This window comes from Bufo gargarizans, chromosome 2 (assembly GCF_014858855.1).
Source record: "Bufo gargarizans isolate SCDJY-AF-19 chromosome 2, ASM1485885v1, whole genome shotgun sequence".
NCBI lineage: Eukaryota > Metazoa > Chordata > Amphibia > Anura > Bufonidae > Bufo > Bufo gargarizans.
In genome coordinates, this window is record NC_058081.1 from 57,624,465 (window position 1) to 57,696,553 (window position 72,089).

A 72,089-nucleotide genomic window follows, 5' to 3' on the forward strand; every position below is an offset into this window, starting at 1 on the left:
TGGGAGACAGCTATGTCATTTCCCGTCAAAAAATTACTTGCTGGTTGAATAAAAGTAACTTTAAGTCAAAATTTGCCAGGGGTATGAATAATTATGGGCAGCGCTGCAGATATGAGTAAGAGAGATAGATAAACATAGTTGAGAAAGATAACAATAGATAGATAAATAGATAGATATATAGATATGAAAAGATACACTAGATATATATAGGTAGATATGGACAGAAAGACATGATATATTAAAAAATAGATATAGATAGATAGATATTAAAGATAATTAAGGATAGATAGATAGATAAAAGATAAATATTGCAAATGAAAGAACAAAAACATTACAGAAACAAAATTCTTGAAAGCATATGATAATCTTATCACATAAGCATCTTCCCAGTAAAATCATACTGTAGGTGTTACTGTAACATCCACACCTCTGGGATAAAACAAAACTTTGACACCTATGATATAGAAGTGTTACTGGGCAAACAATGAGTTCAGAGGATTGCACTTTTCAGATAGAAATACATTATTTCAAGTGGGAGATCAAAGTTTTTATAAGTATTAGAAAGGCACAATACACTCTGTGCAGCTACACACTCTGATAAACTCATCAAAGTAATATATCTTCATAAGGGATTTGCACAATACTTTGAATACTGTACAGAGCCACTTGGAACCGAAACAGAGATTGGGAAATGTTGTTTTACAGTAGAATTTAATTTAACACAAACAACGGCCAATCCGGATAGGAAATAATAAATATATATCTTTATTAGTAAATGATACATAAAATGTTAGATAAAATTAGTTGGAGGTGCAAATACACATGAGGCTAAATTTGCCACACAAGCGATTACAGACAGTATGAATTCAGTATAATTCTGAGTATAATTCAATAATACAAAAACATGGGAGTCACAGATCCTCTTGCAGGTATATTCATTGGTATGTATGGAATTTTGAGGTTGATTATCCATCGGCATTTTGGTATTTGGCACTTTGTGCAATGATCCTATGCACTCCATGCGGTGACCTCATACCCCTATTTTTGTATGATTGAATTATACTCTGGGGGTTCATACTGTCTGTAATCCCTTGTGTGGCAAGTTTAGCCTCGTGTATTTGCACCTCCAACTGATTTTAACAAACATTTTATGTATCATGTACTAATAAAGATATATATTTATTATTTCCTATCCGGATTGTGCGTTCTTTGTGCTATATATCAGGGGAATTTCTGGATGATATTGGTTTTTCCTCATAACGTATTGGTGTTTAAGTAGGAATTAATTTGTGAAGTTATTACACAGGGTGTCGCGAGATTTCGCGAAGTAATAACTCCGGCTCATAGGAGCCAATACATTTCAATACTGTACGGAGCGCTCCCTCCATACAGTAATCATAGAAAGTATTATGCGAATCGACTATGGATGTTTCATTCAAAGTCGATTCGCTCACCCTAATCTTCATATATACAGGTCTACAAATTTGGTGAGTACTCATGAGGTAGGTAGATAGATAGATCATAGAGAGAAATATAGAAAGAAAGAAAAATAGATAGGAAAGATGAAGATAGATTTATAGATAGATAGATAGAAAAGAAAGATAAGTTGGTAAGGCTGATTAGTCAGCCTGCATTTGTGGGAGGGGCGGAGGCTCTTCATATACGAGCCACACCCTCACTCACATGTGTTTTCAGGTGCACAGCTGCCGCTGGGTGTCATTAGCACACTAGCTTCTCTGGTGGTAGGAGTCTTTCTTTGCAGCATGGAGCTTGTTATTTTGCTCTCTGCTACCATAGCATGCATGCGCCATACTGCGTAAGTAGGTTGGGCCGGGGCCGTCTCTCCAGGCCGGTCGGATCCAACTTTGCTAGCGAACGGGAGGCTTCGCCTCAGAATCTGCTACCTCAGGTTTGCTCGTTTGGGCCTAAATACTTCCATTTGCTTTTCATTTGTTTGTTGGTAATAAGAGTTGGTTCCTATAAATCTTACAAGTTTCACTTTGCTTCGTTCGTCTCGTATGAAAAATTTCTTTACAGCAAACCGGCTGAAGTAAGCGTTACCTGGGCTGCACGTGACGTTATGTTTGGAGATCGGACACAGTGTTTATTGTTTAGGCCTTTTGCTGTAGCTGTTCCTTGCCATGTGTCCCCCCCCCCTCTTTCCCCCCCGCTACCACCATCTTTAAACTTCATGTATTTCACTTTCGTAAGCAGTGTACCGGGGTGGGCTCCCCAGGATACAGCAAAGTCACAGACATGGAAGCAACACTGACACCAGCTTTATATGCAAGAATATAAACTTTATTTTGGAAACAGTATTAACACAAGTACAAACAGTATAAGTAATACCCCAGGCCCACAGTCACCGTCCCTGTCCGAGGGACAGGCCTAGCCTGCTGGCGTACACAGCTGAGCCTACACATCGTACTGTGCCGCTATAGAAGACACACCTGGCAGACACAGCAGAGCCTGCAAGTCAATTACTGCGCTGCAGTCCAGTACAGTAAGGCCTAACAAAGCCATAACCCTATCTAACTAGCTAATACAAGGCCTAGGCTAGTCTCTCGTTACTTTAGGCGCCAAACAGTGAAGTACAATTGGTAATCAGGTGTACTGACCTGCATCCGTTCTGGGCCCTAGGATGCCGCTTACCCAGGATGGCCACCAAGCTCTCAGCAACCGTGCGGCCTTGCTTGATGCTAAGGTTTTCTGTCCATACACTGGAACTGGTCTTCCTGGGACAACCTCTCTTTCAAAGCGCTGGATCCTGACAGGGGACAGCAGATACTCTCCTTCCTTTGAGTGTCCATTCACTGCCGGACATCTGCAAGCCAGGATGGAATCGGATTCAGCCCCTCACAGCACAATCCTTCCACCATGTCAGATCAACACTTACTGGTTCACCCAGAAGCATGCTGACTGTGCTGCAAAACAGCGGCCTCTAGTGCCCGAAATGCCAAATGACAGCTCCAGTACAATTTAAACATACATATACAGGCAGAGCTTATACACAATCTCATACTTTCATGCTCCGCTGTTATCCTGAGCGGCATTTACACTTTCGGCTTTTATTTAATGTCTTCTGCTGCATCCGCACGTCTTCACTGTACTGCACTTTTCTACTCTTGGTTCGTATTCACTCAGATTGGTCTCACATTCAAGCTGCGCTCACCTGTTGGCTGTTACATCTCATTCCGTCCCCAGCTGACAGCCGGATCCGTATTACATGCCTGTTATTACATGTTGTATACTCTGCTTACAGCCATAGCTGCTACTGTTACTCCGTTTTCATGCTCTGGACGCACCACCCTGGTGTTCCCACCTTGCTCCACTCACAACCAGAGCTGCGGTTATACCAATTTTCATGCTCTGCTTATACCCAAAGTTGTGTTCACACTTCTACTGCTACACCAGGTCGTATACCCCACTCACCAAAGCCGCTTTCCATGTCTGCGGTCACATCAAGTTAATATTTCGTTCACATCCAAAGCTACGTCCGCATGTCTGCTTTTCACATCTTGTCCTATACTCCTTTCACTACTAGAGCTGCGTCCACATGTCTGCTTTCGCATCACGTCAATACTCTGCTCGCTTTCAGGTTGCATTTATACGTCTGCTTCATACCATGCTTTTCATGCGCTGCCCATACTCAGAGCTGCGCCTATACCATGTTTTTAGGTACCACTCACATCCAAAGCTGCATTCACCCATTTGTTGTTACATCATGTGTTGTACTCTGCTCCCACTCAAAGCTGCATTCTCCTGTTTATTGCTACATCATGGTTTTGCTCAATCTCACCGGGGCAGTCTGCACCCACCGCTCTGGTACCTCTCTCCTGACAAACATAACTGCGTTCTTTTCAGGCTTACGTTCCCTTCCTCAGTGGTCTGTTACATTCCATAGGCCGACTTTCTGTTTAATCCTGGTTCGTAATCACTCAGACTGGTCTCCTGTCACTTCTGGTTCGTATTCACTCAGATTGGTCTCCTGCCCCAGTTCACCAAACAGCTCCTCAGCGGAGGTCAGTGGGCCGATAGGAGTACGTTTCCTGCTATGTTTTCACAAGCTGTTCATTTGTTTGTCACGATATGAGACTTCTCTTAGCGAACTTGCAATGCCTCAGGCATTTCATGTTTACGTTTATGGTTCGCGGTGGTTAGTGTTTTATGTATGCACGTGCTTCGGATTACTAATGTCTATATTTTTAACACCTGTCGGCAGTGATGTTCCTTAGGCCACCTTCTAGCCAATCCAATCATTCAAGTCGCTTCATATGCCATCAGGTCCGGCTTACGTTTTAATTACTTAATTTAATTGCTTCAGCCCCATGGCTTCAGGGGTCTGACCAATGGTTGTCTGTCCACCTGTGCAGCTATGCTTTTGAATGACTCATATCTTTACCTGCTTATGTTATTAATTTTAGTTAATGTCCGTTATTATCTCCATTTTCTGTCACGTTTCCCTTCGTCTTTTCAGGTCATGCAGTTGAACTATTGGGGTCACCTTCCACGTCGGTCAGGTCTCGTTCCTAACGATATTTCGCCTTGCATGTTATTCAGGCCACATAGTTTATCTTGGGTATCGCCTGCCACATCGGTCAGGCTCATGGTTTAATTCACGTGCACCTTATTCATGTCACTTTCCATAGTTATAATTCTTAAAAAAAAAAAAAAAAAACTCGGCCCCATGGCTTCTGGGGGGCCAACGTCTGCTTTGGCCCCTTGGCTTCGGGGGCCCGACGACTGTATTCAGTCCTGCTGGGCTGATTGCCTGGTTGGTTGTCCATCTGTGCATCTAGGCTGGCCCCTTTGTATCGCATACATACCTGCTTCCCTAATTTCCTAATAATCCATGTTGATCGCTCCATGTTGATCCTGGCTTCGGGAGCCCGACGACTGCTTCGGCTCCATGGCTTCGGGAGCCCGACGACTGCTTCGGCTCCATGGCTTCGGGAGCCCGACGACTGCTTCGGCCCCATGGCTTCGGGGGCCCGACGACTGCTTCGGCCCCATGGCTTCGGGGGCCCGACGACTGCTTCGGCCCCATGGCTTCGGGGGCCCGACGACTGCTTCGGCCCCATGGCTTCGGGGGCCCGACGACTGCTTCGGCCCTATGGCTTCGGGGGCCCGACGACTGCTTCGGCCCCATGGCTTCGGGGGCCCGACGACTGCTTCGGCCCCATGGCTTCGGGGGCCCGACGACTGTTTTCAAACCTGCGGGGCTGATTGCCTGGTTGGTTGTCCATCTGTGCATCTAGGCTGTTTTGGCCCCTATGTATCGCACACATACCTGCTTCCCTAATTTCCTAATAATCCATGTTGATCGCTCCATGTTGATCCATGGCTTCGGGGGCCCGACGACCTGCTTCAGCCCCATGGCTTCGGGGGCCCGACGACCTGCTTCGGCCCCATGGCTTCGGGGGCCCGACGACCTGCTTCGGCCCCATGGCTTCGGGGGCCCGACGACCTGCTTCGGCCCCTTGGCTTCGGGGGCCCGACGACCTGCTTCGGCCCCATGGCTTCGGGGGCCCGACGACCTGCTTCGGCCCCATGGCTTCGGGGGCCCGACGACCTGCTTCGGCCCCATGGCTTCGGGGGCCCGACGACCTGCTTCGGCCCCATGGCTTCGGGGGCCCGACGACCTGCTTCGGCCCCATGGCTTCGGGGGCCTGACGACCTGCTTCGGCCCCATGGCTTCGGGGGCCCGACGACCTGCTTTTGGCCCCATGGTTTCGGGGGGGCCGACGACTGTTTTCAGTCCTGCTGGGCTGATTGCCTGGTTGGTTGTCCATCTGTGCATCTAGGCTGGCCCCTATGTATCGCATACATACCTGCTTCCCTAATTTCCTAATAATCCATGTTGATCGCTCCATGTTGATCCATGGCTTTGGGGGCCCGATGACTTCTTTGGCCCCATGGCTTCGGGAGCCCGACGACTGCTTCGGCCCCTTGGCTTCGGGGGCCCAACGACTGCTTTGGCCCCATGGCTTCGGGGGCCCGACGACTGCTTCGGCCCCATGGCTTCGGGGGCCCGACGACTGCTTCGGCCCCATGGCTTCGGGTGCCCCACGACTGCTTCGGCCCCATGGCTTTGGGGGCCCCAAGACTGCTTCGGCCCCATGGCTTCAGGGGCCCCACGACTGCTTTGGCCCCATAGCTTCGGGGGCCCCACGACTACTTCGGCCCCTTGGCTTCGGGGCCCGACGACTGCTTCGGCCCCATGGCTTCTAGGCTGATTTGGCCCCTATGTATCGCATACATACCTGCTTCCCTAATTTCCTAATAATCCATGTTGATCGCTCATTTTATGTTTTTACCGCAAACTGGTCCGGTTCGCCCTACAGCATTATTGTCATGTCTTACGCAGATATTTCATCTTTCTTTAATTGTTCATGCTTTCGTTCAGGTCCTGCCAGAGGAAGAACAAGTAGGGCAATTCGCTCTAGCATTTTAGTCTCTGATTGTAGTCGATCATATCTTGTCAACTAGGTCCCCACGCAAAGTCTTTGCCTTTTTACCACGACCAGGAATTCATTTTCGCCAGTAGCTTCATTGCCTTGCATTCCCTCACTCATGGGAGGGCATAGACAGAATCTTGTATATTATGGCTTCATAGCTTCTTGCCGCACTAACCTCCGACTCCCTACAACCACGTTGAATCGGATTTTGGACAAGGTCCAGCATTTTCTCACGGTAGAAGATTCAGATAGTAGGTCGGTCTTCACGTCTCAAGCGTAAAAACAATTCTCAGGGGCGTACAGTAGAACAAAGCGCGGATAGCTGTTGTCTGGGTAACTATTCAAGGATTCTCTTCCTATCTACATGGTTCTTTTTGGCCCTCATTCCTGCATAGTCTAGGCAGTTAGGTTTTGGTCCCACGATCTCCTGACGCTAGGGCATTGCCAGTACTCGCACTAGAACCAAACTTTACAAGTTTCAGTTGGTTTTTATGATCCATTTCACAACGTATTCTCGGTCCTCCATTCCGCTTTGGTGCAGTATCCGCAATATTGAGCATCATGTCTCTGGCCTTGTCATCCACAAGATGGGTTGTAGGTTTCCTACTAGTCTTGCCTCACATACCCCGAATTTTCGCTCTAGATCCCGGATGCCTTGCAGTTGGCTTGGGGATTAGTTTGTACATGCCATTAAAATTCCTTTTCTACCCTACTTGGCTTGTTTTTTGCCCACTTATAGGCCTACCCACGATCATGGCTTAGGGCACCCAACAAGCCATTTAGTCAGGTCAGCTAAGACACGCCTAGCTGGGTTAGGTTGTTCCTCTTGTTTTCTCCCTAGGGTTCTTCGGATACCTCTTGGCCGTAGCCATGACCACAAGTTGGTAAGGCTGATTAGTCAGCCTGCATTTGTGGGAGGGGCGGAGGCTCTTCATATACGAGCCACACCCTCACTCACAGGTGTGTGTTTTCAGGTGCCCCACCCTCCCTCCCTTATCTTCTCATTTCCACAGGGTATGCCCACTTATAGGCCTACCCACGATCATGGCTTAGGGCACCCAACAAGCCATTTAGTCAGGTCAGCTAAGACACGCCTAGCTGGGTTAGGTTGTTCCTGTTGTTTTCTCCCTAGGGTTCTTCGGATACCTCTTGGCCGTAGCCATGACCACAAATAAATATAGATAGAAATAGAAGAAAGATAAATGTAGGTAGATAGATAATAGATAAGAAACATAGATAAATATAAAAAGATAGATAGTTAGATAGATATGAGAGACAGATGAAGATAGATAAGATAGATAGATAGATAGATAGATAGATAGATAGATAGATAAAGACGAAAGATATATATAAATAGACAGATATGAGAGATAGAAAAATAGATACAAACAGATCGATATTTAGGTAGATATGGATAGAAAGACATGACATAGATAGATAAGATAGATAAATTAATTGATAGATAGATATAGAAAGATTAGAAAGATAAATTAAATATAGAGGGATAAATAGATTTAATAAATTTTTAAAATATTATGACATCATTATTGCAAAAGCTAAAACTTATTAGCCATGTGCACTTCATAAAAACCTTTACTTTTGGAATCTCATTAAAGGAGAATGTGCTTGTATAAACAGGTAGTTATGTCGCCTAACGAATTGCCTCATTTACATAATAGAAGAAGTGTCTATTGTGGCCTTGACCTTTTTTGTGTTTACATAGATGAAAGGTCAAAGGTGTTAAGATAGAGGCTTTTGATCCATGGATATATAAGTTAAGAGAACCCTCAAGACCTCATATCATTCTTGGATAAGTTCTTAGCAACATCTCTTGAGAAACAGTACAGAATACCTGTGTAGAAATGTCTTGGTTGACCTCCATTCTACACTTCACAATCCTTTCCATTGTTCTGGGAATGCCTTCCTCTCTACCAGGGAAACAAACAAGGATTCCTCTTCAACATTCAAACCTTGGTTTAAGGAATTCATCCAGTCTGCATTCATCTAGTCTGCATGGAAGCAAAGACTCTCAGAATATGAAGTACTCTCCCTTCATGATGCAGCTCTATCAGGTTCTCACCATGAGGAACACAACAGATCTACCCAGACTGGAACACTCCATCCTTCAAGATACTGACACTATTCTAAGCCTCTCTGCCAAAAGTAAGTCTTTATTGATTATATTATGATCATTTTTGTATATTTATTTGTTCCTGGCTTTTCTATAACCATTGGAGACGCATACAGTATGTCTCACCTAAGTGTTTTTACGTCTCAAAATTGGTACACTGTAGAAGAGATGTTGACCAATTCTTACCTTACATAAATATAACATTGAATGTATTATATTTGGCAAAACTATTGATCATATAGCACAGTTGTTGACCATAGTTTTCTTTTATTGCTTCCAGATTGCTCTCAACTGACCGATCACTGGGTGTTATCTTTTGATATGTCTTCTGTCACAAACAACAGTGAAATACAATTGGCAGAGTTGAGGATACAGCCTTCTTCTCCTGAGAGAATCAAAGATGTGACCCTTGACATCTATAATAGTAAAGAAGGCAAAGAGAAGATCTTTTTGGGGTCAATGAAAGTTGACCTTAGTAGTGAAAGAGGATCGAGTTTGAAGATTGTCAATATCACTAGAATGATGCAATCCTATTTCTATGAAGAAAAACATTCTAATAATCAAAAAGACATGAAGGCCAAGGGAATGTCCAAGGATAATCAAGAAAACAACTGTACAGAAGTGCCAACGGAAAAAGTTGTGTTGGTGGTTTTTATCAAGGACACTCCTTCTACTAACCTAAATGGATACCCGAACCTCATCCAGACAGTAGAGTCATCTAAATATGTGATGACCCCAGCTTCTGGTACTAGGAGATTTAGGAAAGGTAGAAATGCAATGCATGACATGATTATGGCCAACTTTACCATCAAACCTATTGAAGATGGAAGACCTTTGTGCAGAAGAGTAGACATGATTGTGGACTTTGAAAAGATTGGATGGGGAGACCAGATAATCTATCCCAAGAACTTTAATGCATACAGATGTGAAGGAGCCTGTCCGATCCCCCTGAGCACGATCTTCAAGCCAACCAACCATGCTTATGTTAAGGTAATTATTACTTATTTTCCTATATATTTGCTTGACAATTATAAAATTTACAGTTACATTTATATTGTCATAAGAAATTACCATTTCTTAATAAAATAATATATTTTCTTTAATTTCTTTAGAGTTTGGTAAAATTTTACCATCCGAACAGAGTTGATTGCTCCTTATGTAGCCCAGTAAAGATGAGCCCATTATCTTTGCTTATGTATGAAGACGGAAAATTGGTCTTGAAGCACCATGAAGATATGATTGTTGAAGAATGTGGATGTCATTGAGAGGACTTAACAGAAATGTTATATTGTTCTAACTTAAATATGTTTTAACCTGTAGTGGTCTTACAAAAGACCTTCCATGGATCCACACAGAAATGCTTTGGAGTGTAGCACTGGAGAGCAGGGTTGTACCTATAGGGGGTGGAGAGGTTGCAGTCAATCTAAAAGGCACCTTTATCCCATATGCGAAGACCAAACCTATCAAAAATGTGTGATATTTGGTGACTATGTAATATATTCTGCCTAGAGTCAAAACTAAAGAAATAAATAATCCTAAGGTAATATGTATATAACTATGTAGATATATATTGTATATTGTGAGAGGTGTAATAAAATTTTTTATTTGCAATTCTGTTTTGTGTGTTTTTGTTTTGGGTTGTGGCTATATGTAATAGACAAGTACAATTGGTCTGCAGTAAAGATGAGCAAATCAGTTCGTAACTAATCTGGTTCATTACAAACGTTCCAAAATTCATCCACCAAATAAACCTGAAGCTTCTTTGGTTCGCTTACATGAAGATTAGGGATGAGCGATTCGACTTTGGATAAAACATCCAAAGTCGATTCGCATAAAACTTTGTTCCAATACTGTATGGAGCAGGAGCTCTGTACTGTACTAGACTGTATTGGCTCCGATGAGTAAAAGTTATTGCTTCGCGAAGTCTCGCGAGACTTCGCGTAATAACTTCATAAATTAATTTGTACTGTAAAAAAAACATTTCCCGAAGCTATAATGCGAAGTCTCGTGAGACTTCGCGAAGCAATAACTTTGGCTCATCTGAGCCAATACAGTCTAATTCTGTACGGAGCTCCTGCTTTATAGAGTTTTGGAACAAAGTTTTATGCAAATCGACTACGGATTTTCCATCCAAAGTTGATTCGCTCATCCCTAATCATGAGGTAGGAAGATAAAGGATGCTCACATGACCCTGAAAGGAAGTAGGGGGGCTTGCACTGATTGGCTCATAGGCTGACAGTGCAGCCTAGGTAAGCCAATCAATGCTGCTCTAGACAGGAAGGTGCCCTTGCAAAACACGCTGAACGTCATTCTGTGTTGGTCTATGAATGAGGAACTGTACAGTTGTAATCAAGCTCATATTCTACTATCAATAAGGTCATGGAGGGTCTTTATGGAATACAGAAGCATTGCCCTGTGCAAGGTCTGCAAGAGTTATATAAGACACAGGCAGTCAAGGGCAAACATAGGCGCACACTGATAAACTCATCAAAGTAATATATCTTCATAAGGGATTTGTACAATTCTTTGAATACTCTACGGAGCCACTTGGAACCGAAACAGAGTTCGGGAAATGTTGTTTTACAGTAGAAATTAATTTGTCAAATTATTAGACGAATTCTCGCAATGTGGCCCGTCACTACCTATACAATCTATAGATATATATAGATATATAATTAAGAGAACCCTCAAGACCTCATTCTTGAGAAGTTCTTAGCAATATCTCTTCAGAAACATTACAGAATACCTGTGTAGATATGTCTTGCTTGACCTCTATTCTACACTTCACAGTCCTCTCCATTGTTCTATGAATGCCTTCTTCTCTACCAAGGATTCCCCTTCAACTTTTAAACCTTGGCTTAAAGACTTCATCCAGTCTACGTGGAAGGACAGACCCCCAGACCATAAAGTACTCTCCCTTTATCATGCAGCTCTATCAAATCCTGGCCATGAGGAACTGAACAGATCTATCCAGGCTGGAACACTCCGTTCTTCAAGATTCTGACACCATTCTAATCCTCTCTGCCAAAAGCAAGTATTTATTGATTATATCAAGAAAATTGTATGTGTTTAATTGTTCCTGTTTTTTCTATAAACCACTGTAGACACCTATAGCTAAGTGTTTTATGTCTCAAAATTGGTACCCTGTAGAGGAGATGTTGACCAATTCCTACCTTACATAAATATAATATTGAATGCATTATATTTGGAACAATTATTGATCATATACCACAGTTGTTGAACTTTTTTAAATTGATTATCTTTATTAATTAATATATCAAAACATTACAAATAGAAAAAAGGATGCAATTCCCCCCCAACCCCAATTCCCTAACCCCTCCCCTCCTACCTGTGGTGCGTCAAAAAAAAAAAAATCACAACTAATCAGGTCCTCCAACCACCCCATATCTTAGTCCACTTCTCCTCAGCTTCCCTCTGTTTATACATGATTTTCTCATAATTTTTTACCTTATCAATTAGATTTATCCATGTATTTATATCTGGAGTATATCGAGCAAACCAGGTCCGACTGACCAGCACTCTGGCCAACATCAGTATCCTACTCAGGAGGATCTTTTGATACTTATGATTATTTAGTTTGGAAAGATCATTAAGCACAAATACTTGTAGTTCAAAAGGGATTCGTATTTTTAGTTTATACATAATACAATTATTTATAGTATTCCAATAGTTTATGAGTTCTGGACCATATCATATGAAGAAAATCCGCTCCTGCAGTGTCGCATTTAGGGCAGTTAGACGTGTCTCTTAATCCACATTTATTCATCCATAAAGGAGTGATATATAATCTATGGCAAATATAGAATTGTACTAAAACATGGTTGAAGTTCTGGGATAGTGAGCCTAAGTTCCCAAAAATATTCTCCCACCCTTCTAATTGTAAATTCGGACAATCCACCTCCCACGCTCTTTGTCCTGGTGACTGTGTATCACTAAACCGTGCCTTAAGTAGTAACTTATATATATTTAAAATCTTTATTCTAGACAATGTACCCCCTACCCAATCATTCAAAAAAGATGAATTATCTATATCCAACACCAGTTTATCGTCCTGACTGGATAGTACTGAGCGCAATTGAAAATACCTAAACCATGAAAGGTTTTCTATATTATGTGTCATCTCTATAAATGGTTTAATATCTCTATCCTTAACTACCTGTGAAATATACAGAATTTTATTCTTCTGCCAAAATGTGTCGGCTGCAATATCATCTAGCCTTTGTAGATACACATTATGCCAGAGGGGCGTAAATGTAAGTGAACCCTTAACCTTCAACCATGTCCTAGTTGTAGCCCACACTTTCAGGAGTAGTTTTATAGTCTCTCTATAGCCTCGCTCATAGCTCTTCAATAGCCCGGATTCCAACAGGGTAAAAATATTATTGTGAGCGTGACTGGATACCAACTTCCCCAGCAGTGCGCTGTTCTCTGATTCATAGCACATCAATAACTGGGCTGCAATAAAATACCCTTTAAAGTAAGGGAGATTTAAACCCCCGCACTCCACTGATTTATACAAATATTCCAACTTTATTCGAACTCGCTTTCTTCCCCATATTAAATCATTAATTATTCTTTCCATGAGTTTAAAATACTTATCTTGTATCCAAATAGGTGTATTCCTGAGCACATAAAGAAATTGTGGTAATATCACCATTTTAACCAGTGAAACTCGGTCAGCTCTGGATAGGGGAAGTCTCAGCCAGATCCCTATTTTAGCTCTACTCCTTACCATTATGGGGATCAAATTAAGTTGTACAAAATTTTCAACCCGGGGTGATATAGTCAAACCCAAGTATTGAAAAGTGTCAACAATGTCCAACTGTGTCACAAGAACCTCTTTCTGTGGCAGGGGGTCTATTGGCATCAAACTGGTCTTGGCCCAGTTTATAAGAAGACCGGACACCTCACCAAATGCTTTAACCATTTGAATAATCCTAGGAAGAGTAATTTCCGTATGGTCTATAAAAAAAAGAACATCATCCGCATATAAGGAGATACGGTCTTGTGATCCTAGCGTACCAAATCCTTTAACCTGATCGTCCTGCCTGATGGCCATCGCAAGGGGTTCGATATAAATATCGAATAACAAGGGAGATAATGGACAGCCCTGCCGCGTGCCTCTATTTAAATCAATACTACTACTCAGGATTCCATTAAGACTAGAGTTGAGCGAACACCTGGATGTTCGGGTTCGAGAAGTTCGGCCGAACATCCCGGAAATGTTCGGGTTCGGGATCCGAACCCGATCCGAACTTCGTCCCGAACCCGAACCCCATTGAAGTCAATGGGGACCCGAACTTTTCGGCACTAAAAAGGCTGTAAAACAGCCCAGGAAAGAGCTAGAGGGCTGCAAAAGGCAGCAACATGTAGGTAAATCCCCTGCAAACAAATGTGGATAGGGAAATGAATTAAAATAAAAATTAAATAAATAAAAATTAACCAAAATCAATTGGAGAGAGGTTCCATAGCAGAGAATCTGGCTTCCCGTCACCCACCACTGGAACGGTCCATTCTCAGATATTTAGGCCCCGGCACCCAGGCAGAGGAGAGAGGTCCCGTAACAGAGAATCTGTCTTCATGTCAGCAGAGAATTAGTCTGCATGTCATAGCAGAGAATGAGGCTTCACGTCAGCCACCACTGCAACAGTCCATTGGCATATATTTAGGCCCAGCACCCAGGCAGAGGAGGGAGGTCCCGTAACAGAGAATCTGTCTTCATGTCAGCAGAGAATTAGTCTGCATGTCATAGCAGAGAATGAGGCTTCACGTCAGCCACCACTGCAACAGTCCATTGGCATATATTTAGGCCCAGCACACACACAGGCAGAGGAGAGAGGTCCCGTAACAGAGAATCTGGCTTCATGTCAGCAGAGAATCAGTCTGCATGTCATAGCAGAGAATGAGGCTTCACGTCAGCCACCACTGCAACAGTCCATTGGCATATATTTAGGCCCAGCACACACACAGGCAGAGGAGAGAGGTCCCGTAACAGAGGATCTGGCTTCATGTCAGCAGAGAATCAGTCTGCATGTCATAGCAGAGAATCAGGCTTCACGTCAGCCACCACTGCAACAGTCCATTGTCATAAATTTAGGCCCAGCACCCAGGCAGAGGAGAGAGGTCCCGTAACAGACAATCTGGCTTCATGTCAGCAGAGAATTAGTCTGCATGTCATAGCAGAGAATGAGGCTTCACGTCAGCCACCACTGCAACAGTCCATTGGCATATATTTAGGCCTAGCACACAGGCAGAGGAGAGAGGTCCCGTAACAGACAATCTGGCTTCATGTCAGCAGAGAATCAGTCTGCATGTCATAGCAGAGAATGAGGCTTCACGTCACCCACCACTGCAACAGTCCATTGGCATATATTTAGGCCTAGCACACAGGCAGAGCAGAGAGGTCCCGTAACAGACAATCTGGCTTCATGACAGCAGAGAATCAGTCTGCATGTCATAGCAGAGAATGAGGCTTCACGTCACCCACCACTGCAACAGTCCATTGGCATATATTTAGGCCTAGCACACAGGCAGAGCAGAGAGGTCCCGTAACAGACGATCTGGCTTCATGTCAGCAGAGAATCAGTCTGCATGTCATAGCAGAGAATGAGGCTTCACGTCAGCCACCACTGCAACAGTCCATTGGCATATATTTAGGCCTAGCACACAGGCAGAGGAGAGAGGTCCCGTAACAGACAATCTGGCTTCATGTCAGCAGAGAATCAGTCTGCATGTCATAGCAGAGAATGAGGCTTCACGTCAGCCACCACTGCAACAGTCCATTGGCATATATTTAGGCCCAGCACCCAGGCAGAGGAGGGAGGTCCCGTAACAGACAATCTGGCTTCATGTCAGCAGAGAATCAGTCTGCATGTCATAGCAGAGAATGAGGCTTCACGTCACCCACCACTGCAACAGTCCATTGGCATATATTTAGGCCCAGCACCCAGGCAGAGGAGGGAGGTCCCGTAACAGAGAATCTGTCTTCATGTCAGCAGAGAATTAGTCTGCATGTCATAGCAGAGAATGAGGCTTCACGTCAGCCACCACTGCAACAGTCCATTGGCATATATTTAGGCCCAGCACCCAGGCAGAGGAGGGAGGTCCCGTAACAGAGAATCTGTCTTCATGTCAGCAGAGAATTAGTCTGCATGTCATAGCAGAGAATGAGGCTTCACGTCAGCCACCACTGCAACAGTCCATTGGCATATATTTAGGCCCAGCACACACACAGGCAGAGGAGAGAGGTCCCGTAACAGACAATCTGGCTTCATGTCAGCAGAGAATTAGTCTGCATGTCATAGCAGAGAATGAGGCTTCACGTCAGCCACCACTGCAACAGTCCATTGGCATATATTTAGGCCCAGCACACACACAGGCAGAGGAGAGAGGTCCCGTAACAGAGAATCTGTCTTCATGTCAGCAGAGAATTAGTCTGCATGTCATAGCAGAGAATGAGGCTTCACGTCAGCCACCACTGCAACAGTCCATTGGCATATATTTAGGCCCAGCACACACACAGGCAGAGGAGAGAGGTCCCGTAACAGACAATCTGGCTTCATGTCAGCAGAGAATTAGTCTGCATGTCATAGCAGAGAATGAGGCTTCACGTCAGCCACCACTGCAACAGTCCATTGGCATATATTTAGGCCCAGCACACACACAGGCAGAGGAGAGAGGTCCCGTAACAGAGAATCTGTCTTCATGTCAGCAGAGAATTAGTCTGCATGTCATAGCAGAGAATCAGGCTTCACGTCACCCACCACTGCAACAGTCCATTGGCATATATTTAGGCCCAGCACCCAGGCAGAGGAGGGAGGTCCCGTAACAGAGAATCTGTCTTCATGTCAGCAGAGAATTAGTCTGCATGTCATAGCAGAGAATGAGGCTTCACGTCACCCACCACTGCAACAGTCCATTGGCATATATTTAGGCCTAGCACACAGGCAGAGGAGAGGTTCATTCAACTTTGGGTAGCCTCGCAATATAATGGTAAAATGAAAATAAAAATAGGATTGAATGAGGAAGTGCCCTGGAGTCCAATAATATATGGTTATGGGGAGGTAGTTAATGTCTAATCTGGACAAGGGACGGACAGGTCCTGTGGGATCCATGCCTGGTTCATTTTTATGAACGTCAGCTTGTCCACATTGGCTGTAGACAGGCGGCTGCGTTTGTCTGTAATGACGCCCCCTGCCGTGCTGAATACACGTTCAGACAAAACGCTGGCTGCCGGGCAGGCCAGCACCTCCAAGGCATAAAAGGCTAGCTCTGGCCACGTGGACAATTTAGAGACCCAGAAGTTGAATGGGGCCGAACCATCAGTCAGTACGTGGAGGGGTGTGCACACGTACTGTTCCACCATGTTAGTGAAATGTTGCCTCCTGCTAACACGTTGCGTATCAGGTGGTGGTGCAGTTAGCTGTGGCGTGTTGACAAAAGTTTTCCACATCTCTGCCATGCTAACCCTGCCCTCAGAGGAGCTGGCCGTGACACAGCTGCCTTGGCGACCTCTTGCTCCTCCTCTGCCTTGGCCTTGGGCTTCCACTTGTTCCCCTGTGACATTTGGGAATGCTCTCAGTAGCGCGTCTACCAACGTGCGCTTGTACTCGCGCATCTTCCTATCACGCTCCAGTGCAGGAAGTAAGGTGGGCACATTGTCTTTGTAGCGTGGATCCAGCAGGGTGGCAACCCAGTAGTCCGCACAGGTTAAAATGTGGGCAACTCTGCTGTCGTTGCGCAGGCACTGCAGCATGTAGTCGCTCATGTGTGCCAGGCTGCCCAGGGGTAAGGACAAGCTGTCCTCTGTGGGAGGCGTATCGTCATCGTCCTGCCTTTCCCCCCAGCCACGCACCAGTGATGGACCCGAGCTGCGTTGGGTGCCACCCCGCTGTGACCATGCTTCATCCTCATCCTCCTCCACCTCCTCCTCATCCTCGTCCTCCTCGTCCTCCAGTAGTGGGCCCTGGCTGGCCACATTTGTACCTGGCCTCTGCTGTTGCCAAAAACCTCCCTCTGAGTCACTTCGAAGAGACTGGCCTGAAAGTGCTAAAAATGACCCCTCTTCCTCCTCCTCCTCCTCCTCCTGGGCCACCTCCTCTTCCATCATCGCCCTAAGTGTTTTCTCAAGGAGACATAGAAGTGGTATTGTAACGCTGATAACGGTGTCATCGCCACTGGCCATGTTGGTGGAGTACTCGAAACAGCGCAACAGGGCACACAGGTCTCGCATGGAGGCCCAGTCATTGGTGGTGAAGTGGTGCTGTTCTGTAGTGCGACTGACCCGTGCGTGCTGCAGCTGAAACTCCACTATGGCCTGCTGCTGCTCGCACAGTCTGTCCAGCATGTGCAAGGTGGAGTTCCACCTGGTGGGCACGTCGCATATGAGGCGGTGAGCGGGAAGGCCGAAGTTACGCTGTAGCGCAGACAGGCGAGCAGCAGCAGGATGTGAACGCCGGAAGCGCGAACAGACGGCCCGCACTTTATGCAGCAGCTCTGACATGTCGGGGTAGTTGTGAATGAACTTCTGCACCACCAAATTCAGCACATGCGCCAAGCAAGGGATGTGCGTCAAATTGGCTAGTCCCAGAGCTGCAACGAGATTTCGCCCATTATCACACACCACCAGGCCGGGCTTGAGGCTCACCGGCAGCAACCACTCGTCGGTCTGTTGTTCTATACCCCGCCACAACTCCTGTGCGGTGTGGGGCCTGTCCCCCAAACATATGAGTTTCAGAATGGCCTGCTGACGTTTACCCCGGGCTGTGCTGAAGTTGGTGGTGAAGGTGTGTGGCTGACTGGATGAGCAGGTGGAAGAAGAGGAGGAGGAAGCCGAGAAGGAGGAGGTGGCAACAGGAGGCAAAGAATGTTGCCCTGCGATCCTTGGCGGCGGAAGGACGTGCGCCAAACAGCTCTCCGCCTGGGGCCCAGCTGCCACTACATTTACCCAGTGTGCAGTTAGGGAGATATAGCGTCCCTGGCCGTGCTTACTGGTCCACGTATCTGTGGTTAGGTGGACCTTGCCACAGATGGCGTTGCGCAGTGCACACTTGATTTTATCGGATACTTGGTTGTGCAGGGAAGGCACGGCTCTCTTGGAGAAGTAGTGCCGGCTGGGAACAACATACTGTGGGACAGCAAGCGACATGAGCTGTTTGAAGCTGTCTGTGTCCACCAGCCTAAATGACAGCATTTCATAGGCCAGTAGTTTAGAAATGCTGGCATTCAGGGCCAGGGATCGAGGGTGGCTAGGTGGGAATTTACGCTTTCTATCAAATGTTTGTGAGATGGAGAGCTGAACGCTGGCGTGTGACATGGTTGAGATGCTTGGTGACGGAGGTGGTGGTGGTGGTGTTGGTGGTACATCCCCTGTTTGCTGGGCGGCAGGTGCCAACGTTCCTCCAGAGGCGGAGGAAGAGGCCGAGGCGGCAGCAGCAGAATAGGCCGAGGCGGCAGCAGCAGAAGAGGTAGCAGGGGGAGCCTGAGTGACTTCCTTGGTTTTAAGGTGTTTACTCCACTGCAGTTCATGCTTTGCATGCAGGTGCCTGGTCATGCAGGTTGTGCTCAGGTTCAGAACGTTAATGCCTCGCTTCAGGCTCTGATGGCACAGCGTGCAAACCACTCGGGTCTTGTCGTCAGCACATTGTTTGAAGAAGTGCCATGCCAGGGAACTCCTTGAAGCTGCCTTTGGGGTGCTCGGTCCCAGATGGCGGCGGTCAGTAGCAGGCGGAGTCTCTTGGCGGCGGGTGTTCTGCTTTTGCCCACTGCTCCCTCTTTTGCTACGCTGTTGGCTCGGTCTCACCACTGCCTCTTCCTCCGAACTGTGAAAGTCAGTGGCACGACCTTCATTCCATGTGGGGTCTAGGACCTCATCGTCCCCTGCATCGTCTTCCACCCAGTCTTGATCCCTGACCTCCTGTTCAGTCTGCACACTGCAGAAAGACGCAGCAGTTGGCACCTGTGTTTCGTCATCATCAGAGACATGCTGAGGTGGTATTCCCATGTCCTCATCATCAGGAAACATAAGTGGTTGTGCGTCAGTGCATTCTATGTCTTTCACCGCTGGGGAAGGGCTAGGTGGATGCCCTTGGGAAACCCTGCCAGCGGAGTCTTCAAACAGCATAAGAGACTGCTGCATAACTTGAGGCTGAGACAGTTTCCCTGGTATGCATGGGGGTGATGTGACAGACTGATGGGGTTGGTTTTCAGGCGCCATCTGTGCGCTTTCTGCAGAAGACTGGGTGGGAGATAATGTGAACGTGCTGGATCCACTGTCGGCCACCCAATTGACTAATGCCTGTACCTGCTCAGGCCTTACCATCCTTAGAACGGCATTGGGCCCCACCATATATCGCTGTAAATTCTGGCGGCTACTGGGACCTGAGGTAGTTGGTACACTAGGACGTGTGGATGTGGCAGAACGGCCACGTCCTCTCCCAGCACCAGAGGGTCCACTAACACCACCACGACCATGTCCACGTCCGCGTCCCTTACTAGATGTTTTTCTCATTGTTATGGTTCACCACAACAACAAATATATTATTTGGCCCAATGTATTGTATTCAAATTCAGCGGGATATAAATTTGAGGCCTAGTATTTAGGCGCTGGGTGACCGGTATGGATTTAGTGACAGAATTAGACTTGGAAATGCACAGAAGCGTGTGTGTGAAGTTATTCTGAATGACCCTATGTGCACCTTCAATATGATCTACCCTTTTAGGGATAGATTTCAAATAGCTCTGATATAGCAGAAACGACTAAATTATGAAATTGCTAAATTGGGAATTGTATTTCAACCCAGAACAAAAAATGTGCTTTGACGGACACTAAATAACTTTCCCAGCCACAACAGGACAGCGGTAACGAGAGATTTAGCGGGATATAAATTTGAGGCCTAGTATTTAGGCGCTGGGTGACAGGTATGGGTTTAGTGACAGAATTAGATTTGGAAATGCACAGTAGCGGGTGTGTGAAGTTATTCTGAATGACCCTATGTGCACCTTGAATATTATATACCCTTTTAGGGATAGATTTCAAATAGCTCTGATATAGCAGAAACCACTAAATTATGAAATTGCTAAATTGGGAATTGTATTTCAACCCAGAACAAGAAATGTGCTTGAACGGACACTAAATAACTCGCCCAGCTACAGCACTAGGGACAGATTTAGCGGGATATAAATTTGAGGCCTAGTATTTAGGCGCTGGGTGACAGGTATGGGTTTAGTGCCAGAATTAGACTTGGAAATACACAGTAGCGGGTGTGTGTGAAGTTATTCTGAATGACCCAATGTGCACCTTGAATATTATATACCCTTTTAGGGATAGATTTCAAATAGCTCTGATATAGCAGAAACCACTAAATTATGAAATTGCTAAATTGGGAATTGTATTTCAACCCAGAACAAGAAATGTGCTTGAACGGACACTAAATAACTCGCCCAGCTACAGCACTAAGGACAGATTTAGCGGGATATAAATTTGAGGCCTAGTATTTAGGCGCTGGGTGACAGGTATGGGTTTAGTGCCAGAATTAGACTTGGAAATACACAGTAGCGGGTGTGTGTGAAGTTATTCTGAATGACCCAATGTGCACCTTGAATATTATATACCCTTTTAGGGATAGATTTCAAATAGCTCTGATATAGCAGAAACCACTAAATTATGAAATTGCTAAATTGGGAATTGTATTTCAACCCAGAACAAGAAATGTGCTTGAACGGACACTAAATAACTCGCCCAGCTACAGCACTAGGGACAGATTTAGCGGGATATAAATTTGAGGCCTAGTATTTAGGCGCTGGGTGACAGGTATGGGTTTAGTGCCAGAATTAGACTTGGAAATACACAGTAGCGGGTGTGTGTGAAGTTATTCTGAATGACCCAATGTGCACCTTGAATATTATATACCCTTTTAGGGATAGATTTCAAATAGCTCTGATATAGCAGAAACCACTAAATTATGAAATTGCTAAATTGGGAATTGTATTTCAACCCAGAACAAGAAATGTGCTTGAACGGACACTAAATAACTCGCCCAGCTACAGCACTAAGGACAGATTTAGCGGGATATAAATTTGAGGCCTAGTATTTAGGCGCTGGGTGACAGGTATGGGTTTAGTGCCAGAATTAGACTTGGAAATACACAGTAGCGGGTGTGTGTGAAGTTATTCTGAATGACCCAATGTGCACCTTGAATATTATATACCCTTTTAGGGATAGATTTCAAATAGCTCTGATATAGCAGAAACCACTAAATTATGAAATTGCTAAATTGGGAATTGTATTTCAACCCAGAACAAGAAATGTGCTTGAACGGACACTAAATAACTCGCCCAGCTACAGCACTAAGGACAGATTTAGCGGGATATAAATTTGAGGCCTAGTATTTAGGCGCTGGGTGACAGGTATGGGTTTAGTGCCAGAATTAGACTTGGAAATACACAGTAGCGGGTGTGTGTGAAGTTATTCTGAATGACCCAATGTGCACCTTGAATATTATATACCCTTTTAGGGATAGATTTCAAATAGCTCTGATATAGCAGAAACCACTAAATTATGAAATTGCTAAATTGGGAATTGTATTTCAACCCAGGACAAGAAATGTGCTTGAACGGACACTAAATAACTCGCCCAGCTACAGCACTAGGGACAGATTTAGCTGGATATAAATTTGAGGCCTAGTATTTAGGCGCTGGGTGACAGGTATGGGTTTAGTGCCAGAATTAGACTTGGAAATACACAGTAGCGGGTGTGTGTGAAGTTATTCTGAATGACCCAATGTGCACCTTGAATATTATATACCCTTTTAGGGATAGATTTCAAATAGCTCTGATATAGCAGAAACCACTAAATTATGAAATTGCTAAATTGGGAATTGTATTTCAACCCAGAACAAGAAATGTGCTTGAACGGACACTAAATAACTCGCCCAGCTACAGCACTAAGGACAGATTTAGCGGGATATAAATTTGAGGCCTAGTATTTAGGCGCTGGGTGACCGGTATGGATTTAGTGACAGAATTAGACTGGGATATGGCCAAAAAATAAACAGACTATTGCTGGTTAAATGCACTTGGTGTGACAGCTTCACCCTGATGTAGGCTTTAGCCAAAAAACAACCACACCATTGAGGGTTAAATGCACTTGGTGACAGGCGCAGCTTGCCCCTGATTTAGTATATGGCCAAAAAATGAACAGACTATTGCTGGTTAAATGCACTTGGTGTGACAGCTTCACCCTGATGTAGGCTTTAGCCAAAAAACAACCACACCATTGAGGGTTAAATGCACTTGGTGACAGGCGCAGCTTGCCCCTGATTTTGTATATGGCCAAAAAATGAACAGACTATTGCTGGTTAAATGCACTTGGTGTGACAGCTTCACCCTGATGTAGGCTTTAGCCAAAAAACAACCACACCATTGAGGGTTAAATGCACTTGGTCGCAGCTTGTGCTGGCGCACCACAAGACACAAAATGGCCGCCGATCACCCCAGAAAAATGTGACTGACAAACGGTCTGGGCAGCCTAAAAACAGTGAGCAATTGAGGATCAGCAGCTCAATGATCCACAGCTGCAGATCGATCAGTTAATCAAGTCCTTTGGAGGAGTTAATCTGCCTAATCTCGCCCTACTGTCGCAGCCGCAACCTCTCCCTACGCTAATCAGAGCAGAGTGACGGGCGGCGCTATGTGACTCCAGCTTAAATAGAGGCTGGGTCACATGGTGCTCTGGCCAATCACAGCCATGCCAATAGTAGGCATGGCTGTGATGGCCTCTTGGGGCAAGTAGTATGACGCTTGTTGATTGGCTGCTTTGCAGCCTTTCAAAAAGCGCCAAGAAAGCGTCACAAAAGCGCGAAGAAAGCGACGAACACCGAACCCGAACCCGGACTTTTACGAAAATGTCCGGGTTCGGGTCCGTGTCACGGACACCCCAAAATTCGGTACGAACCCGAACTATACAGTTCGAGTTCGCTCATCCCTAATTAAGACTCAATTTTGCCCTTGGAGATCTATACAATAACTCGAGAGTACCTATAAACTTTTCCCCAAAGCCCATCCTTGCCAGGACCTTCCAGAGGAAGCGCCACTCTACCCTGTCAAAGGCCTTGGAGGCATCCAATGACAGGATGGAGCGAGCGGTCCCCCCAGGGGCCTGAATATTAGAAAAGAGCCGATGTAAATTATGATGTGTGCCCTTGTTTTGAATAAAGCCACTCTGATCCGGATGGACAATAGAGGAAATGACCCTAGAAAGCCTTGTAGCCAGGACCCTCGCAAGAAGCTTTACATCTGCATTAAGCAGTGAGATTGGTCTATAAGATTCTAGATCTAAAGGGTCCTTGCCTTTTTTTGGAATTAATGTTATTACAGCTTCCATCATTGAATCTGGCAACTTCCCATCCTCCATTGATTCAGAAAAGACTTCCAACAGTCTAGGGAGAATACAGTCCCCATATTTACTATAGAATTCATATGGGAGTCCATCTGAACCAGGAGTGGAGTTGGCTGAGCATAATTTAATAGCTCCCTCAAGTTCCTGAATTGAGACCTCTAGTTCAAGTGCTTTCTTTTGCGCCTCAGTAATAGTTGGAAAGACGATCCCGTCAAGATAGAAATCTATCTTATCATCTGTGATCTTGGATTCAGCTTTATACAAATCAAGGAAATAGTCAACGAAGGCCTTCTCTACCGGACCCTGTCTAGTGACCATCCTACCATCAGTCAGTCGAACCTTATCTATATATTTTTTGGATTGTTGGCTTGAGATTACTCTGGACAAAAATTTACCAGGTCGCCCTGACTCCATGAAGTATTTTTGCCCTTTAAAAAAAAGGCTCTGTTGGGCCTTGTCCAATAAAAAATTAGAGTATATTTGTGTGGCTCTTTGCATATTTTCCCTATTCTCCTCCGTCTTATTCATATAAAAGGATTCTGTCGCCAGTGATGCACGTTCTTCTAGATTTTTCAGTTTTTTCCCGTACTCCTTTCTGAGGTTCGCGATGTTACTAACCATCAATCCCCTCATATACGCCTTGAAAGTGTCCCATACCACTAGAATTTTTGCTGAGCCATAGTTATTGTCCCAAAATCGGCCAATTTCATTTTGGATTATTTCATGTGTCTTTATAACTGATAGCCAATAAGGATTTAGTCTAAAAGGAGGTTTTTGTGTGTATCTTTCCTGAGATAAGCAGAGTTCAAGTAGTAACGGAGAATGATCCGATATTGACCTCGTTTCATATTTCATTCGCTTTACCAGTTTCACATGTTTACTACTTATCAGTGCAAGATCTATTCTAGACATCGATTTACCTGCTTTACTAAAACATGAAAAAGCCCTTTTCCCCTGTCCTAGATATTCCCAAACATCTTCAAAACCAGCCTCCAGGCAAAACCGTGCCAGGGGAGACCCCTGAACCGGACTATCACTCCTGACACTCGTAGAGACCCTATCACGTAGAGGTTCAATGACACAGTTGAAATCACCAATAATCAGTGTTGGACACTCTGGCCATTTATCCATAAATAATACCAAAGAATTAAGAACCGAAAAAGAAAATGGCGGTGGAATATAGACAAAGGCCAAAATACATATCTTCCCCCTTAACCTACAATATAAAAAGATAAATCTCCCCTGATGGTCGACAGAGGATACCTCACAAACGAAATCAATAAGTCTATGTATCAAGACAGTAACACCTCTCGAGTAATTGGAGAAAGTAGAATGATACGTGTGCGCAGCCCATCCCCTGTCAACCACCCTAGAGGTCTCTTCAGTGAGATGGGTCTCTAACAAGCATACTATTGCTGGTAAGTGGACCTGAGTCAAGTCAAAAACCGCTTGTCTTTTTCCTCTATCCCCCAAACCGCGTATATTCCAGGCAATAATTCTAGTCAACATTATCAACAGCGGTTAAATGGGAAAAAGAAAAAAAAAAAAAATTAATTTGACGCACCACAGCCCAACCCCAACCCCCACCCCCCAACCCCCCGTACAGGTAATCCACCACATATTGTAGTAGATTTCTCTCCTATGACCATCCCTCCCACACTCTCCCCACTCGGCCACCCCTATTAGGAAGCGAAGAGAAAGAAATTTAGGGGTATAGGCCCCTTATAACAATTATTGTTCCCACCACATCCTAAAACAATTAAATCATAGATTATTTCGTTCAAGCCAATCCACGGCTTCTTCCGAGGTGTCAAAAAATAGGATTTTGTCATTGAAAATAATCCGCAATTTTGCTGGGAACATAAGAGAATATTTAATATCCCTTTCTCTTAGCCTCTTTTTGACAGTCATAAATGTGTGTCTCTTTTCTTGTATGTCTTTTGAGAAATCTGGAAAAAAGGCCAATCTATTACCATTATATACAACCGGTGAACATTCCCTCGCCCTTCTCAAAAGGATATCTTTATCCCCTGTGGCCAGTAACTTAACGAGAAATGTCCGAGGTTGTCTCCCTGGAATTGGTTTACCCCCTGGGACCCGATGAGCTCTTTCTATCATAAAAAAAGCGGAAAAAGAATCTTTCCCAAAATTCTCAAAGATTAGCTTCTGTATGAATTGGGTTGAGTTCTTCTCTTCCGCACCCTCTGAAATCCCTATTATTCTCACGTTATATCTTCGTGACCTGTCCTCAAGGTCCACCACCTTTTTCTTCAGAAGGTTACACTCTAGTTTAAGTGTGGAGACTTCAGTGTTTATTTTTTTGGATTCATTCTGTATCAGGGCAACGGAGCTCTCGAGGTTGTTAACTCTGTCTCGCATTTTTGACAAATCATCTTTTATTAGTCCCACATTAACTTGGATAAACCCAAGTTGGGTTGTAACAGCCTGTATTAAATCCCCATTTTGTTTGACCGCTAGCAGTATTTCTTCTAACGGAGAGGAGTTGTCATTAGGGATAACTTCCCCCATTATACCGTCTTCCTCTTCGGGGTATCTGGAGGCTTTTTGTGGTATTATTTCAGTCACCTCTGAGTCGTCGTTTTTTTTTGTGACAAGTTCCTTTTGTCCGCCCCTCGTATTAACCCTCGGAGACCTCAGGAACTGGTCTATTTTTGTTGTTTCAAAAGTTTTGGACCCCAATTTCTGACTTGAGAGGTCAGCCGAGCGCCTACTAGCTTTTGGAGCCATACCCTGTTCCTGTATTCTTTTTCTTTCTTTTTTTTTTTTCCTTTCCTTTTCCCTTCTTTTTCTTCTCCTCCTTTTCCTCCCATTTTTTTTTCCGCCTCTTTCTCTCCTTTTATATTTGTATCTCTTCTTTTTCTTTTTTTTTTTCCCTCTCCTTTCTTCTTTGTTCTCCTTTTCTTTTCCTTTCCCTTTTTTACTCCTTCTCCCTCTTTCCCCCCTTCCTTTTTTTTTTTTTTGTCCTTTTTTTTCTCTTCTTTATACTCTTTCTCCCCTTTTTTCTCTCTTTTTCCACTTTCCGCCTTATACTTTATAGTTTACTCCTTTTATATTTGTAGCCACCAAATGTGTTTTAAGATGGTAAAGTAGTTTTAGTTAATAAGTATCATCCAAGGGAGAGGACATATAAGAAACAAAAGAGGGGGGACAAAAAAAAAAAAGGAACAATCTCACCGGTTTTCAACCTTCCCCGACCATTCCAGGATTGGAAAGTCCTGAGACGCACCAGCAGCAAAAACGAAGAAATCAAATCTCCAACAGCCTATCAAAATAAGATTTGTAAGGTTGATCCCAGCAGTGCAAAGGAGGAGGGGGGGATGGTCAACGAAATCTAGAGACACGAGGAGGGGTTCGGATATAGCCAGGAGATCATACAAAGCCCCCTGAAGAATCCTCCAGCAGCCCGTCAACCTCCACACAGGATTAGTCACAATCACAGGGAGGTTAGATTAGGTCATACAAGCCCCCTGAAGAATCCTCCAGCAGCCCGTCAATCTCCACACAGGATTAGTCACAATCACAGGGAGGTTAGTCACGGCAGTAACAAGGAGAAGGGGAAACAAATCGGTAAAAACTGAAGACACGAGGGAGAGGTCAGGTGTATGTCGGACGATCAGGAGAAGTCCCAAATGAATTTCAGCAGCCCGTCCTGCGGTCCATCAGCCGGGAAAAACACAGCACGGCTAATCACAACGACACAGGGAGGAGGAGGGAGGATCGGCAGGGACTGAAGACGAACTCCACACACATTCAGCGATCCGAGCAACACAGGACAAACCACAGCGGCACGGAGAGGAGGAGAGAGGATCGGCAGAAGCTGAGAAGCTGAGGACAAACTCCACACAGATTCAGCAATCGGGGCAGCAACACATGCCCCACGACCATAGAGAGGACACAGCCGAAGATCACCACGAAGACGCCAGGAGATTCAGGGCAGCAGGACAGCCGAGCCGCGGGGAGGCGGAGAGCGTGACGTACTCTGTCTACGTCATCACGTCATCCGCCCACAGTTGTTGAACTTAGTTTTCTTTTATTGCTTTCAGGTTGCTTTCTTTTATTGCTTTCAATTGACAAATCATTGGGTGTTATTCTTTGATATGTCTTCTGTCACAAGCAACAATACAATACAATCTTATTTCCTTCACGGAACAACATTCTAATAATCATGAAGACCTGAAGGACAAGGGAATGTCCAAGGATGGTCAAGAAAACAACTGTACAGAAATGTTGATGGAAGGAGTTGTTTTGGTGGTTTTTACGAAGGACACTCCTTCTAATAACCTCTACGGATATTCCAACCTCATTCAGACAGTTGAGTCGTCTAAATATATGATGACCCCAGCTTCTGGTACTAAGAGATTTAGGAAAGGTAGAAATGCAATGCATGGCATGATTATGGCCAACTTTACCATCAAACCTATTGAAGATGGAAGATCTTTGTGCAGACAAGTAGAAATGATAGTGGACTTTAAAAAGATTGGATCGGGAGACCAGATAATCTATCCCAAAAACTTCAATGCATACAGATGTGAAGAAATCCTGCCCCATCCCCCTGAGCACAATCTTCAAGCCAACTAACCCTGCTTACATTAAGGTCATTATTACTTTTTTCTATACTTTCACTTGACAATTATTCAATTTACTGTTACATTTATATTGTCATAAGAAATTACCATTTCTTGATAAAATAATATTTTTTCTTTAATTTCTTTAGTGTTTGGTAACATTTTACCATCCAGATAGAGTTGATTGCTCCTCGAGTAGCCCAGTGAAAATGAGATCATTATCTATGCTGATGTATGAAGACAAAAAGGTGGTCTTGAAGCACCATGAAAATATGATTGTGGATGTCATTGAGAGGACTTAACAGAAATGTTATATTGTTCTAACTTAAATATGGTTTAACCTTTAGTGGTCTTACAAGAGACCTTCCATGGATCCACATAAAAATGCTTTGGAGTATAGCACTGAACAGCAGGGTTGTACCTATAGGGGGTGGGAAGGTTTTAGTGATTTAAATGCTTTCTTTTTGTCATTTTTTGCTTTCTTTATATTTCTATTTATCCACATTGTTGTTTTCTTATTCCTTAAACTGTTATTCCCATAAGGTAAGTATATCTCACAAGTAGATTTTAGGATGCTTTTAAAAATATCCAATTTCGTGGCTGTATTTTTATTTTTGAGGACTGTTATTCCCATAAGGTAAGTACCTCTCACAAGTAGATTTTAGGATGCTTTTAAAAATATCCAATTTCGTGGCTGTATTTTTATTTTTGAGGACAGTTAGTTAGGCCTATGGACTCTCTTAGTTGGCTAAATGTTTTTTAAGAAAGTGTAATAAGAATGTATCATTTAAAAATAATGACATTATTGCAAATTGATAGATAGATAGACAGACAGACAGTAGAGATGATTGACGTTTTTCAAAATTCTATTTGGCTGCTTCACCAAATTTTACCCAAAAATGTGCTTCCTAAAAAATTATTTTGTCACAAAGCTCATTTCTTTTTGTAAGTAGTGGGTGCAATGACAGGGAGCTGCAATAGCACTGCTTCCACCATTGTATCCCACAGATGCCGCATTCATACATGATTGTGGCATTTGAGAGTAAAAGTAACATAAAAAAAATAAAATCTTACTTACCGCTTCCATTTGCTCGTGACAGATAGAGAGATAAATAGATAAGCAAGAAAGATAAATATAAATACAGTGCTGCCCATAATTATTCATACCCCTGGCAAATTTTGACTTAAAGTTACCTTTATTCAACCATTTATAATCCAATGGTCAAAAAGACCAATAATACCTGTTTTAGGTCAAATTTTAAAATATAACTTTTATTGTTATTTATTAGAATAATTTTCCCCACATATAATACAAAACAAACAAACAAGAAACAACTCTATTGAGAGTGTTTAAAAATATATATGTAAGGGATGGTGTCCACGGGGTGATTGTGGTACTGTATCAATACCTATTCCCGGATAGTATCCTTCTAAGAATGATAGTTGTGTTAAGTAAGTGCACCTCAAAAGGTTATCTTCACCCTTGATGGTGCCCTGGTGTTATATACCACCAGATTGTTCTATCATTCAGCGATGTGTGCGGTCTGCGGTGAGCAGACCGCACACATCGCTGAATGATAGAACAATCTGGTGGTATATAACACCAGGGCACCATCAAGGGTGAAGATAACCTTTTGAGGTGCACTTACTTAACACAACTATCATTCTTAGAAGGATACTATCCGGGAATAGGTATTGATACAGTACCACAATCACCCCGTGGACACCATCCCTTACATATATATTTTTAAACACTCTCAATAGAGTTGTTTCTTGTTTGTTTGTTTTGTATTATATGTGGGGAAAATTATTCTAATAAATAACAATAAAAGTTATATTTTAAAATTTGACCTAAAACAGGTATTATTGGTCTTTTTGACCATTGGATTATAAATATTGATCTCCTGGGTCCAGTGGATCTTCTGTAAATAACTTTATTCAACCAGCAAGTAATTTTTTGACAGAAATGACATAGGTGTCTCCCAAAAGATAATAAGACACTTTTATTTACATTTGAGCAAAAAGTGTCCAGTCCAAAATTATTCATACCCTTCTCAATAATCAATAGAAAAGCCTTTATTGGCTATTACAGCAATTAAACGCTTCCTATAATTGCAGACCAGCTTTTTGCATGTCTCCACAGGTATTTTTGCCCATTCATCTTTAGCAATGAGCTCCAAATCTTTCAGGTTGGAGGGTCTTCTTGCCATTACCCTGATCTTTAGCTCCCTCCACAGATTCTCAATTGGATTCAAGTCTGGACTCTGGCTGGGCCACTCCAAAACTTTAATCTTGTTGTCTGCTAACCATTTCTTCACCACTTTTGCTGTGTATTTTGGGTCATTGTCATGCTGAAATGTCCACGGGTGCCCAAGGTCTGATGTTGTCGTTGAGAATCCTCATGTATTGCTCTTTTTTTCATGGTGCCGTTTACTGTGATTAGGTTCCCTGGTCCATTGGCTGAAAAAACAAAACAAAGCATTAGGTTCCCACCACCATGTTTGACAGTGGGGATGGTGTTCTTTGGGTTGAAGGCTTCTCCTTTTTTACGCCAAACGAAGAAAACATCATTGTGACCAAACAATTCAATTTTTGTTTCATCTGACCAGAAGTCTTCTTATTTGTGCAGATGAGCTTTTGCAAAGGCCAAGCGAGCTTTTGTGTGCCTTATCTGGAGAAATGGCGTCCTCCTTGGTCTGTATCTGTGGAACCTAGCAGTGTGCAGTGTCCATTGAATTGTCTGCCTTGAGACATTGCCACCAGCAGAGCCTAGATTCACCAGGATGGCCTTGGTGGTGACTCTTGGATTCTTTTTCACCTCTCTAACTATCCTCCTGGCCAGCACAGGTGTCACTTTTGGCTTCCGACCACGTCCTCTGAGATTTTCCAAATTTTCCACAGTGCGGAACATTTTGTATTTTTTGCTCAAATGTAAATAAAAGCGGAGAAATGTTTTTTTTTCCACAATAATGCCTCTTGTACATCGTCTTATTATCTTTTGGGAGACAGCTATGTCATTTCCCGTCAAAAAATTACTTGCTGGTTGAATAAAAGTAACTTTAAGTCAAAATTTGCCAGGGGTATGAATAATTATGGGCAGTGCTGTAGATATGAGTAAGAGAGATAGATAAACATAGTTGAGAAAGATAACAATAGATAGATGAATAGATAGATATATAGATATGAAAAGATACACTAGATATATATAGGTAGATATGGACAGAAAGACATGATATATTAAAAAATTGATATAGATAATTAGATATTAAAGATAATTAAGGATAGATAGATAGATAAAAGATAAATATTGCAAATGAAAGAACAAAAACATTACAGAAACAAAATTCTTGAAAGCATATGATAATCTTATCACATAAGCATCTTCCCAGTAAAATCATACTGTAGGTGTTACTGTAACATCCACACCTCTGGGATAAAACAAAACTTTGACACCTATGATATAGAAGTGTTACTGGGGAAACAATGAGTTCAGAGGATTGTACTTTTCAGATAGAAATACATTATTTCAAGTGGGAGATCAAAGTTTTTATAAGTGTTAGAAAGGCACAATACACTCTGTGCAGCTACACACTCTGATAAACTCATCAAAGTAATATATCTTCATAAGGGATTTGCACAATACTTTGAATACTGTACAGAGCCACTTGGAACCGGAACAGAGATTGGGAAATGTTGTTTTACAGTAGAATTTAATTTAACACAAACAACGGCCAATCCGGATAGGAAATAATAAATATATATCTTTATTAGTAAATGATACATAAAATGTTAGATAAAATTAGTTGGAGGTGCAAATACACATGAGGCTAAATTTGCCACACAAGCGATTACAGACAGTATGAACCCCAGAGTATAATTCAATAATACAAAAACATATGGGAGTCACAGATCCTCTTGCAGGTATATTCATTGGTATGTGTGGAATTTTGAGGTTGATTATCCATCGGCATTTTGGTATTTGGCACTTTGTGCAATGATCCTATGCACTCCATGCGGTGACCTCATACCCCTATTTTTGTATGATTGAATTATACTCTGGGGGTTCATACTGTCTGTAATCCCTTGTGTGGCAAGTTTAGCCTCATGTATTTGCACCTCCAACTGATTTTAACAAACATTTTATGTATCATGTACTAATAAAGATATATATTTATTATTTCCTATCCGGATTGTGCGTTCTTTGTGTTATATAGAAGATAAAAGAGAAAAGTTTTGGAGTGGATGTATGGAAGAGGGAAATGGGACAGGGAAAGGAAAATAGGAGGGATAAAGCGCCAGAGGAGAACTCGGAATTGGTGTCAGATTATCAACTTGTAATAGATTGGCCACAGTATGAGGCAGATGCCCACTTAAAAAGAAACACAGCACAGGAACACTGATAGTGTACCGTATGCAGAAGAACATATAACAGTATAGTGGGGCGCCAGTTACATGTGACAGATATTACAAAAATGGCAGTAGAGAGATATATATGTATAGTATAATATACGGGTTATCTGCAACCGCTCAATTGATAATAATTCAAAGTAGTATAGAAAGGTTTTGCTGCAATAATGGTGGTATAGTAATAAAAAATTAAAATATATAAATTAAGTCAAGGGACTTACTTCACCAGGGAGGGGGATGGACAGGATAAACTCAAGACACCTGTCCTCCTTACCTCCCTTGCCGAGGTCGCCTGTAAGATGGATATACACCCCGTCCTCGTGATGGAAGAAAATTCGAGGGCTTCAACCAAGGATGCTTGTTTTATTTCAAGAAAGCTCGACGCGTTTCGGGGATTACAACTAAGTCCCCTTTATCAAGAGCACAAATAAATAAAAGCATAACATAACACTGAAAAGACTCACAGTTAAATAGGGAGAATGCATATCATTCGTTTGGTTGGTTCCATGTGGTGTCTCATTGTGGGCAGTAACTTCCTGGTCACATGACCTCCAGGGCCGGAACAGGAAGTGAATTGGTGGGGCAATCTAACTAGAATGTATTGTGCTGCAGAAATTTAGTGACTATGTTTTTAATGTTTAATAGAGGCATAACGTTTTGCCATAGAAAAACTGTATTACAGCCAGAGGTCTGCACCCTCTGATTGCATTGCTCTAGCTCCAGTATCGCTGTGCGTTCCACTGTGGAACGCAACAACAGCTTGCCTGCTGGGGGCGTCCCCCAGCGAGTCCTTTTCCTTCCGGCTGCCATCCGATGCGCTCCAAGCTGGAACGCACCGCTCAGGCTCACTGTCATCCTTCCGGCTGCCATCCGATGCGCTCCAAGCTGGAACGCACCGCTCAGGCTCACTGTCTTCCTTCCGGCTGCCACCCGATGCGCTCCAAGCTGGAACGCACCGCTCAGGCTCACTGTCTTCCTTCTGGCTGCCACCCGATGCGCTCCAAGCTGGAACGCAGCGCTCAGGTTCACTGTCGGGGGGAGTGGCCACGATCCTATGAACGTTCCAGCCTGGAGCGCACAACATCGGTCTCCAGCAAAGGGGAGTGGTTATATTTTAATTTACTGATGCGCTCCAAGCGCATCACTTAGATCTTACACCTGAATCTTGCATACTGACACCTAAAGGGGCAGGTCGATTGAAATTGCACAAGATGGATTTTTTTATATCAGTCAAGAAACTTTGAATGATATGCCTGGTCCCATAACAGTCACAACAAAAGATGTATATACTATCAGTTGATAAGTTGCCTTGAGGCATATTTGAATAGCACCGCTCAAATATTAATCGAGGTTATTTAAAACATAGTGTCTCCAAACATTTTTCTATCAAACATAACAATGATCCCAGTAAGTTGTTACTGACACCAATAGACTGGATCCCTTATTCATACGCCCAATTATGTAAGAAAGAAATGTTTTGGATCTTTCGTTTTAACACTTTAGCTCCCTTCGGACTTAACGAGTCTCTTGAATATTGTAACTACTGAACTTCTCATATTCCCACCATTTTCCATTTTAGTGAGGTAAAAGATAGATGAGGGCTTCGAATCATATTAAGAGACATTAATTAGGAACCCGCAGAGGCAAGTCTGTACATATATATTAAAATTGAGATCTCCATCATCTAACCCTACACCATTTTTCAGCACCTAGGAATAGGAAAATATATATGAAATTAATAGATCAATGAATTAATTCTACATTGAAAATGAGTAATATAATCAAATAATCATGACTTTGTATATTCATTTGATCAAAAAATAGGAGATATTTTTATTTTTTATATAAACTTATCAACCCCTTTTCAACATCTTAAAATAATATAATATCTTAACGTATTAATGCACTTTTGAGTTCTAAATGTATTTTAAATGTATATCAATGTCTTTGCATATATTCCATATATGTGTATATTTTTTTTTCTCTCTCTTTTTTTCTTTCTTTTTTCTATCAATATTTATATTCATATTTTCTTATTAATATTAATATATATATTTATTATTATATTTATTAGCATTTTATTGTATTCTATTTTCTATAAGCTTGGGGTATGCTATTCAAATATGCCTCAAGGCAACTTATCAACTGATAGTATATACATCTTTTGTTGTGACTGTTATGGGACCAGGCATATCATTCAAAGTTTCTTGACTGATATAAAAAAATCCATCTTGTGCAATTTCAATCGACCTGCCCCTTTAGGTGTCAGTATGCAAGATTCAGGTGTAAGATCTAAGTGATGCGCTTGGAGCGCATCAGTAAATTAAAATATAACCACTCCCCTTTGCTGGAGGCCGATGTTGTGCGCTCCAGGCTGGAACGTTCATAGGATCGTGGCCACTCCCCCCGACAGTGAACCTGAGCGCTGCGTTCCAGCTTGGAGCGCATCGGGTGGCAGCCAGAAGGAAGACAGTGAGCCTGAGCGGTGCGTTCCAGCTTGGAGCGCATCGGGTGGCAGCCGGAAGGAAGACAGTGAGCCTGAGCGGTGCGTTCCAGCTTGGAGCGCATCGGATGGCAGCCGGAAGGATGACAGTGAGCCTGAGCGGTGCGTTCCAGCTTGGAGCGCATCGGATGGCAGCCGGAAGGAAAAGGACTCGCTGGGGGACGCCCCCAGCAGGCAAGCTGTTGTTGCGTTCCACAGTGGAACGCACAGCGATACTGGGGCTAGAGCAATGCAATCAGAGGGTGCAGACCTCTGGCTGTAATACAGTTTTTCTTTGTGTTATATATCAGGGGAATTTCTGGATGATATTGGTTTTTCCTCATAACGTATTGGTGTTTAAGTAGAAATTAATTTGTGAAGTTATTACACAGGGTGTCGCGAGATTTCGCGAAGTAATAACTCCGGCTCATAGGAGCCAATACATTTCAATACTGTACGGAGCGCTCCCTCCATACAGTAATCATAGAAAGTATTATGCAAATCGACTATGGATGTTTCATCCAAAGTCGATTCGCTCACCCTAATCTTCATATATACAGGTCTACAAATTTGGTGAGTACTCATGAGGTAGGTAGATAGATAGATCATAGAGAGAAATATAGAAAGAAAGAAAAATAGATAGGAAAGATGAAGATAGATTGATAGATAGATAGATAGATAGATAGAAAAGAAAGATAAATAAATATATATAGAAATACAAGAAAGATAAATGTAGGTAGATAGATAATAGATAAGAAACATAGATAAATATAAAAAGATAGATAGTTAGATAGATATGAGAGACAGATGAAGATAGATAGATAGATAGATAGATAGATAGATAGATAAAGACGAAAGATATATATAAATAGACAGATATGAGAGATAGAAAAATAGATAAAAACAGAAAGATCGATATTTAGGTAGATATGGATAGAAAGACATGACATAGATAGATAAGATAGATAAATTAATTGATAGATAGATATAGAAAGATTAGAAAGATAAATTAAATATAGAGGGATAAATAGATTTAATTAATATTTAAAATATTATGACATCATTATTGCAAAAGCTAAAACTTATTGGCCGTGTAAACATCATAAAAATCTTTACTTTTGGAATCTCATTAAAGGAGAATGTGCTTGTATAAACAGGTAGTTATGTCGCCTAACGAATTGCCTCATTTACATAATAGAAGAAGTGTCTATTGTGGCCTTGACCTTTTTTGTGTTTACATAGATGAAAGGTCAAAGGTGTTAAGATAGAGGCTTTTGATCCATGGATATATAAGTTAAGAGAACCCTCAAGACCTCATATCATTCTTGGATAAGTTCTTAGCAACATCTCTTGAGAAACATTACAGAATACCTGTGTAGAAATGTCTTGGTTGACCTCCATTCTACACTTCACAATCCTTTCCATTGTTCTGGGAATGCCTTCCTCTCTACCAGGGAAACAAACAAGGATTCCTCTTCAACATTCAAACCTTGGTTTAAGGAATTCATCCAGTCTGCATTCATCTAGTCTGCATGGAAGCAAAGACTCTCAGAATATGAAGTACTCTCCCTTCATGATGCAGCTCTATCAGGTTCTCACCATGAGGAACACAACAGATCTACCCAGACTGGAACACTCCATCCTTCAAGATACTGACACTATTCTAAGCCTCTCTGCCAAAAGTAAGTCTTTATTGATTATATTATGATCATTTTTGTATATTTATTTGTTCCTGGCTTTTCTATAACCATTGGAGACGCATACAGTATGTCTCACCTAAGTGTTTTTAGGTCTCAAAATTGGTACACTGTAGAAGAGATGTTGACCAATTCTTACCTTACATAAATATAACATTGAATGTATTATATTTGGCAAAACTATTGATCATATAGCACAGTTGTTGACCATAGTTTTCTTTTATTGCTTCCAGATTGCTCTCAACTGACCGATCACTGGGTGTTATCTTTTGATATGTCTTCTGTCACAAACAACAGTAAAATACAATTGGCAGAGTTCAGGATACAGCCTTCTTCTCCTGAGAGAATCAAAGATGTGACCCTTGACATCTATAATAGTAAAGAAGGCAAAGAGAAGATCTTTTTGGGGTCAATGAAAGTTGACCTTAGTAGTGAAAGAGGATCGAGTTTGAAGATTGTCAATATCACTAGAATGATGCAATCCTATTTCTATGAAGAAAAACATTCTAATAATCAAAAAGACATGAAGGCCAAGGGAATGTCCAAGGATAATCAAGAAAACAACTGTACAGAAGTGCCAACGGAAAAAGTTGTGTTGGTGGTTTTTATCAAGGACACTCCTTCTACTAACCTAAATGGATACCCGAACCTCATCCAGACAGTAGAGTCATCTAAATATGTGATGACCCCAGCTTCTGGTACTAGGAGATTTAGGAAAGGTAGAAATGCAATGCATGACATGATTATGGCCAACTTTACCATCAAACCTATTGAAGATGGAAGACCTTTGTGCAGAAGAGTAGACATGATTGTGGACTTTGAAAAGATTGGATGGGGAGACCAGATAATCTATCCCAAGAACTTTAATGCATACAGATGTGAAGGAGCCTGTCCGATCCCCCTGAGCACGATCTTCAAGCCAACCAACCATGCTTATGTTAAGGTAATTATTACTTCTTTTCCTATATATTTGCTTGACAATTATAAAATTTACAGTTACATTTATATTGTCATAAGAAATTACCATTTCTTAATAAAATAATATATTTTCTTTAATTTCTTTAGAGTTTGGTAAAATTTTACCATCCGAACAGAGTTGATTGCTCCTTATGTAGCCCAGTAAAGATGAGCCCATTATCTTTGCTTATGTATGAAGACGGAAAAGTGGTCTTGAAGCACCATGAAGATATGATTGTTGAAGAATGTGGATGTCATTGAGAGGACTTAACAGAAATTTTATATTGTTCTAACTTAAATATGTTTTAACCTGTAGTGGTCTTACAAAAGACCTTCCATGGATCCACACAGAAATGCTTTGGAGTGTAGCACTGGAGAGCAGGGTTGTACCTATAGGGGGTGGAGAGGTTGCAGTCAATCTAAAAGGCACCTTTATCCCATATGCGAAGACCAAACCTATCAAAAATGTGTGATATTTGGTGACTATGTAATATATTCTGCCTAGAGTCAAAACTAAAGAAATAAATATTCCTAAGGTAATATGTATATAACTATGTAGATATATATTGTATATTGTGAGAGGTGTAATAAAAATATTTATTTGCAATTCTGTTTTGTGTGTTTTTGTTTTGGGTTGTGGCTATATGTAATAGACAAGTACAATTGGTCTGCGGTGAGATGAGCAAATCAGTTTGTAACTAATCTGGTTCATTACAAACGTTCCAAAATTCATCCACCAAATAAACCTGAAGCTTCTTTGGTTCGCTTACATGAAGATTAGGGATGAGCGAATCGACTTTGGATAAAACATCCGAAGTCGATTCGCATAAAACTTTGTTCCAATACTGTATGGAGCAGGAGCTCTGTACTGTACTAGACTGTATTGGCTCCGATGAGTAAAAGTTATTGCTTCGCGAAGTCTCGCGAGACTTCGCGTAATAACTTCATAAATTAATTTGTACTGTAAAAAAAACATTTCCCGAAGCTATAATGCGAAGTCTCGTGAGACTTCGCGAAGCAATAACTTCGGCTCATCTGAGCCAATACAGTCTAATTCTGTACGGAGCTCCTGCTCTATAGAGTTTTGGAACAAAGTTTTATGCAAATCGACTTCGGATGTTCCATCCAAAGTTGATTCGCTCATCCCTAATCATGAGGTAGGAAGATAAAGGATGCTCACATGACCCTGAAAGGAAGTAGGGGGGCTTGCACTGATTGGCTCATAGGCTGACAGTGCAGCCTAGGTAAGCCAATCAATGTTGCTCTAGACAGGAAGGTGCCCTTGCAAAACACGCTGAATGTCATTCTGTGTTGGTCTATGAATGAGGAACTGTACAGTCATAATCAAGCTTATATTCTACTATCAATAAGGTCATGGAGGGTCTTTATGGAATACAGAAGCATTGCCCTGTGCAAGGTCTGCAAGAGTTATATAAGACACAGGCAGTCAAGGGCAAACATAGGCGCACACTGATAAACTCATCAAAGTAATATATCTTCATAAGGGATTTGTACAATTTTTTGAATACTCTACGGAGCCACTTGGAACTGAAACAGAGTTCGGGAAATGTTGTTTTACAGTAGAAATTAATTTGTCAAATTATTAGACGAATTCTCGCAATGAGGCCCGTCACTACCTATACAATCTATAGATATATAATTAAGAGAACCCTCAAGACCTCATTCTCGGAGAAGTTCTTAGCAATATCTCTTCAGAAACATTACAGAATACCTGTGTAGATATGTCTTGGTTGACCTCTATTCTACACTTCACAGTCCTCTCCATTGTTCTATGAATGCCTTCTTCTCTACCAAGGATTCCCCTTCAACTTTTAAACCTTGGCTTAAAGACTTCATCCAGTCTACGTGGAAGGACAGACCCCCAGAACATAAAGTACTCTCCCTTCATCATGCAGCTCTATCAAATCCTGGCCATGAGGAACTGAACAGATCTATCCAGGCTGGAACACTCCGTTCTTCAAGATTCTTATCCTCTCTGCCAAAAGCAAGTATTTATTGATTATATCAAGAAAATTGTATGTGTTTAATTGTTCCTGTTTTTTCTATAAACCACTGTAGACACCTATAGCTAAGTGTTTTATGTCTCAAAATTGGTACCCTGTAGAGGAGATGTTGACCAATTCCTACCTTACATAAATATAATATTGAATGCATTATATTTGGAACAATTATTGATCATATACCACAGTTGTTGAACTTAGTTTTCTTTTATTGCTTTCAGGTTGCTTTCTTTTATTGCTTTCAATTGACAAATCATTGGGTGTTATTCTTTGATATGTCTTCTGTCACAAGCAACAATACAATACAATCTTATTTCCTTCACGGAACAACATTCTAATAATCATGAAGACCTGAAGGACAAGGGAATGTCCAAGGATGGTCAAGAAAACAACTGTACAGAAATGTTGATGGAAAGAGTTGTTTTGGTGGTTTTTACGAAGGACACTCCTTCTAATAACCTCTACGGATATTCCAACCTCATTCAGACAGTCGAGTCGTCTAAATATATGATGACCCCAGCTTCTGGTACTAGGAGATTTAGGAAAGGTAGAAATGCAATGCATGGCATGATTATGGCCAACTTTACCATCAAACCTATTGAAGATGGAAGATCTTTGTGCAGACAAGTAGAAATGATAGTGGACTTTAAAAAGATTGGATCGGGAGACCAGATAATCTATCCCAAAAACTTCAATGCATACAGATGTGAAGAAATCCTGCCCCATCCCCCTGAGCACAATCTTCAAGCCAACTAAGCCTGCTTACATTAAGGTCATTATTACTTTTTTCTATACTTTCACTTGACAATTATTCAATTTACTGTTACATTTATATTGTCATAAGAAATTACCATTTCTTGATAAAATAATATTTTTTCTTTAATTTCTTTAGTGTTTGGTAACATTTTACCATCCAGATAGAGTTGATTGCTCCTCGAGTAGCCCAGTGAAAATGAGATCATTATCTATGCTGATGTATGAAGACAAAAAGGTGGTCTTGAAGCACCATGAAAATATGATTGTGGATGTCATTGAGAGGACTTAACAGAAATGTTATATTGTTCTAACTTGAATATGGTTTAACCTTTAGTGGTCTTACAAGAGACCTTCCATGGATACACATAAAAATGCTTTGGAGTATAGCACTGAACAGCAGGGTTGTACCTATAGGGGGTGGGAAGGTTTTAGTGATTTAAATGCTTTCTTTTTGTCATTTTTTTGCTTTCTTTATATTTCTATTTATCCACATTGTTGTTTTCTTATTCCTTAAACTGTTATTCCCATAAGGTAAGTACATCTCACAATTAGATTTTAGGATGCTTTTAAAAATATCCAATTTCGTGGCTGTTTTTTTATTTTTGAGGACTATGTCTCAGTTAGTTAGGCCTATGGACTCTCTTAGTTGGCTAAATGTTTTTTAAGAAAGTGTAATAAGAATGTATCATTTAAAAATAATGGCATTATTGCAAATTGATAGATAGATAGACAGACAGTAGAGATGATTGACGTTTTTCAAAATTCTATTTGGCTGCTTTCCCAAATTTTACCCAAAAATGTGCTTCCTAAAAAAATATTTTGTCACAAAGCTCATTTCTTTTTGTAAGTCGTGGGTGCAATGACAGGGAGCTGCAATAGCACTGCTTCCACCATTGTATCCCACAGATGCCGCATTCATACATGATTGTGGCATTTGAGAGTAAAAGTAACATAAATAAAATCTTACTTACCGCCTCCATTTGCTCATGACAGATAGAGAGATAAATAGATAAGCAAGAAAGATAAATATAAATACAGTGCTGCCCATAATTATTCATACCCCTGGCAAATTTTGACTTAAAGTTACCTTTATTCAACCAACAAGTAATTTTTGGACAGAAATGACATAGGTGTCTCCCAAAAGATAATAAGGTCTTCTTGCCATTATTTACATTTGAGCAAAAAGTGTCCAGTCCAAAATTATTCATACCCTTCTCAATAATCAATAGAAAAGCCTTTATTGGCTATTACAGCAATTAAACGCTTCCTATAATTTGCAGACCAGCTTTTTGCATGTCTCCACAGGTATTTTTGCCCATTCATCTTTAGCAATGAGCTCCAAATCTTTCAGGTTGGAGGGTCTTCTTGCCATTACCCTGATCTTTAGCTCCCTCCACAGATTCTCAATTGGATTCAAGTCTGGACTCTGGCTGGGCCACTCCAAAACTTTAATGTTGTTGTCTGCTAACCATTTCTTCACCACTTTTGCTGTGCATTTTGGGTCATTGTCATGCTGAAATGTCCACGGGTGCCCAAGGTCTGATGTTGTCGTTGAGAATCCTCATGTATTGCTCTTTTTTTCATGGTGCCGTTTACTGTGATTAGGTTCCCTGGTCCATTGGCTGAAAAAACAAAACAAAGCATTAGGTTCCCACCACCATGTTTGACAGTGGGGATGGTGTTCTTTGGGTTGAAGGCTTCTCCTTTTTTACGCCAAGCGAAGAAAACATCATTGTGACCAAACAATTCAATTTTTGTTTCATCTGACCATAAAACAGAAGACCAGAAGTCTTCTTCTTTGTCCAGATGAGCTTTTGCAAAGGCCAAGCAAGCTTTTGTGTGCCTTATCTGGAGAAATGGCGTCCTCCTTGGTCTGTATCTGTGGAACCCAGCAGTGTGCAGTGTCCATTGAATTGTCTGCCTTGAGACATTGCCACCAGCAGAGCCTAGATTCACCAGGATGGCCTTGGTGGTGACTCTTGGATTCTTTTTCACCTCTCTAACTATCCTCCTGGCCAGCACAGGTGTCACTTTTGGCTTCCGACCACGTCCTCTGAGATTTTCCACAGTGCGGAACATCTTGTATTTTTTGCTCAAATGTAAATAAAAGCGGAGAAATGTTTTTTTTTTTCCACAATAATGCCTCTTGTACATCGTCTTATTATCTTTTGGGAGACAGCTATGTCATTTCCCGTCAAAAAATTACTTGCTGGTTGAATAAAAGTAACTTTAAGTCAAAATTTGCCAGGGGTATGAATAATTATGGGCAGTGCTGTAGATATGAGTAAGAGAGATAGATAAACATAGTTGAGAAAGATAACAATAGATAGATAAATAGATAGATATATAGATATGAAAAGATACACTAGATATATATAGGTAGATATGGACAGAAAGACATGATATATTAAAAAATAGATATAGATAGATAGATATTAAAGATAATTAAGGATAGATAGATAGATAAAAGATAAATATTGCAAATGAAAGAACAAAAACATTACAGAAACAAAATTCTTGAAAGCATATGATAATCTTATCACATAAGCATCTTCCCAGTAAAATCATACTGTAGGTGTTACTGTAACATCCACACCTCTGGGATAAAACAAAACTTTGACACCTATGATATAGAAGTGTTACTGGGGAAACAATGAGTTCAGAGGATTGTACTTTTCAGATAGAAATACATTATTTCAAGTGGGAGATCAAAGTTTTTATAAGTGTTAGAAAGGCACAATACACTCTGTGCAGCTACACACTCTGATAAACTCATCAAAGTAATATATCTTCATAAGAGATTTGCACAATACTTTGAATACTGTACAGAGCCACTTGGAACCGAAACAGAGATTGGGAAATGTTGTTTTACAGTAGAATTTAATTTAACACAAACAACGGCCAATCCGGATAGGAAATAATAAATATATATCTTTATTAGTAAATGATACATAAAATGTTAGATAAAATTAGTTGGAGGTGCAAATACACATGAGGCTAAATTTGCCACACAAGCGATTACAGACAGTATGAACCCCAGAGTATAATTCAATAATACAAAAACATATGGGAGTCACAGATCCTCTTGCAGGTATATTCATTGGTATGTGTGGAATTTTGAGGTTGATTATCCATCGGCATTTTGGTATTTGGCACTTTGTGCAATGATCCTATGCACTCCATGCGGTGACCTCATACCCCTATTTTTGTATGATTGAATTATACTCTGGGGGTTCATACTGTCTGTAATCCCTTGTGTGGCAAGTTTAGCCTCGTGTATTTGCACCTCCAACTGATTTTAACAAACATTTTATGTATCATGTACTAATAAAGATATATATTTATTATTTCCTATCCGGATTGTGCGTTCTTTGTGTTAAATATCAGGGGAATTTCTGGATGATATTGGTTTTTCCTCATAACGTATTGGTGTTTAAGTAGAAATTAATTTGTGAAGTTATTACACAGGGTGTCGCGAGATTTCGCGAAGTAATAACTCCGGCTCCTAGGAGCCAATACATTTCAATACTGTACGGAGCGCTCCCTCCATACAGTAATCATAGAAAGTATTATGCGAATCGACTATGGATGTTTCATTCAAAGTCGATTCGCTCACCCTAATCTTCATATATACAGGTCTACAAATTTGGTGAGTACTCATGAGGTAGGTAGATAGATAGATCATAGAGAGAAATATAGAAAGAAAGAAAAATAGATAGGAAAGATGAAGATAGATTTATAGATAGATAGATAGATAGATAGAAAAGAAAGATAAATAAATATATATAGAAATACAAGAAAGATAAATGTAGGTAGATAGATAATAGATAAGAAACATAGATAAATATAAAAAGATAGATAGTTAGATAGATATGAGAGACAGATGAAGATAGATAGATAGATAGATAGATAGATAAAGACGAAAGATATATATAAATAGACAGATATGAGAGATAGAAAAATAGATAAAAACAGAAAGATCGATATTTAGGTAGATATGGATAGAAAGACATGACATAGATAGATAAGATAGATAAATTAATTGATAGATAGATATAGAAAGATTAGAAAGATAAATTAAATATAGAGGGATAAATAGATTTAATTAATATTTAAAATATTATGACATCATTATTGCAAAAGCTAAAACTTATTAGCCGTGTGCACTTCATAAAAACCTTTACTTTTGGAATCTCATTAAAGGAGAATGTGCTTGTATAAACAGGTAGTTATGTCGTTAACGAATTGCCTCATTTACATAATAGAAGAAGTGTCTATTGTGGCCTTGACCTTTTTTGTGTTTACATAGATGAAAGGTCAAAGGTGTTAAGATAGAGGCTTTTGATCCATGGATATATAAGTTAAGAGAACCCTCAAGACCTCATATCATTCTTGGATAAGTTCTTAGCAACATCTCTTGAGAAACATTACAGAATACCTGTGTAGAAATGTCTTGGTTGACCTCCATTCTACACTTCACAATCCTTTCCATTGTTCTGGGAATGCCTTCCTCTCTACCAGGGAAACAAACAAGGATTCCTCTTCAACATTCAAACCTTGGTTTAAGGAATTCATCCAGTCTGCATTCATCTAGTCTGCATGGAAGCAAAGACTCTCAGAATATGAAGTACTCTCCCTTCATGATGCAGCTCTATCAGGTTCTCACCATGAGGAACACAACAGATCTACCCAGACTGGAACACTCCATCCTTCAAGATACTGACACTATTCTAAGCCTCTCTGCCAAAAGTAAGTCTTTATTGATTATATTATGATCATTTTTGTATATTTATTTGTTCCTGGCTTTTCTATAACCATTGGAGACGCATACAGTATGTCTCACCTAAGTGTTTTTAGGTCTCAAAATTGGTACACTGTAGAAGAGATGTTGACCAATTCTTACCTTACATAAATATAACATTGAAATGTATTATATTTGGCAAAACTATTGATCATATAGCACAGTTGTTGACCATAGTTTTCTTTTATTGCTTCCAGATTGCTCTCAACTGACCGATCACTGGGTGTTATCTTTTGATATGTCTTCTGTCACAAACAACAGTGAAATACAATTGGCAGAGTTGAGGATACAGCCTTCTTCTCCTGAGAGAATCAAAGATGTGACCCTTGACATCTATAATAGTAAAGAAGGCAAAGAGAAGATCTTTTTGGGGTCAATGAAAGTTGACCTTAGTAGTGAAAGAGGATCGAGTTTGAAGATTGTCAATATCACTAGAATGATGCAATCCTATTTCTATGAAGAAAAACATTCTAATAATCAAAAAGACATGAAGGCCAAGGGAATGTCCAAGGATAATCAAGAAAACAACTGTACAGAAGTGCCAACGGAAAATAGTTGTGTTGGTGGTTTTTATCAAGGACACTCCTTCTACTAACCTAAATGGATACCCGAACCTCATCCAGACAGTAGAGTCATCTAAATATGTGATGACCCCAGCTTCTGGTACTAGGAGATTTAGGAAAGGTAGAAATGCAATGCATGACATGATTATGGCCAACTTTACCATCAAACCTATTGAAGATGGAAGACCTTTGTGCAGAAGAGTAGACATGATTGTGGACTTTGAAAAGATTGGATGGGGAGACCAGATAATCTATCCCAAGAACTTTAATGCATACAGATGTGAAGGAGCCTGTCCGATCCCCCTGAGCACGATCTTCAAGCCAACCAACCATGCTTATGTTAAGGTAATTATTACTTCTTTTCCTATATATTTGCTTGACAATTATAAAATTTACAGTTACATTTATATTGTCATAAGAAATTACCATTTCTTAATAAAATAATATATTTTCTTTAATTTCTTTAGAGTTTGGTAAAATTTTACCATCCGAACAGAGTTGATTGCTCCTTATGTAGCCCAGTAAAGATGAGCCCATTATCTTTGCTTATGTATGAAGACGGAAAAGTGGTCTTGAAGCACCATGAAGATATGATTGTTGAAGAATGTGGATGTCATTGAGAGGACTTAACAGAAATTTAATATTGTTCTAACTTAAATATGTTTTAACCTGTAGTGGTCTTACAAAAGACCTTCCATGGATCCACACAGAAATGCTTTGGAGTGTAGCACTGGAGAGCAGGGTTGTACCTATAGGGGGTGGAGAGGTTGCAGTCAATCTAAAAGGCACCTTTATCCCATATGCGAAGACCAAACCTATCAAAAATGTGTGATATTTGGTGACTATGTAATATATTCTGCCTAGAGTCAAAACTAAAGAAATAAATATTCCTAAGGTAATATGTATATAACTATGTAGATATATATTGTATATTGTGAGAGGTGTAATAAAAATTTTTATTTGCAATTCTGTTTTGTGTGTTTTTGTTTTGGGTTGTGGCTATATGTAATAGACAAGTACAATTGGTCTGCGGTGAGATGAGCAAATCAGTTCGTAACTAATCTGGTTCATTACAAACGTTCCAAAATTCATCCACCAAATAAACCTGAAGCTTCTTTGGTTCGCTTACATGAAGATTAGGGATGAGCGAATCGACTTTGGATAAAACATCCGAAGTCGATTCGCATAAAACTTTGTTCCAATACTGTATGGAGCAGGAGCTCTGTACTGTACTAGACTGTATTGGCTCCGATGAGTAAAAGTTATTGCTTCGCGAAGTCTCGCGAGACTTCGCGTAATAACTTCATAAATTAATTTGTACTGTAAAAAAAACATTTCCCGAAGCTATAATGCGAAGTCTCGTGAGACTTCGCGAAGCAATAACTTCGGCTCATCTGAGCCAATACAGTCTAATTCTGTACGGAGCTCCTGCTCTATAGAGTTTTGGAACAAAGTTTTATGCAAATCGACTTCGGATGTTCCATCCAAAGTTGATTCGCTCATCCCTAATCATGAGGTAGGAAGACAAAGGATGCTCACATGACCCTGAAAGGAAGTAGGGGGGCTTGCACTGATTGGCTCATAGGCTGACAGTGCAGCCTAGGTAAGCCAATCAATGTTGCTCTAGACAGGAAGGTGCCCTTGCAAAACACGCTGAATGTCATTCTGTGTTGGTCTATGAATGAGGAACTGTACAGTCATAATCAAGCTTATATTCTACTATCAATAAGGTCATGGAGGGTCTTTATGGAATACAGAAGCATTGCCCTGTGCAAGTTCTGCAAGAGTTATATAAGACACAGGCAGTCAAGGGCAAACATAGGCGCACACTGATAAACTCATCAAAGTAATATATCTTTATAAGGGATTTGTACAATTTTTGGACTACTCTACGGAGCCACTTGGAACCCGTTCGGGAAATGTTGTTTTACAGTAGAAATTAATTTGTCAAATTATTAGACGAATTCTCGCAATGAGGCCCGTCACTACCTGTACAATCTATAGATATATAATTAAGAGAACCCTCAAGACCTCATTCTTGGAGAAGTTCTTAGCAATATCTCTTCAGAAACATTACAGAATACCTGTGTAGATGGGGGCGTGGCTTGACTGCGGAAGGAGATGGTCGCATGAGGAAGGAGCTCCTCCACAGATAAGCTCTAAAAGCGACATTTCAAAGCCATTATTGCCTCAAAATGGATCATTTTTTCAATATCAAGAGATCCAGACACTCAAGAGTGAAGGCATCGAAAAAATCTGATCGATCAGTTCGAAGAAGTAGATCTTTTTCGAGTCATGAACAGGATGACCGGGACGACGCTGGGAAAGCGTCCGATGCCTCATCGGGCTCCAGCTGCAGGAGAGCTCCAGCGACTGAAAAAAGACCGGTTTATTCGACACCGATCAGTTCTGTTCGGAGGATCGAACAACTGCCTCCCTGCACCCCGCTTAAAAAGAGGAAATCGATTAAAGATTCGAGAGATTTATCGAAGGAGCGCTGCGGCCTGGCTGTGACCGCACCTAAGCCGAACAAAGGAAATTACATCGAAGGCGCGACGGCTCACAAGCCGCAGGATTCCCATTCATCCGGCTCAACGGGACAAAGCGATCGGGAACAGGGAGAACCCGAATATTCTACGAAGGATTTAACTTCTACCCCACCGAATATTTCTTCACCGAAATCTGGGGACACCCTACAGCAAGACCAAGAGCAAGGCGCAGTGAGTAATGATCGAACACCCGATCAAAATCCTGATGTATTCGAAAATTTTCAGGCAGCTGATAAAGAATTGTCAGCATCACTGCTTAAAGATATGCTTTTGGCATTTAAATGTTCGATTAATAATGACTTTAAATCTTCGATCATGCCACTTCAGCAAGCAATCGGCGAAGTGGGTGACAGAGTGTCCCATGTTGAGAACAAGATGGGAGAATTTGCTGCCTCCCAAAACGAATTAATCGACAGACATAATCTGGTTGAGGACACAATTGAATCTTTGCAAGCAAAAATCACAGACCTTGAGGACCGCAGCAGGAGAAACAATATCAAATTTAGGGGGGTCCCTGAATCGGTCTCTAACAAGGATCTGGTCCCGTACATCACGGACATGATAAAGTTTCTGGTCCCACAAGCCAAGGACTATGAGCTTAGCATTGATAGGGCCTATAGGCTCCCCAAACCTGCATATCTTCACAAAGATATACCGAGAGATGTATTGGCCAGACTGACTTTCTTCCACATAAAAGAGCAAATGTTACGAGAAATGCGAAATAACCCTGAACTTCCAGACCAATTTGCCGGGGTGAAATTATTCACAGATTTATCTGCGGCCACTATCAGGGCCAGGAGAAGCTTTGCCATCATTACCAGGACCCTGGCTGCTAACGGGATCAACTATAGATGGGGGTTCCCAGTAAAGATCTTAGTCTTCAGGGATGGGGAACTACATGTCTTGAATTCACCAGATTCAGCCCTTGCCACTCTGAAAGATTGGAAACTACATATTGAGCAACCACCACGTTTCCAAGATGGCGACTCCAGAAGGCCTCAGGAGAGACGACACCCTACTGATCAACAAGATCATAAAAGAAGGATGGGCCACTAGAGACAAAGAAAGGACGCCTGAGGCATCTACTGAGAGCTTCATTTTCACTGTGGAGGACTTCTCTTCATGATTGCTGGTTTTACCCGCCCCAGTAATTGTAGTAGATGACATTGTTTCATCTACTCTTCTTTGCCCTGTTGTTTCAAGGGCTACCAAAGGCAACATATGCTTCATACGTTTCAGTTTTAACATTGTTTTGTTTCTGTTTTGTTCACACTGCAGGGGGTTGTATTTGCTTTCAACTTGATGTTCACCTATACTGTCTTGGATCCTCACCTATTCATGTGGAGAGGGACTCACTACTAGCTCTTCAAATGTGGTACAGTGACCTGAAGGTATGGAATAACTCAGTAATGTCTAGTTTTTATCCATGGCTGTTGTAATAACCTCGATTAATGCAAGGGGACTAAACTCCCCTTTTAAGCGACGTCAGCTTTGGAATGAGGCGATTGATAGAGGATGTGACATACTGTATCCCCAGGAAACCCATATTGCAGAAAAAAGCACACCACAACTGCGGCACAAAAGATTCCCTAAAATAGTTTACACCAGCTATAATAAGAAGAAAAGGGGAGTTTTAATAGCCTTTAAAGACACTGTCTCAGTTGACATTCAAAAACAATACTTGGACCCAGCAAGCAGATTTATAATATTAGTTGCCCAAATAGATGACAAACTGTACACTTTAGTGAATTTGTACGCCCCAAATATGGGACAAACAATTTTTTCTAGGAAACTACTGAAAAGGATCAATTCAATGAAAAAAGGAACATTGATAATAGGAGGAGACTTTAATGCTGTCCTCAGCCCTACATTAGACTCTACACATGGTAGCAGATACCGAGATTCGGCCTTCCAGAAGCTAATACAAAACAATGGACTTTTTGATATATGGAGGTTACAACACGCTTCAGAAAGGGACTACACCTACTTTTCTAACAAGTGCAACTCATACTCGAGGATTGACTACTTTCTAATTGAGCAACCGTTAATAGACTTGATATCCAAGACTGAGATTGGTACCATTGTATGGTCGGATCATGCTCCAGTCACCTTAACCATTGCTAGGAATCTACGCCAAACTAATGATTATATTTGGAGAGTAAATCATTCTGTTTTAAAAAATGTAAATTCGACAAAAAAAATCAGTTCTGAGTTAAAGGAATACTTTGAAATTAATGACACCCCTGATGTAGACCCCTTTACAGTCTGGGCTGCACATAAGGCAAAAATTAGAGGTACCTTTATGTCAATAGGCTCATATATAAAGAAGCAACGGGATAAAGAAATTAAAGCAGCTTTAGAGCTTATCCAAAACCTAGAGTCTAAAAACAAGATAAACCCGTCATATAGTGTCACTGAAGAGTTACAAAAAATTTGGTTTAAACTCTACAACTTACTACTTTATAGATATGAAAAATCCCTTAGACAATCTAAACTAAATTTTTACTCCCATGATAACAAAGCAGGCGCTCTCTTGGCAAAACGTCTGAAAGCTAGGTTTCAGAGGACTAAAATTCGCCTTATTAATCACCCTACTACCAATCAACCAAAATTAGCCCCTAGAGATATAGCAAATGCTTTTAAAAAATATTATGAGGAATTATACAATCTGGCCTCGGACCCTCAAAATCTAGTAGCTGAAAGCGATATTGCAGAATTCTTAGATAAATTAGATATCCCTAAAATTGGCCCAGAGCAGCTGCAACGCTTAAACCTCCCAATTTCACTGATTGAGATATCAAATGCAATAAAGACTTCCCCCAGTCATAAATCCCCAGGTCCAGATGGATTCTCAACAGAATACTATAAAACATTTGTGGATATATTATTACCATATATGCACAAAACCTTTAATGTGGCCTTCTCCTCGGGCTCATTCCCCAAAGACATGTTGAGGGCTACAATAGTCACAATACCGAAACCAGTCAAGGATCCATCAAACGTAAAGAACTATAGACCAATATCCCTACTGAATACTGATATTAAAATTTATGCCAAGATTATAGCCAACCGCTTTCAGGACATCCTCCCCAAATTAATACACAAAGACCAAGTAGGGTTTCTGAAACACAGACAAGGGCCTGACAACACAAGACGCATTCATTTCACTGGTCCAGTACTGTGAAAAACGTAATATTCCATCAGTGTTCCTGACTATTGACGCGGAGAAAGGCCTTTGACCGCATCAATTGGTCATATGCCTTTCAAAGTGCTGGAGAAATTTGGCATTCACAGGACATATTTACTCAGGGATTGGGGCCCTATATAGTAATCCTATCAGGCCACAGTTTATGTTAATAGCTCCATATCTGATTCATTTGACATCACTAATGGCACCCGACAAGGATGTCCTTTCTCACCCCTGCTATTTATTTTATCTATAGAGCCACTTGCTATGGCAATCAGACACCACCCAGACATACAGGGTATATCACTAAATAGTGAACAATACAAATTGGCATTATTTGCCGATGACATCATTCTGTCTTTAACTGACCCCCTTACCTCCTTGCAAGCCTTCTTTGATATTGCACGGACATATGGGAGAGTCTCATACTACAAAATCAATCAAGACAAGTCACAAGCCCTACCAATTAACATTGACAAAACTCTTCTGCAAGACCTTAAGCAAAGGCACCAGTTGGACTGGCAACAGTCAGAGATAACCTACCTGGGCATACAGGTGTCGCATCCCTCGTCTAAATTGTTTGACTTCAATTTTCCGAGAATGGTTACTGAAATGAACAAAGACATTGCTGAGTATTCCAAAAATAACATTTCTTGGCTAGGCAGGATTGCGGCCTATAAAATGCTGCTATTGCCGAAACTGCTCTACCTCTTCAGGTCACTTCCCATAGAAATCCCTAACTCCTATTTTATATCCTTAAATGCTAAACTCAGATTATTCATCTGGAACGGTAAAAGACCTAGGGTGGCGTTCAAGACCATTATCAGACACCAGAAAAAAGGTGGATTGGGAGTTCCTCACATCCAGTTCTATTACTATTCAGCCCTATTAGATCAGTTATCCCACTGGTGGTTGGACAACCCTGACAAGCTGTGGGTCAAGATTGAAAAAGATATCTGCGGTCTACATTCAATGAGGACCAGGTTGCTAGCTCCACTACTAGGTTTCCAGCTCCCCTCTCCCCCTATTAAAGTAATTCAGATCTCTGAAGGGATATGGAAGGAGTTCATTAAGATAAGGAAAGGTAAATTGTTTCTCCCCCTCTCGGAATTTACTATAGAGGCCTTGCGAGACAGAGTAGACCTGATCCCAGTTCGAGAATGGAGGGCAGCAGGTATCTCTTCCCTTCAGGATTTCTATGATGATGGTGTTTTCACATCTTTTTCACAGATTAAAGCCCGGTTTGATCTTGAAAGGGATGACTTCTATAGGTTTCTGAATGTGAGAAATTTTGTTAATAAGTACTCCATCATACACAGGACAAACTCAACCCACTTGCCCCCTTTAGCATCATTGTTTAAAAGAAAAAAAGGTATCTCTGTGTTTTATAACCAATTGACTGATTCAATTAACACATCTAGAAACACACAAATAGTCAAATGGCAACAGGACCTACAAGTCAATATAGACCCTTCTGAGTGGAACAATACCTTCTCCAATATTCATAAATTTTTCCACAGTACCACTCACAAAGAGGTTCTGTACAAAACTTGTTTAAGATGGTACTACACACCGAGCAAACTGCATATTTTATTTCCAGACACGTCAGACAGATGTTGGAGACTCTGTGGGGCCAAAGGTACTCTCTTACATATTCTATGGGAGTGCAACTCCATACAACCACTTTGGAGAGCAGTAGAGGTCATTTTACGCTCTATCCTTAATCTACACATTACATTGACACCACAGCTAGCGCTTCTGCTGTTGGGACTGGAGGACCTCCCTAGCGAGTCCAGGTCAATTGTAGCACACGTGGTCATGGCTACAAAACTAGTAGTGACAAGACACTGGAAATCCTTGGATACTCCGCATATTAAAGAGGTGTGGCAAGCAGTGAACACTACTTGCTCCTTTGAACAAATGATATCGAGGGTCCAGGACAGATCTGCAACTTTTCACTTTAGATGGAACAGTTGGTTGAATAGTAAATATTATCTATCTCAGGTATAAGTTGCACCCCTGCACAGTGTGTTTTTGTTTTGTTTCTTATGTTTATTATTGTTCTGGTTTTCTCAACCCTATCTTTTATATAACATTAAGGAGATGTATGAATATACGTTACTTTCATGCTCTCTGTTCGAATAAGAAAACCCCTTTTTGTTACTTTTGTTTGTTTATAAAAAACCTTTGATAAAAGAATTTTACAAGAATACCTGCGTAGATATGTCTTGGTTGACCTCTATTCTACACTTCACAGTCCTCTCCATTGTTCTATGAATGCCTTCTTCTCTACCAAGGATTCCCCTTCAACTTTTAAACCTTGGCTTAACCACCTCCGGACCGCCTAAGGCTACTTTCACACTAGCGTTCGGGTTTCCGTTCGTGAGCTCCGTTTGAAGGAGCTCACGAGTGGACCCGAACGCAGCCGTCCAGCCCTGATGCAGTCTGAATGGAGGCGGATCCGCTCAGACTGCATCAGTCTGGCGGCGTTCAGCCTCCGCTCCGCTCGCCTCCGCACGGACAGGCGGACAGCTGAACGCTGCTTGCAGCGTTCGGGTGTCCGCCTGGCCGTTCGGAGGCGTGCGGATCCGTGCGGATCCGTCCAGACTTTCAATGTAAGTCAATGGGGACGGATCCGTTTGAAGATGCCACAATGTGGCTCAATCTTCAAGCGGATCCGTCCCCCATTGACTTTACATTGAAAGTCTGAACGGATCCGCGCAGGCTACTTTCGCACTTGCGCACTTGCAAATTTTTTTAAAGTTATTAATGCAGACGGATCCGTACTGAACGGAGCCTCCGTCTGCATTAATATGAGCGGATCCGTTCAGAACGGATCCGCCCGAACGCTAGTGTGAAAGTAGCCTAACGCAGATGTGCGGTCCGGAGGTGGCAGCGCTGCGCACAGTCACGCATATACGCGTCATCTCGCGAGACGCGAGATGACGCGAATATGCGCGCGCGCATGCGCAGTTCGCGCCGGCATTTCGCACAGCAGTATTTCGTCAGCAACTTGCCAGCCAATTATCGTGGCTGGCAGGTTGCTGATTTTTAAAAAATCCAATCAAAGTGCCAGATAGCAGATCATATTTGTAAATATGATCTGTTATATGGCTGCCTGCTCCTCTGCTGGTTCTTTTCGTCGGTTGGATCCAGCAGAGGAGCAGGCTTCACAGTGAGTACACCAAACACTACACTATAGCCCCTGATCACCCCCCTGAACCCCAATTAACCCTTTGATCACCCCTGTCAATCACAAGTGAAAAGAAAAAAGTGATCAGTGCAAACTGTCACTTTTTTTTTTCACTGTTATTGACCGTTAGGTTTTAGGTATAGTTTAGGTCCCTTGGTTAGGTAGTTAGCGATCAGTTAGCCCAGCCCACCGCACCGCAGTCCGTTATTCACTGATTAGCGTATCGCTAATCAGCATTTGTACTTTTATAGTATCTGGAAGTGATCAAAACTGATCACGGTCAGATCTATAATAGTACTAGTGTCACTTTAGTTCGCCCTCCACCCAAAACGCAGTGTTTGCCCGATCAGGCCTGATCGCTCGCCCACACGTGCGTTCGCCCACACCCGCCCCACCGCAGTGACAAAAAAAATATTTTTTTTTGATCACTGCACATTCACTTTACACGCACTGCGGCGATAAAAAAATCAGTTTTGATATTTTTTATCAACCGCAGCGGCCTCCGGTACTTCGCTAGCCTCCCCTTTGTAAGACAGGCTTGCTTTTTTTTTCTTGGGTAGTCTCAGGGAATACCCCTAAATTTAGTTGCCCACATGTCTAACAGGGGGTATTCTTCTGAAGAGGCCTACAGGCTTCTGACCCAGTCGGATGAGGAGTGGGAACCCTCATCTGATGAATCCAGCGGGTCAGAATACGAACCTGTAGAAAGCAGTGGCTCTCTGACCCAAAGTTCGGACGAGGAGGCTGAGGTCCCTGATACCACAAGGCATACCCGGCCCCGTGTCGCTAGACCGCAGGTTGCGCAGGATCCGCTTCAAGAGCAGCAGAGTGGGGCTGGTGCTGTCGGATTACGTGGTGAGGCATACACCAGCAGCCCAGCCCTCCCTGGACCTAGTACCAGCACTGCCGTACAACCTGGTGAATAGCGAGCACCAGAAGGGCAGTTGAAGCTGGTACGGTGGCACGTGCAGTAGTGACCCCGTCGCAGCCACCGCAAAGACGTGCCCGTAGAGCCCCTAGAATCCCAGAGGTGCTGGCAAACCCTGATTGGCAGTCCCCAACTTCAGCCGCACCTGTAGTTTTCCCTTTCACCGCCCAGTCTGGAGTTCGGGTTGAGACGGCTCAGATCGGTTCGGCCCTGGGATTTTTTGAGCTGTTCTTGACTGCGGAGCTTTTAGACATAGTTGTGGCCGAAACAAACAGGTATGCCACACAATTTATCACCGCTAACCCGGGAAGCTTTTATGCCCAGCCTTTCCGGTGGAAACCAGTCCAAGTTTCCGAACTTAAAACTTTTCTGGGCCTCCTCCTCAACATGGGCCTGACAAAAAAGCATGAATTGCGGTCATATTGGTCCACGAACCCGATTCATCACATGCCCATGTTCTCTGCTGCCATGTCCAGGGCACGTTTTGAGGCCATCCTGCGGTTCCTGCACTTTAGTGACAGCACCGCCTCCCGTCCCAGGGGCCACCCTGCTTTTGACCGGCTCCACAAAATTCGGCCCCTCATAGACCATTTCAACCAGAAATTTGCAGATATTTATACCCCAGAGCAAAACATCTGCATAGACGAGTCCCTGATACATTTTACCGGGCGCCTTGGCTTCAAACAATACATCCCAAGCAAGCGCGCCCGGTATGGGGTCAAATTGTATAAGCTCTGTGAAAGGGCCACAGGCTATACCCACAAATTTCGGGTCTATGAGGGAAAAGATTAGACCCTGGAGCCGGTCGGTTGCCCTGACTACCTGGGGAGCAGTGGGAAGACAGTTTGGGACTTGGTGACACCCTTATTCGGCAAGGGGTACCATCTTTATGTGGACAATTTTTACACAAGTGTGGCCCTCTTTAGGCATTTGTTTCTAGAACGGATTGGCGCCTGTGGTACCGCGCGAACTAGTCGCGCGGGCTTCCCCCAACGGCTCGTTACCACCCGTCTTGCAAGGGGGCAGAGGGCCGCACTGTGTAACGAAGAACTGCTCGCGGTGAAATGGAGAGACAAGCGTGACGTTTACATGCTCTCCTCCATTCACGCAGACACGACAATACAAATTGAGCGAGCAACCCGTGTCATTGAAAAGCCCCTCTCAGTCCACGACTATAACCTCCACATGGGAGGGGTCGACTTCAATGACCAGATGTTGTCTCCGTATTTAGTTTCCCGACGCACCAGACGCTGGTATAAGAAGGTGTCTGTATATTTAATTCAATTGGCTCTGTACAATAGTTTTGTTCTCTACAGTAAGGCTGGGAGAACTGGATCCTTCCTCAAATTTCAGGAAGAGATCATCGAGAACCTCCTGTATCCAGGAGGTTCCATGGCCCCAACCACCAGTGTAGTTAGCCGTCTACACGAGCGACATTTCCCCAATGTCGTTCCTGGTACCTCAACCCAACAGTCACCCCGAAAAAGATGTCGTGTCTGTAGCAGGAGTGGAATAAGGCGTGACACCCGCTATTTCTGTCCTGACTGTCCGGACCACCCTGCCCTATGCTTTGGAGAGTGTTTCCGGAAGTACCACTCACAGGTACACTATTAGCATAGGGATCATCTCACCAGGACAGGCACACAGGGCTATTAGGGCCCATTCACTCACTGCTGCTGCAAACGTCTCCTTTCACATGGGACAAAGTGCATAACGCACTTCGCCACATCTTTGGGCGATTTGCGCTTTGCACATTGACCCATGGGGAAGGAGAGGTTTGTTCTATAAAGGTAAAAAAAACAAAAAAAAAAAACACACCAGTAAGCAAACACGTTAATGTTCAGTTAAAAAAGTTAAAGTTTATATGTTCTGTTGCAAAGTTAATAAAATTATTGCGTTGCGGCCTGTTTTTTTCTTTTTTTTTCTTTTTTTACCTTCCATGTGGACCAACCGATCGACTAGCTGCAGCACTGATGTGCATTCTGACAGAAGCATTGCGCTGCTGTCAGATTACACGCAAGTCGGTGTATGTGGCGTTGCAAGACGGGATTTTCTCCTCTGCAGTGACAGATACGTTTGCCGAGGCATACGAGCTGAGGAGGAGGCGGCGTTCCTATGCTTTGGCAAGCACTTTGTATATATATATATATATATAAAAAAATAATAATAATCCCGGCAATGATTTATTCATCCACATCGATTGATGTGAATGGAGAAATCTGGTTTGCCAGGGCATACGAGCTAAGTGGGTATGGATGTAGGGCGGAGCTCCTATGTCCTGGCAGACGCCTTTCCCCTCCATTTTTTTTTTTGGGCAGAGATTTTTTCATCCACATTGATCGATGTGAATGAAGAAATCTGTGCCGTTCATTTTTTTCTTTCAGCCCAGAGGCTGAACGGAAAAAAAAATCTCATTACCTGTATGCTCAATATAAGGAGAATAGCAGAAACTCCTAATGCTGGCCATACATGTAATGATTGCGGAGACCCTCAAATGCCAGGGCAGTACAAACACCCCACAACTGACCCCATTTTGGAAAGAAGACACCCCAAGGTATTTGCTGAGGGGCATATTGAGTCCATGAAAGATTTAAATTTTTGTCCTAAGTTAGCGGAAAGTGAGACTTTGTGAGAAAAAAAAATAAAAATCAATTTCCGCTAACTTATGCAAAAAAAATAAAATAATTCTATGAACTTGCCAGGCCCCTCATTGGATACCTTGGGGTGTCTTCTTTCCAAAGTGGGGTCACATGTGGGGTATTTATACTGCCCTGGCTTTTTAGGGGCCCTAAAGCGTGAGAAGAAGTCTGGGATCCAAATGTCTAAAAATGCCCTCCTAAAAGGAATTTGGGCCCCTTTGCGCATCTAGGCTGCAAAAAAGTGTCACACATCTGGTATCGCCGTACTCAGGAGAAGTTGGGGAATGTGTTTCGGGGTGTCATTTTACATATACCCATGCTGGGTGAGAAAAATATCTTGGTCAAATGCCAACTTTGTATAAAAAAATTGGAAAAGTTGTCTTTTGCCAAGATATTTCTCTCACCCAGCATGGGTATATGTAAAATGACCCCCAAAACACATTCCCCAACTTCTCCTGAGTACGGCGATACCAGATATTTGACACTTTTTTGATGCCAAGGTGGGCAAAGGGGCACATATTCCAAAGTGCACCTTTCGGATTTCACTGGTCATTTTTTACAGATTTTGATTGCAAAGTACTTCTCACACATATGGGCCCCTAAATTGCCAGGGCAGTATAACTACGCCACAAGTGACCCCATTTTGGAAAGAAGACACCCCAAGGTATTCCGTGAGGGGCATGGCGAGTTCCTAGAATTTTTTATTTTTTGTCGCAAGTTAGTGGAATATGAGACTTTGTAAGGAAAAAAGAGAAAAAAAAATCATCATTTTCCGCTAACTTGTGACAAAAAATAAAAAATTCTAGGAACTCGCAGTGCCCCTCACGGAATACCTTGGGGTGTCTTCTTTCCAAAATGGGGTCACTTGTGGCGTAGTTATACTGCCCTGGCAATTTAGGGGCCCAAATGTGTGAGAAGTACCTTGCAATCAAAATGTGTAAAAAATGGCCTGCAAAATCTGAAAGGTGCACTTTGGAATATGTGCCCCTTTGCCCACCTTGGCAGCAAAAAAGTGTGACACATCTGGTATCGCCGTACTCAGGAGAAGTTGGGGAATGTGTTTTGGGGTGTCATTTTACATATACCCATTCTGGGTGAGATAAATATCTTGGCAAAAGACAACTTTTCCCATTTTTTTATACAAAGTTGGCATTTGACCAAGATATTTTTCTCACCCAGCATGGGTATATGTAAAATGACACCCCAAAACACATTCCCCAACTTCTCCTGAGTACGGCGATACCAGATGTGTCACACTTTTTTGCTGCCAAGGTGGGCAAAGGGGCACATATTCCAAAGTGCACCTTTTGGATTTCACCGGTCATTTTTTACACATTTTGATTGCAAAGTTCTTCTCACACATTTGGGCCCCTAATTTGCCAGGGCAGTATAACTACCCCACAAGTGACCCCATTTTGGAAAGAAGACACCCCAAGGTATTCTGTGAGGGGCATGGTGAGTTCCTAGAATTTTTTATTTTTTGTCGCAAGTTAGTGGAATATGAGACTTTGTAAGAAAAAATAAAAAAATAAAATCATCATCATTTTCCGCTAACTTGTGACAAAAAATAAAAAGTTCTATGAACTCACTATGCTCATCAGCGAATACCTTAGGGTGTCTACTTTCCGAAATGGGGTCATTTGTGGGGGTTTTCTAATGTTTGGGCATTGTAGAACCTCAGGAATCATGACAGGTGCTCAGAAAGTCAGAGCTGCTTCAAAAAGCGGAAATTCACATTTTTGTACCATAGTTTGTAAATGCTATAACTTTTACCCAAACCCTTTTTTTTTTTTGCCCAAACATTTTTTTTTTATCAAAGGCATGTTAAACAATAAATTTGGCGAAAAATTTATATATGGATGTCGTTTTTTTTGCAAAATTTTACAGCTGAAAGTGAAAAATGTCATTTGTTTGCAAAAAAATCGTTACATTTTGATTAATAACAAAAAAAGTAAAAATGCCAGCAGCAATGAAATACCACCAAATGAAAGCTCTATTAGTGAGAAGAAAAGGAGGAAAAATTCATTTGTATGGTAAGTTGCATGACCGAGCGATAAACGGTGAAAGTAGTGTAGTGCCGAAGTGTAAAAAGTGCTCTGGTCATGAAGGGGGTTTCACCTAGCGGGGCTGAAGTGGTTAAAGACTTCATCCAGTCTACGTGGAAGGACAGACCCCCAGAACATAAAGTACTCTCCCTTCATCATGCAGCTCTATCAAATCCTGGCCATGAGGAACTGAACAGATCTATCCAGGCTGGAACATTCCGTTCTTCAAGATTCTAATCCTCTCTGCCAAAAGCAAGTATTTATTGATTATATCAAGAAAATTGTATGTGTTTAATTGTTCCTGTTTTTTCTATAAACCACTGTAGACACCTATAGCTAAGTGTTTTATGTCTCAAAATTGGTACCCTGTAGAGGAGATGTTGACCAATTCCTACCTTACATAAATATAATATTGAATGCATTATATTTGGAACAATTATTGATCATATACCACAGTTGTTGAACTTAGTTTTCTTTTATTGCTTTCAGGTTGCTTTCTTTTATTGCTTTCAATTGACAAATCATTGGGTGTTATTCTTTGATATGTCTTCTGTCACAAGCAACAATACAATACAATCTTATTTCCTTCACGGAACAACATTCTAATAATCATGAAGACCTGAAGGACAAGGGAATGTCCAAGGATGGTCAAGAAAACAACTGTACAGAAATGTTGATGGAAAGAGTTGTTTTGGTGGTTTTTACGAAGGACACTCCTTCTAATAACCTCTACGGATATTCCAACCTCATTCAGACAGTCGAGTCGTCTAAATATATGATGACCCCAGCTTCTGGTACTAGGAGATTTAGGAAAGGTAGAAATGCAATGATTATGGCCAACTTTACCATCAAACCTATTGAAGATGGAAGATCTTTGTGCAGACAAGTAGAAATGATAGTGGACTTTAAAAAGATTGGATCGGGAGACCAGATAATCTATCCCAAAAACTTCAATGCATACAGATGTGAAGAAATCCTGCCCCATCCCCCTGAGCACAATCTTCAAGCCAACTAAGCCTGCTTACATTAAGGTCATTATTACTTTTTTCTATACTTTCACTTGACAATTATTCAATTTACTGTTACATTTATATTGTCATAAGAAATTACCATTTCTTGATAAAATAATATTTTTTCTTTAATTTCTTTAGTGTTTGGTAACATTTTACCATCCAGATAGAGTTGATTGCTCCTCGAGTAGCCCAGTGAAAATGAGATCATTATCTATGCTGATGTATGAAGACAAAAAGGTGGTCTTGAAGCACCATGAAAATATGATTGTGGATGTCATTGAGAGGACTTAACAGAAATGTTATATTGTTCTAACTTGAATATGGTTTAACCTTTAGTGGTCTTACAAGAGACCTTCCATGGATACACATAAAAATGCTTTGGAGTATAGCACTGAACAGCAGGGTTGTACCTATAGGGGGTGGGAAGGTTTTAGTGATTTAAATGCTTTCTTTTTGTCATTTTTTGCTTTCTTTATATTTCTATTTATCCATATTGTTGTTTTCTTATTCCTTAAACTGTTATTCCCATAAGGTAAGTACATCTCACAATTAGATTTTAGGATGCTTTTAAAAATATCCAATTTCGTGGCTGTATTTTTATTTTTGAGGACTATGTCTCAGTTAGTTAGGCCTATGGACTCTCTTAGTTGGCTAAATGTTTTTTAAGAAAGTGTAATAAGAATGTATCATTTAAAAATAATGGCATTATTGCAAATTGATAGATAGATAGACAGACAGTAGAGATGATTGACGTTTTTCAAAATTCTATTTGGCTGCTTTCCCAAATTTTACCCAAAAATGTGCTTCCTAAAAAATTATTTTGTCACAAAGCTCATTTCTTTTTGTAAGTCGTGGGTGCAATGACAGGGAGCTGCAATAGCACTGCTTCCACCATTGTATCCCACAGATGCCGCATTCATACATGATTGTGGCATTTGAGAGTAAAAGTAACATAAATAAAATAAAATCTTACTTACCGCCTCCATTTGCTCGTGACAGATAGAGAGATAAATAGATAAGCAAGAAAGATAAATATAAATACAGTGCTGCCCATAATTATTCATACCCCTGGCAAATTTTGACTTAAAGTTACCTTTATTCAACCAGCAAGTAATTTTTTGACAGAAATGACATAGGTGTCTCCCAAAAGATAATAAGACGCTTTTATTTACATTTGAGCAAAAAGTGTCCAGTCCAAAATTATTCATACCCTTCTCAATAATCAATAGAAAAGCCTTTATTGGCTATTACAGCAATTAAACGCTTCCTATAATTGCAGACCAGCTTTTTGCATGTCTCCACAGGTATTTTTGCCCATTCATCTTTAGCAATGAGCTCCAAATCTTTCAGGTTGGAGGGTCTTCTTGCCATTACCCTGATCTTTAGCTCCCTCCACAGATTCTCAATTGGATTCAAGTCTGGACTCTGGCTGGGCCACTCCAAAACTTTAATGTTGTTGTCTGCTAACCATTTCTTCACCACTTTTGCTGTGCATTTTGGGTCATTGTCATGCTGAAATGTCCACGGGTGCCCAAGGTCTGATGTTGTCGTTGAGAATCCTCATGTATTGCTCTTTTTTTCATGGTGCCGTTTACTGTGATTAGGTTCCCTGGTCCATTGGCTAAAAAAACAAAACAAAGCATTAGGTTCCCACCACCATGTTTGACAGTGGGGATGGTGTTCTTTGGGTTGAAGGCTTCTCCTTTTTTACGCCAAGCGAAGAAAACATCATTGTGACCAAACAATTAAATTTTTGTTTCATCTGACCATAAAACAGAAGACCAGAAGTCTTCTTCTTTGTCCAGATGAGCTTTTGCAAAGGCCAAGCAAGCTTTTGTGTGCCTTATCTGGAGAAATGGCGTCCTCCTTGGTCTGTATCTGTGGAACCCAGCAGTGTGCAGTGTCCATTGAATTGTCTGCCTTGAGACATTGCCACCAGCAGAGCCTAGATTCACCAGGATGGCCTTTGTGATGACTCTTGGATTCTTTTTCACCTCTCTAACTATCCTCCTGGCCAGCACAGGTGTCACTTTTGGCTTCCGACCACGTCCTCTGAGATTTTCCACAGTGCGGAACATCTTGTATTTTTTGCTCAAATGTAAATAAAAGCGGAGAAATGTTTTTTTTTTCCACAATAATGCCTCTTGTACATCGTCTTATTATCTTTTGGGAGACAGCTATGTCATTTCCCGTCAAAAAATTATTTGCTGGTAGAATAAAAGTAACTTTAAGTCAAAATTTGCCAGGGGTATGAATAATTATGGGCAGTGCTGTAGATATGAGTAAGAGAGATAGATAAACATAGTTGAGAAAGATAACAATAGATAGATAAATAGATAGATATATAGATATGAAAAGATACACTAGATATATATAGGTAGATATGGACAGAAAGACGTGATATATTAAAAAAATAGATATAGATAGATATTAAAGATAATTAAGGATAGATAGATAGATAAAAGATAAATATTGCAAATGAAAGAACAAAAACATTACAGAAACAAAATTCTTGAAAGCATATGATAATCTTATCACATAAGCATCTTCCCAGTAAAATCATACTGTAGGTGTTACTGTAACATCCACACCTCTGGGATAAAACAAAACTTTGACACCTATGATATAGAAGTGTTACTGGGGAAACAATGAGTTCAGAGGATTGTACTTTTCAGATAGAAATACATTATTTCAAGTGGGAGATCAAAGTTTTTATAAGTGTTAGAAAGGCACAATACACTATGTACAGCTACACACTCTGATAAACTCATCAAAGTAATATATCTTCATAAGGGATTTGCACAATACTTTGAATACTGTACAGAGCCACTTGGAACCGAAACAGAGATTGGGAAATGTTGTTTTACAGTAGAATTTAATTTAACACAAACAACGGCCAATCCGGATAGGAAATAATAAATATATATCTTTATTAGTAAATGATACATAAAATGTTAGATAAAATTAGTTGGAGGTGCAAATACACATGAGGCTAAATTTGCCACACAAGCGATTACAGACAGTATGAACCCCAGAGTATAATTCAATAATACAAAAACATATGGGAGTCACAGATCCTCTTGCAGGTATATTCATTGGTATGTGTGGAATTTTGAGGTTGATTATCCATCGGCATTTTGGTATTTGGCACTTTGTGCAGTGATCCTATGCACTCCATGCGGTGACCTCATACCCCTATTTTTGTATGATTGAATTATACTCTGGGGGTTCATACTGTCTGTAATCCCTTGTGTGGCAAGTTTAGCCTCGTGTATTTGCACCTCCAACTGATTTTAACAAACATTTTATGTATCATTTACTAATAAAGATATATATTTATTATTTCCTATCCGGATTGTGCGTTCTTTGTGTTAAATATCAGGGGAATTTCTGGATGATATTGGTTTTTCCTCATAACGTATTGGTGTTTAAGTAGAAATTAATTTGTGAAGTTATTACACAGGGTGTCGCGAGATTTCGCGAAGTAATAACTCCGGCTCCTAGGAGCCAATACATTTCAATACTGTACGGAGCGCTCCCTCCATACAGTAATCATAGAAAGTATTATGCGAATCGACTATGGATGTTTCAGTCCAAAGTCGATTCGCTCACCCTAATCTTCATATATACAGGTCTACAAATTTGGTGAGTACTCATGAGGTAGGTAGATAGATAGATCATAGAGAGAAATATAGAAAGAAAGAAAAATAGATAGGAAAGATGAAGCTAGATTGATAGATAGATAGATAGATAGATAGATAGATAGAAAAGAAAGATAAATAAATATATATAGAAATACAAGAAAGATAAATGTAGGTAGATAGATAATATATAAGAAACATAGATAAATATAAAAAGATAGATAGTTAGATAGATATGAGAGACAGATGAAGATAGATAGATAGATAGATAGATAGATAGATAAAGATGAAAGATATATATAAATAGACAGATATGAGAGATAGAAAAATAGATAAAAACAGAAAGATCGATATTTAGGTAGATATGGATAGAAAGACATGACATAGATAGATAAGATAAATTAATTGATAGATAGATATAGAAAGATTAGAAAGATAAATTAAATATAGAGGGATAAATAGATTTAATTAATATTTAAAATATTATGACATCATTATTGCAAAAGCTAAAACTTATTAGCCGTGTGCACTTCATAAAAACCTTTACTTTTGGAATCTCATTAAAGGAGAATGTGCTTGTATAAACAGGTAGTTATGTCGCCTAACGAATTGCCTCATTTACATAATAGAAGAAGTGTCTATTGTGGCCTTGACCTTTTTTGTGTTTACATAGATGAAAGGTCAAAGGTGTTAAGATAGAGGCTTTTGATCCATGGATATATAAGTTAAGAGAACCCTCAAGACCTCATATCATTCTTGGATAAGTTCTTAGCAACATCTCTTGAGAAACATTACAGAATACCTGTGTAGAAATGTCTTGGTTGACCTCCATTCTACACTTCACAATCCTTTCCATTGTTCTGGGAATGCCTTCCTCTCTACCAGGGAAACAAACAAGGATTCCTCTTCAACATTCAAACCTTGGTTTAAGGAATTCATCCAGTCTGCATTCATCTAGTCTGCATGGAAGCAAAGACTCTCAGAATATGAAGTACTCTCCCTTCATGATGCAGCTCTATCAGGTTCTCACCATGAGGAACACAACAGATCTACCCAGATTGGAACACTCCATCCTTCAAGATACTGACACTATTCTAAGCCTCTCTGCCAAAAGTAAGTCTTTATTGATTATATTATGATTAGGGATGAGCGAACTCGAACTGTATAGTTCGGGTTCGTACCGAATTTTGGGGTGTCCGTGACACGGACCCGAACCCGGACATTTTCGTAAAAGTCCGGGTTCGGGTTCGGTGTTCGTTGCTTTCTTCGCGCTTTTGTGACGCTTTCTTGGCGCTTTTTGAAAGGCTGCAAAGCAGCCAATCAACAAGCGTCATACTACTTGCCCCAAGAGGCCATCACAGCCATGCCTACTATTGGCATGGCTGTGATTGGCCAGAGCACCATGTGACCCAGCCTCTATTTAAGCTGGAGTCACATAGCGCCGCCCGTCACTCTGCTCTGATTAGCGTAGGGAGAGGTTGCGGCTGCGACAGTAGGGCGAGATTAGGCAGATTAACTCCTCCAAAGGACTTGATTAACTGATCGATCTGCAGCTGTGGATCATTGAGCTGCTGATCCTCAATTGCTCACTGTTTTTAGGCTGCCCAGACCGTTTGTCAGTCACATTTTTCTGGGGTGATCGGCGGCCATTTTGTGTCTTGTGGTGCGCCAGCACAAGCTGCGACCAAGTGCATTTAACCCTCAATGGTGTGGTTGTTTTTTGGCTAAAGCCTACATCAGGGTGAAGCTGTCACACCAAGTGCATTTAACCAGCAATAGTCTGTTCATTTTTTGGCCATATACAAAATCAGGGGCAAGCTGCGCCTGTCACCAAGTGCATTTAACCCTCAATGGTGTGGTTGTTTTTTGGCTAAAGCCTACATCAGGGTGAAGCTGTCACACCAAGTGCATTTAACCAGCAATAGTCTGTTCATTTTTTGGCCATATACTAAATCAGGGGCAAGCTGCGCCTGTCACCAAGTGCATTTAACCCTCAATGGTGTGGTTGTTTTTTGGCTAAAGCCTACATCAGGGTGAAGCTGTCACACCAAGTGCATTTAACCAGCAATAGTCTGTTTATTTTTTGGCCATATCCCAGTCTAATTCTGTCACTAAATCCATACCGGTCACCCAGCGCCTAAATACTAGGCCTCAAATTTATATCCCGCTAAATCTGTCCTTAGTGCTGTAGCTGGGCGAGTTATTTAGTGTCCGTTCAAGCACATTTCTTGTTCTGGGTTGAAATACAATTCCCAATTTAGCAATTTCATAATTTAGTGGTTTCTGCTATATCAGAGCTATTTGAAATCTATCCCTAAAAGGGTATATAATATTCAAGGTGCACATTGGGTCATTCAGAATAACTTCACACACACCCGCTACTGTGTATTTCCAAGTCTAATTCTGGCACTAAACCCATACCTGTCACCCAGCGCCTAAATACTAGGCCTCAAATTTATATCCAGCTAAATCTGTCCCTAGTGCTGTAGCTGGGCGAGTTATTTAGTGTCCGTTCAAGCACATTTCTTGTCCTGGGTTGAAATACAATTCCCAATTTAGCAATTTCATAATTTAGTGGTTTCTGCTATATCAGAGCTATTTGAAATCTATCCCTAAAAGGGTATATAATATTCAAGGTGCACATTGGGTCATTCAGAATAACTTCACACACACCCGCTACTGTGTATTTCCAAGTCTAATTCTGGCACTAAACCCATACCTGTCACCCAGCGCCTAAATACTAGGCCTCAAATTTATATCCCGCTAAATCTGTCCTTAGTGCTGTAGCTGGGCGAGTTATTTAGTGTCCGTTCAAGCACATTTCTTGTTCTGGGTTGAAATACAATTCCCAATTTAGCAATTTCATAATTTAGTGGTTTCTGCTATATCAGAGCTATTTGAAATCTATCCCTAAAAGGGTATATAATATTCAAGGTGCACATTGGGTCATTCAGAATAACTTCACACACACCCGCTACTGTGTATTTCCAAGTCTAATTCTGGCACTAAACCCATACCTGTCACCCAGCGCCTAAATACTAGGCCTCAAATTTATATCCCGCTAAATCTGTCCCTAGTGCTGTAGCTGGGCGAGTTATTTAGTGTCCGTTCAAGCACATTTCTTGTTCTGGGTTGAAATACAATTCCCAATTTAGCAATTTCATAATTTAGTGGTTTCTGCTATATCAGAGCTATTTGAAATCTATCCCTAAAAGGGTATATAATATTCAAGGTGCACATTGGGTCATTCAGAATAACTTCACACACACCCGCTACTGTGTATTTCCAAGTCTAATTCTGGCACTAAACCCATACCTGTCACCCAGCGCCTAAATACTAGGCCTCAAATTTATATCCCGCTAAATCTGTCCTTAGTGCTGTAGCTGGGCGAGTTATTTAGTGTCCGTTCAAGCACATTTCTTGTTCTGGGTTGAAATACAATTCCCAATTTAGCAATTTCATAATTTAGTGGTTTCTGCTATATCAGAGCTATTTGAAATCTATCCCTAAAAGGGTATATAATATTCAAGGTGCACATTGGGTCATTCAGAATAACTTCACACACACCCGCTACTGTGTATTTCCAAGTCTAATTCTGGCACTAAACCCATACCTGTCACCCAGCGCCTAAATACTAGGCCTCAAATTTATATCCCGCTAAATCTGTCCTTAGTGCTGTAGCTGGGCGAGTTATTTAGTGTCCGTTCAAGCACATTTCTTGTTCTGGGTTGAAATACAATTCCCAATTTAGCAATTTCATAATTTAGTGGTTTCTGCTATATCAGAGCTATTTGAAATCTATCCCTAAAAGGGTATATAATATTCAAGGTGCACATTGGGTCATTCAGAATAACTTCACACACACCCGCTACTGTGTATTTCCAAGTCTAATTCTGGCACTAAACCCATACCTGTCACCCAGCGCCTAAATACTAGGCCTCAAATTTATATCCCGCTAAATCTGTCCTTAGTGCTGTAGCTGGGCGAGTTATTTAGTGTCCGTTCAAGCACATTTCTTGTTCTGGGTTGAAATACAATTCCCAATTTAGCAATTTCATAATTTAGTGGTTTCTGCTATATCAGAGCTATTTGAAATCTATCCCTAAAAGGGTATATAATATTCAAGGTGCACATTGGGTCATTCAGAATAACTTCACACACACCCGCTACTGTGTATTTCCAAGTCTAATTCTGGCACTAAACCCATACCTGTCACCCAGCGCCTAAATACTAGGCCTCAAATTTATATCCCGCTAAATCTGTCCTTAGTGCTGTAGCTGGGCGAGTTATTTAGTGTCCGTTCAAGCACATTTCTTGTTCTGGGTTGAAATACAATTCCCAATTTAGCAATTTCATAATTTAGTGGTTTCTGCTATATCAGAGCTATTTGAAATCTATCCCTAAAAGGGTATATAATATTCAAGGTGCACATTGGGTCATTCAGAATAACTTCACACACACCCGCTACTGTGTATTTCCAAGTCTAATTCTGGCACTAAACCCATACCTGTCACCCAGCGCCTAAATACTAGGCCTCAAATTTATATCCCGCTAAATCTCTCGTTACCGCTGTCCTGTTGTGGCTGGGAAAGTTATTTAGTGTCCGTCAAAGCACATTTTTTGTTCTGGGTTGAAATACAATTCCCAATTTAGCAATTTCATAATTTAGTCGTTTCTGCTATATCAGAGCTATTTGAAATCTATCCCTAAAAGGGTAGATCATATTGAAGGTGCACATAGGGTCATTCAGAATAACTTCACACACACGCTTCTGTGCATTTCCAAGTCTAATTCTGTCACTAAATCCATACCGGTCACCCAGCGCCTAAATACTAGGCCTCAAATTTATATCCCGCTGAATTTGAATACAATACATTGGGCCAAATAATATATTTGTTGTTGTGGTGAACCATAACAATGAGAAAAACATCTAGTAAGGGACGCGGACATGGACATGGTCGTGGTGGTGTTAGTGGACCCTCTGGTGCTGGGAGAGGACGTGGCCGTTCTGCCACATCCACACGTCCTAGTGTACCAACTACCTCAGGTCCCAGTAGCCGCCAGAATTTACAGCGATATATGGTGGGGCCCAATGCCGTTCTAAGGATGGTAAGGCCTGAGCAGGTACAGGCATTAGTCAATTGGGTGGCCGACAGTGGATCCAGCACGTTCACATTATCTCCCACCCAGTCTTCTGCAGAAAGCGCACAGATGGCGCCTGAAAACCAACCCCATCAGTCTGTCACATCACCCCCATGCATACCAGGGAAACTGTCTCAGCCTCAAGTTATGCAGCAGTCTCTTATGCTGTTTGAAGACTCCGCTGGCAGGGTTTCCCAAGGGCATCCACCTAGCCCTTCCCCAGCGGTGAAAGACATAGAATGCACTGACGCACAACCACTTATGTTTCCTGATGATGAGGACATGGGAATACCACCTCAGCATGTCTCTGATGATGACGAAACACAGGTGCCAACTGCTGCGTCTTTCTGCAGTGTGCAGACTGAACAGGAGGTCAGGGATCAAGACTGGGTGGAAGACGATGCAGGGGACGATGAGGTCCTAGACCCCACATGGAATGAAGGTCGTGCCACTGACTTTCACAGTTCGGAGGAAGAGGCAGTGGTGAGACCGAGCCAACAGCGTAGCAAAAGAGGGAGCAGTGGGCAAAAGCAGAACACCCGCCGCCAAGAGACTCCGCCTGCTACTGACCGCCGCCATCTGGGACCGAGCACCCCAAAGGCAGCTTCAAGGAGTTCCCTGGCATGGCACTTCTTCAAACAATGTGCTGACGACAAGACCCGAGTGGTTTGCACGCTGTGCCATCAGAGCCTGAAGCGAGGCATTAACGTTCTGAACCTGAGCACAACCTGCATGACCAGGCACCTGCATGCAAAGCATGAACTGCAGTGGAGTAAACACCTTAAAACCAAGGAAGTCACTCAGGCTCCCCCTGCTACCTCTTCTGCTGCTGCCGCCTCGGCCTATTCTGCTGCTGCCGCCTCGGCCTCTTCCTCCGCCTCTGGAGGAACGTTGGCACCTGCCGCCCAGCAAACAGGGGATGTACCACCAACACCACCACCACCACCTCCGTCACCAAGCGTCTCAACCATGTCACACGCCAGCGTTCAGCTCTCCATCTCACAAACATTTGATAGAAAGCGTAAATTCCCACCTAGCCACCCTCGATCCCTGGCCCTGAATGCCAGCATTTCTAAACTACTGGCCTATGAAATGCTGTCATTTAGGCTGGTGGACACAGACAGCTTCAAACAGCTCATGTCGCTTGCTGTCCCACAGTATGTTGTTCCCAGCCGGCACTACTTCTCCAAGAGAGCCGTGCCTTCCCTGCACAACCAAGTATCCGATAAAATCAAGTGTGCACTGCGCAACGCCATCTGTGGCAAGGTCCACCTAACCACAGATACGTGGACCAGTAAGCACGGCCAGGGACGCTATATCTCCCTAACTGCACACTGGGTAAATGTAGTGGCAGCTGGGCCCCAGGCGGAGAGCTGTTTGGCGCACGTCCTTCCGCCGCCAAGGATCGCAGGGCAACATTCTTTGCCTCCTGTTGCCACCTCCTCCTTCTCGGCTTCCTCCTCCTCTTCTTCCAC

The 72,089-nt window shown here is 41.7% G+C and overlaps 3 protein-coding genes and 3 pseudogenes across 3 annotated transcripts in view; all 6 read left to right on the forward strand.

The window, feature by feature from the left end:
- The first annotated feature begins 8,320 nt into the window (after positions 1-8,320).
- LOC122929395 (nodal homolog 2-A-like) lies at positions 8,321-9,854 on the forward strand. The gene is made up of 3 exons (XM_044282946.1): positions 8,321-8,621; positions 8,870-9,579; positions 9,702-9,854. The coding sequence occupies exons 1-3, from the start codon at positions 8,321-8,323 to the stop codon at positions 9,852-9,854; spliced, it is 1,164 nt and encodes a 387-aa protein (XP_044138881.1).
- Positions 9,855-25,940: 16,086 nt separating this feature from the next.
- Positions 25,941-28,895, forward strand: LOC122925619 (annotated as a pseudogene).
- Positions 28,896-36,863: 7,968 nt separating this feature from the next.
- On the forward strand, positions 36,864-38,397 carry LOC122929396 (nodal homolog 2-A-like). Its single transcript, XM_044282948.1, has 3 exons — positions 36,864-37,164; positions 37,413-38,122; positions 38,245-38,397. The coding sequence occupies exons 1-3, from the start codon at positions 36,864-36,866 to the stop codon at positions 38,395-38,397; spliced, it is 1,164 nt and encodes a 387-aa protein (XP_044138883.1).
- A 1,535-nt stretch (positions 38,398-39,932) lies between these two features.
- On the forward strand, positions 39,933-41,202 carry LOC122925620 (annotated as a pseudogene).
- Positions 41,203-45,361: 4,159 nt separating this feature from the next.
- Positions 45,362-46,897, forward strand: LOC122929397 (annotated as a pseudogene).
- Positions 46,898-66,284: 19,387 nt separating this feature from the next.
- LOC122925621 (nodal homolog 2-A-like) overlaps positions 66,285-72,089 on the forward strand; it is an 11,066-nt gene continuing 5,261 nt past the window's right edge. Inside the window, exon 1 of the mRNA XM_044276971.1 lies at positions 66,285-66,585. Coding sequence (XP_044132906.1) covers positions 66,285-66,585 — 301 coding nt within the window. The remainder of the gene's footprint in view (positions 66,586-72,089) is intronic.

Excerpts from the sequence above, each read along its gene's own strand:
- LOC122929395 (XM_044282946.1), top strand. The coding sequence starts at position 8,321 with ATGTCTTGGTTGACCTCCATTCTACACTTCACAATCCTTTCCATTGTT. Across the intron at positions 8,622-8,869 it reads TCTAAGCCTCTCTGCCAAAA|ATTGCTCTCAACTGACCGAT; the intron begins GTAAGTCTTTAT and ends TATTGCTTCCAG. Across the intron at positions 9,580-9,701 it reads CCAACCATGCTTATGTTAAG|AGTTTGGTAAAATTTTACCA; the intron begins GTAATTATTACT and ends TAATTTCTTTAG.
- LOC122929396 (XM_044282948.1), top strand. The coding sequence starts at position 36,864 with ATGTCTTGGTTGACCTCCATTCTACACTTCACAATCCTTTCCATTGTT. Across the intron at positions 37,165-37,412 it reads TCTAAGCCTCTCTGCCAAAA|ATTGCTCTCAACTGACCGAT; the intron begins GTAAGTCTTTAT and ends TATTGCTTCCAG. Across the intron at positions 38,123-38,244 it reads CCAACCATGCTTATGTTAAG|AGTTTGGTAAAATTTTACCA; the intron begins GTAATTATTACT and ends TAATTTCTTTAG.